At 31.6% G+C, this 72089-nt stretch overlaps 3 protein-coding genes, 2 long non-coding RNA genes and 1 pseudogene across 7 annotated transcripts in view; 3 read left to right on the top strand and 3 right to left on the bottom strand.

Annotated features, from left to right (window-relative positions):
• Positions 1 to 20456: 20456 nt before the first annotated feature.
• On the bottom strand, positions 20457 to 33572 carry LOC115881164. The gene is made up of 10 exons (XM_030898546.1): positions 33309 to 33572; positions 32752 to 33210; positions 32530 to 32689; positions 31952 to 32049; positions 31670 to 31882; positions 28906 to 29001; positions 28703 to 28814; positions 25570 to 25872; positions 24150 to 24433; positions 20457 to 21161 (listed from the first exon to the last, which is right to left on the bottom strand). Exons 2-10 carry the CDS (start codon positions 33191 to 33193, stop codon positions 21001 to 21003), a joined length of 1869 nt encoding a protein of 622 aa, XP_030754406.1. The 5' UTR covers positions 33194 to 33210; positions 33309 to 33572; the 3' UTR covers positions 20457 to 21000.
• Positions 33573 to 33810: 238 nt separating this feature from the next.
• LOC115881154 (lethal(3)malignant brain tumor-like protein 4) lies at positions 33811 to 41813 on the top strand. Its single transcript, XM_030898534.1, has 7 exons — positions 33811 to 34310; positions 34641 to 36841; positions 38304 to 38532; positions 38624 to 38763; positions 38904 to 39075; positions 39281 to 39503; positions 40913 to 41813. Exons 2-7 carry the CDS (start codon positions 34649 to 34651, stop codon positions 41448 to 41450), a joined length of 3495 nt encoding a protein of 1164 aa, XP_030754394.1. The 5' UTR covers positions 33811 to 34310; positions 34641 to 34648; the 3' UTR covers positions 41451 to 41813.
• Positions 41814 to 47878: 6065 nt separating this feature from the next.
• LOC115881113 lies at positions 47879 to 50153 on the top strand. The gene is made up of 3 exons (XR_004049990.1): positions 47879 to 48005; positions 48163 to 48293; positions 48706 to 50153. It is a non-coding gene; the product is annotated as an uncharacterized LOC115881113 (long non-coding RNA).
• A 5566-nt stretch (positions 50154 to 55719) lies between these two features.
• Positions 55720 to 61321, bottom strand: LOC115881144. 3 transcript variants are annotated; one of them, XR_004049999.1, is made up of 7 exons: positions 61203 to 61321; positions 61087 to 61143; positions 59663 to 60428; positions 59144 to 59233; positions 58640 to 58696; positions 57563 to 57980; positions 55720 to 55800 (listed from the first exon to the last, which is right to left on the bottom strand). It is a non-coding gene; the product is annotated as an uncharacterized LOC115881144 (long non-coding RNA). The 3 variants fall into 3 exon arrangements; XR_004050000.1 differs by lacking the exon at positions 61203 to 61321 and having other exon boundaries at positions 59663 to 60177; positions 60245 to 60428; positions 61087 to 61175; XR_004049998.1 differs by lacking the exon at positions 61203 to 61321 and having other exon boundaries at positions 61087 to 61175.
• A 1261-nt stretch (positions 61322 to 62582) lies between these two features.
• LOC115881330 lies at positions 62583 to 68998 on the bottom strand (annotated as a pseudogene).
• Positions 68999 to 72013: 3015 nt separating this feature from the next.
• Positions 72014 to 72089, top strand: part of LOC115881322 (partitioning defective 3 homolog) — a 51195-nt gene continuing 51119 nt past the window's right edge. The window contains exon 1 of the mRNA XM_030898760.1: positions 72014 to 72089. This exon is cut by the window's right edge and continues 131 nt beyond it. The gene's annotated coding sequence lies outside the window, so the exon portion shown is untranslated.

Raw genomic sequence — 72089 nt, 5'->3', positions numbered from 1 at the left:
AGCATATTTGGAAAAAGGATTTTTTTACGAATGATTTGATACCACACACTTGGTATTTCGAGTCAAATTGTCGTTATGAATCGCATGTTGCAATTTCAAATAATCCATATTTGAAAATGTCAAAAGTTGATATATGAGATGTCAGTCTATTCAGAGTGTCAATTTCTATCTAATAAAGTAACAAAATACTGAGGGTGCCATTTAAAAATCAAAAGTTGTAGTCATTTCCGGTGAAACAGGAAGTGACCAAAAACAATTGAATCCGTCAATCAGTCCTAATTTATGTCATATACTTACTAACATACCATCATATTCTTTGATAAAAACATTACATATGCTAAACAATTTTCAGAAATAGAAAACATCCAAATTATTTTAAAAAACAAACGTGCAACAAATAAAAAATCATGCAGATCGTCAAAGAATTCTATTTTTAACCCTTTTTCCTTGCATTAATTCTTTTTTTTTTCTTAACTCCAAGTCAATCTCCTCCAATACAAAAAATTTACATCTAAATAGCATCCAGGGAGAGATAGGTTTTCCTTCGATGTCGCGAGAGACACGTCCAAGCTCAAAAAGCGCCCAAGAATTAGGCCTCGCTCTATATTTTACATAAATAATATACCGCGTTAAACCTATTAGGGGGGCGAAGCCTCTTTCACCCCCTTCTACCCCCCTCTCCCCTACACCTCAAACAAGAAATAGTCTCGCGGAGAGTTTAAGGAGATAACCGGGCTGCGCCATTTGCATTTTAAAGGCAAAACCCCATGAATACTAACAAAAAATGAAGACTGGCGTGGAGTTGAAACGTAGGGGAGATGGGGGTACGATGGTCGCGCGGTCTGGGCTCGTCTCGAGGGCCTGAATAAGTCATAAGCCGGCTCGTTTTATGAAAAGCTTGTTAATTCTGAAGGCTAGGAGATGAAGGGTTGTGCTACGTAAGAAAATGATGGGTTTTAAAGAATTCCTGGACATTGCAGGACGAAGATATTTGGAAATACGTACCTATGTTAAATAATTCACAAAAAAAAACATAATTTGTTTTGTTATAGTTTAGAAAATTAAATTACACTTTTCTCTCTTTGTTCAATTGGAAGCGTTTAAAGTAAAACACTCTTTTCTATAGGAGATATAATAAATATATAAAATAAATAATAAAACTAATATCAGTGTCTGGAGCTCAATTTTTATCAAAAACATGATGGTGAAAACCGCACATCGATATATCTTACAGTTTAGGAGTAACGGGGTGTTTTTCAAAAATTCGCGCCGGGAGGCGCGTATAGCCGCCCATACTAAAATATGTTAATATCTCGAAAACTGCGACTTTGACTGATTTTGATGTTATTACAAACTAGGCTTTATCCAAATAATTAACTCATGTCTTTTAAATTATCCTTTGTGCCAATTTTTATGTGTATAATCCAGAGGTCACCAAGTTTTATATAAATTTTTACTAACTTTAACCATTTGGTTGATGAATTTCAAAAATCTCTTCTAATTCTTTTTGTAGGATTTCATTCTTCTAGACCACATAGTAAGAAATTTTCATACAACAAATTGTTCCGACATAAGTTTACTCTCTAAGAGGATGAATTTCCTAAAATCGCTTTGTGTAGCTAATTCACTAATGTCGTTTAAACGAACCTTTGTTCTAATATTTATGTATCTGAAGCTGGCTGTATGAACTGATCCCTAAATTATCTAAAAACTTGATATATAATCTAACTGACAAACCACTGACAATGACAAATAATTTATTTCTGGAGGTATTGTGTGTAGGTGTTTTTCAGGTATGTTTTAATATTTAGTCGATTTACACAAAGAAATAGCCATTCAACAATTTAAAAATACTTCATAACAAATCTAGACATATATACCTTTCATTTAAAAAAAAACGCGTTTCGCTAGCTACTGTAATTTTGGAGTTACGATTTTTTTAAATTTTTAACCCCCTCCCATACCCCTTACCAACCCCCCACCCCCACCAAAAACTAATGGTCAGATTCTCGGGTGCCACAGTATTTTTGTGCCAAATTTGGTTAAAATCGGTTCAGCGGTTTTTGAGTTATCGTGTTACAGACGGCAGACAGACAGACAGACAGACAGACAGACAGACAATATAGCACGCTTGATATTTTGTTATAATCCCCTTATAAATACAGAATTTTTAAAGGTTTACCCTAAAAAATCTAAGACGAGGCACCGTCTCAGAACGCTGAAGTTATCAGCAAATTTTTGCAGCCAATTTTGAGAATATCTGAATAGAGCTAACCAAAATACCAGCCGTTGGCGAGGCCGCCGGACTTGCGCCTATGGATTTTTTATCTTTGCGGAAGAATAAAGGTTCTTTTTTTAAATTGCCGTATAATCTAGACAGGAATTCGAAGTACTTATCGGTTATGCGAGGGTGTCTTTCACCCCCACTGAGTTAATAAATTCCGCAAGACATGTTCAAAAACGGTCCCGTCTGTCCATAACAGAAGACTGTCCACATGTCGAACACCTGTAGCAAAATCATATCTTGGTTTGCTATTTATTTTTATTGTTATTAGATTATATTGTTTAAATGCGTTGATGTTATTAAATATAGTTTAAATTGTTATAAAATTCTGCATCTCTCATTGCCAATATTATTTTCGTTTTAATTGCTGCCCACAGCTAGATTTTTTTTGTATTACAGCCAGCGCTATTCAAAGCCTACTTAGTCAAAGTGGAAGACTTTTTAAAACTCTATATCTTGAAGAGGAATCGAGCAAAATAACAAAGTATGCTATATTTTTGGAAAAGTAATTTTAAATTCTTTTTAATGAATTAAAAATATACAGGGTGTCCTATACAAAAAATCAAATTTTCTGTTGATAATTCTTGTACACCGAAACCTCCGAAACGGTAACAGATATCGATATGCGGTTTTCACCATTATGTTTTTGATAAAAATTGAGCTGCGATATTAATTTTCGTCTATCTCTTATGGAAAAGGGCGTTTTCCTTTAAAAGCGTCCAATTTCGCCCACCCTGTACTGAGCAAACGATAAAAATAAAATTCCTGTAAATCAATCAGACCAACAAAGACGTAAAAAACCAAATCGAAAACCCAGATTCAAACAAAACAATATAATTCCGCAACTTTTTTCCTTCCAACCCCCTAAACTTTTACAACCACCCCCATTCCACTCTACCCTTTAACTCCTCGCAATGACCTGCAGTGCATTTAAATTGAAAATTCTTGTTCCTTACCCTAAAAAGGGCATCCGCTGAAAGAAACATTACCGGAGTAGGGCTGGATGGGGAAAGAGAATGAAGAGGAGGAGGGATTGGTTAGGTATGCGACTACGCTGCCCTCTATAATTGAACTGATTGCTTAGACAAATGCACGGCTCAAAGAGAAGCCAGTCTCTTATACGGGTAAGGTTGGATTGGCAAAAGCATTCCGGTGTATGTATTGCGTGGATGTATATACAAGACCGTAGTTCTGTTTTGGTGTAGGTTACTAATTAAATTTAAAGGGAGTTCTTTGAAGGGAAAAAGACAGTTATATTTGTTTTTTCCATTTCCAAAAATAGTAGATATAATAGTACTTTAACCACAAGGGTAGATTAAATGATACTTTAACAGCGAGGATAGGTTAAAAACTTTATTTCTTCTCGCACGTTTTTAATTGCTTCCATTTTTGAAAATTTTTGTATTCCTTTTTGCCACGCCCTTTCTAATTTGAAGTTCAATAAAACACAAGTTTACTTAATCGGCAATGAGTTGCATAGAGGCCACTAGCTTTTTAATTTTAACAGCCGGGTGGTCGGGGTTCAAAGATATTAATAAAAGGGCGCCACGAGATTATACTCTATGAACTCGGCATAAAAGATGTTACTATTAAGTAGACTTCAACACTAACCTCGAACTGTTGAGTGTAACTACCATGAACTTCAAATATACTATAATTACTTGAACTTAAGTGACTCTAACTTAACTATGAGACTAGACTGTAAATAATACTACTAAAAATATTTAAGCAATTTATTAAATATCAAAAGTTAATATTTAAAGAAATGGAAATGCATAAATGTTGAAAAGTAGAATAAAATTTAAATCAAGAAAACTAACTAAAAGTATGACGTCATAATCCCCCTTACTTAAACTAAGTACAATATCCTGGGTGGATTACAAATATCAAACTAAATCTAAACTAAAATTGTACAGTCTTACTCTATTCGATTGTACTTGAAAACTTCCTGCGGCTGAGCTACGGTGTATAGCTACAGGGTGGCTACGGCGGTGCACAGCAGCTCGGTGTACTGTCACTGGAGCCCACGGATGTCAGCAGACGTACGGATGCCGGGCAGGTGTAGGACTTCAAAAGGTGAACATAAAAAACCCTCAACGAGGGTTTATGATGTCCAACGAGTACCTCTACACGGACAACAGGAACGGATGGAATTCTGGACTGTTCTGTGCTACGGTCTGGATCGGTCTTCTTGCTCTTGGAACTATTCGGGGACTTCTTGGGCACGTGGAATCGGGATATCGGTCGGAAAAATTTGGCTATTTAATCCCTTACGGAAATTGGTCGGTGGGCCATGTAAACTCAACAAAATCCAACCACGTCTCTGACCAAATGTGTTTCGGAAGCCTTAATCCTTCTCTAGGAAGACCTGCTATTCACCAACAGGGAATGCTTCACGAAACGGCAGCTAGCTCTTCACGACGATATTCTGACGGTGGATACACAAGAAGTGATGCAAGGATTCGATTTCCTTCACAAAATCAGATTTCAACCGGAAATCTCCCTCCAGGATATAGATAGAGAACTATATATCTTGACTAGTCCAACTCACAAAAAGGCATAAATAAAAAATGATGTTCTAGAATATTTTCTCCTCAACCATATTTCATATCCGGTCAATGAACGAATTAAACTCAGAAATTCCACAATTAAATGAACGAATTGCACACTGCGATCGACATCAAAAATAACCAATTTAACTACGAAATTTTATCTGATAATTATAAAATTTCAATAACCAAAACAAAGGATAAATAAATCCAAAAACATCTGATTTGATCTGACAGTGACAAGTGACGGAGGTGATGATCAAAGATATAGAGAGATGGACAAAAAGCCTACTACTGCTGGTGTGCCTGGTCCAGTGACAATATTGTGTATCTATAGCTGTATATCGCGGTGTATATCGGGTTGCATAATTGTAAAATTTAAATAAAATAATATTTAACAATACAATTATAGTAAACATGATGCAAAAATAATAGTTATTTGCGATAATTTATGAGCTCGCACACAGAGGTCGTTGCGAGGAAATTTGACTGTTACATTTTCATAAGTTATTCGGGATTTAGATGGAAGTAGTTTGGATATGGCGTTTGTCGCCTCAGCCTGAATATCTGTTGGTAATTTACTTATTTCGTTTTGAGCCATTTCTGGCTCCAATTCGATCAGCAATCGTCACGAAAGAGAATTAAAAAATGTTGACTCAAAACTGACAACTAAAGAGACAGCTTTATTTATTTGTCAAATTACATAGAAACCAACACCAACCCAGCACAATATTTTTTTTTACTGGTAATAAATTTTTTGAAATAATAATTTCTGAATATTTTTTAAAATGTCGCTCGCTATGAAAAAAAATATTGTTTTATACACGACGATAAAATTGCATTATCGTCTCCCGAAATTAATTCAAATTAATTAAGAATTCGAACTAGGCGTCTTGTTGTGTTGTGACTATTTTTAAAACCTTTTTCCCATGTCTAAGCTCTGCCACTGCTCCAACTTATTACACACATGAAAACGCACACTAGCGACCCAAAAACAATAAAAGTCCCGAGGTTCGTATATAACCTGGCCTGTCCCATTCCTCTTCGACAAAAGGGCAATAAAATTAATAGATTTCCTTAAAAGGGCGCATCTCGACGCAAGTCAGGTGTACGCCAAAGATAAACTTCCGGTTCTGCTTGGAAAAATTGGGCGACAAATTTTCGATATCCCTTAGGATCGATAACACATCGGTTTAGAAGGAAGTTATTTATCTCTTTATTTTTTTGTTTTTTTTTATTTTTTTATTTATTTATTTTTTTTTTGTTTTTTTTGTGAATTTTTATTTTTAAATCCCATTTAAATAACACAATTTTTTTTAATTGTATTGCTTCTAACAAATCAGCGTGTTGTTGTTGTGATTTTAGGGCATACGTTTATACGAACTTTTTTACTTATTTTTATCTGCAGAATATGCTGCCAAAGTTTCCCGAATATTGTTCGGACCACCCTGTAGATTGTTAATTTACCTTTTAAAAACTATTTAATTATATAGATAAATAATAATATGCAATATTAAACATTTTCATTACCATTTCCATGCAAAGTGAAACTGTTTCTTCTATTATTTTGCCCACTTCTTCCTAAACACGTTGAACACGATGGATCACAAATCACAGATTGCGTGACAAACGGAAATATCAGCCGAAACATAAATTTATAAAAATACATAAAAATATCAGTGGCAAGATTAAAATAACCTATAAACGTTTATCGACAATGTTTGATCTATATTTGTTCTTTTTCTTCCGTTGTATTTTTGTAGATCTCAATCTAGATATCTCAATAAAAATGTATAAAATTATGAGGAAAATACTTAGACACGTATGTGATTTCTCATCACATAACATAAAAGAAGTTCCTATAAACATGAAACTTAAAGCTTTTAAAAAATAGTTTTTAAGCCCTGAGACTGTATGATGCATATAACTCAAGAAAGAAGAATCAATATCACTTATTTGTGTACGCCCTGTATGCTAAGGGCTGGCGAAGGTTAGTCTTGGGTCGAGATTTCCGTATGTAGGAAGAGTACAATGGCGTTTATAATGTACTGAACAAAGAGTGGACAGTAAACACGTTGCCAAACGTATTAAATAAACCGAGAAACTATGCACATCGCTAGGAGACGTGAAAGGGGATATAGCAGATTTGTCGCAGTTGACCGGTCGACCTTGGGTCGATCCAATCAATACCTCTGCCAGTACTTAAAGTTCTAGGGAAAGGTTTACGTCTTGCGTTCAGCTTCACGATTTAATTACGTCTCGTGATACTTAATTTGTTTATTTATTAACGAGTTATTGTAATTTTCCCTATAGCTTGAATTTTTTTAAGTGCAAGCTAGAAACACTTGCATTTTTGGTAAAAATAAGTGGAATTGAGTGGGTGTTCGATATTGGTCGCGCTATTAGAACTCTGAATTCAAAAATCGATATCTCGAAATCTGTTAGAAATAATAGATTGTAGTTTTGTCAAGAACTTCGTTAATATTTCTGCTGTATTTTCTTTGTAGACAGTACGTGAAAATCTTTATCAATAATAAAATTACACGATTGCTGAAAATTGCTATGCTCTAAAAGGAAATGGATGTATTGTTTACAATTTTTGAATGGAAAAAACAACCTTATCGAATTTTTCTTATGTAAACATGTTGTAAAATATCCGATCTTGAAAATAAAAAAAAGTTTCAATATCTAAAGTGGTTCTTGAGTTATGGCCTGTTATGTGTTAAAAAGTTGAGTTTCTAAATTATCGCGATTAGTGACGTTTCCTCGTTATAAAAAAAATGACACCCTAACGATATCCTTATAATTCCATTTCAGATGCTCAGAAACATGTCTAATGATTTTATCTAGTTATCTCTTGAAAAAAAAGTCTTTTAAAAATAAGCGGTTTACGATCTTGATTATACTTTACTTGATAGGGAAAGGCGTGTCGGCAACGCCGCAACAGCAAACCGTCGCGCGTCGCGTCGGTCGGTCGCATTTCTCTCACTCCGTCTTAATAAGATCCCTATGCGATTTACTTTCACACATGTAAACACCGACCCAAAAGTAACAGTTGCCAGCACGGTATATCTAAACATAAACCTAAACAAAAAATGTTTTAAAAAAAATATTTCTAACACAATACAAGTCTAAAAAATAATTCTATTTGATAATATAGCAAGAAAACTTTTTTTTTCATAAATACACTTTTTATTTATTTAATTTTTTATCCGAAATTGACCGTGATTATCGTCGAGAAAAAAAAATTGCTGTGTAGAAAGCCCATGAATTTTTGATCAAGTTTGGAAACAACAATTTACTAAAATACCCGAACCGTGTTGGTTTTTTTCTGGGCTATTTAATAATTTAGACTGTCTTGGCACAACAAAAACACGTAGATTTTTTACGTAATAACTTCTATCGTCGTAAACTGTATTTTTAAGAGTAGAAAATTAGAATAAAAAGGGATGATTTGATCTAAAGGGAAACTCTCAGAGCGCTACACTACGCGCCATCTATAGTACAAATTCCACACGAAGCTAGGGGCGCAAAATTATGGGCTACAGGTTGCTGTAAAGTAATTTCTCTCATATTGATTGTAGAAAAAGCGGTATTTTCAATAGAAATTAAAATCATTTTCCCCGTGCATTTTTCTTAAATATTCCCCATATAATTTTGCATATAAAACAAGAACGATATTTATTTCATAGCCATAGCTGACGCCGTTTTTTTATCGATTATATTGTAATTGTACATGCACGTCTGGTTTCAGAATTAAATTATTATTTTTTTATTAACGTAAGTAATAATATTATTATTAATAACCAATTCAGGCCGTTATAAAAAACAAATATTTGAATTATGGCATGTTTTAGTTGCTAACCAACTGTTTATTGTTCAGACTGAAAGCAAGTATGTAAAGATATGTTTTAAGATACAATACATATAAAGTAAAAAACATTTAAATATTTCAAAAATTGAAAAATATTTTAGTAATATTCTATATACCAAAAAAACCATTCTTGAAGTCAAATATCGACATAAATACATTCTTTTCATAATTTTTGAATGGTAGTTACCCTTTTTGTCGATGTAGATGCTGACACTTTTCTAAAGGCTGATTTTTTGGACGGTTTCAGTTTGAGCAGTTCTTCGATGGAATGGCTATTTCTTTTTGGTCGGTTTGCCATGTTTCCTTCTTGTTGTTTCACTAGAAAAATAAGACATGGTTTTTATTCCCTACAAAATGTCTGTTATGTACAATAACCTTTTTTATTTTTGGAAATAAAGTTACTTATTAAGAAAAAACAAATTGTAGGTTTTATAATATGAGACAACCTGTATATTAGAAGTGTATTAGAGGAGTATTTTTATCTGATTTCAAAAAATATATCATACATGCCCTTTCGAAAAAAATATTTGTGTGATATGAAATATACCGAGTGCGTCTCAAAAGTGGCTCACCCCTATAACTTTTTTATTTTTTCAGTAAAAAAAAACGAGATTTGGTAAGTTAGTATATGACATAAATTAGGATTGATTAACGTATTCAATTGTTTTTGATCACATCCTGTTTCAACGGAAATGACTACAACTTTTGATTTTTAGATGATTTTTATTATATAAAAAATGACATTCTGAATCGAATGAGATATTATATGTCAACTTTTGACATTTTACCATATGGTTTATTTGAAATTGCTACGTGCGATTCATAACGACAATTTGACTCGAAATACCAAGTGTGTGGTATCAAATTATTCGTAAAAAAATGCTTTTCTCAAATATGCTAATGAGCCACCCTCGTTCCATTTGAGAAAATTGAGATATGATTAAAAATACGGTTTGGGCATCTTTTAACCGCTCGGGACAAGACACAAAAAACATTAGACGATCAAATCTATTTTTCCAAGGCTCCTTGATTAAAAATTAGTGTTTTAACACAGCCATGGCACTCTAGATTGAAATTTAAAACACGATTTTTTTAAGAAAAAATGTCAAAAGTTGGTATATGATATGTCATTCTATCCAGAGTGTCATTTTCTATCGAATAAAGAAATAGAGTAAAAATATACCGAGGGTGCCATTTAAAAATCAAAAGTCGTAGTGATTTCCGGTGAAAAAGGAAGTAACCAAAAACAATTGATTACGTCAGTCAATCCTAATTTATGCCATATACTAACATACCAAATCTCGTTTATTTTTTCTGAAAAAATAAAAAAAGTTATAGGGGTGAGACACTTTTGAGACGCGCCCGGTATACCCAGATTATATTTATCTATCCGTTAGGTATTTACCCACCGCCCATCACTGCCTATATGTAATTTTAATATAGTATAGTAGGCACCTTTAATTATGAATGTAATACAATGGTAGTACTTATCAACAATATGTACTGAAAATATTTTAAAATGTTCAAAAATTATCAACCGAAACTTCCAAATTTGGTATTTTTACTGTATACCATTCCGAAACCTCATTTAAGTATCACAAAATCAGCCAGAAGTAATGTTTCGACAACACAATTTACTAAAAATGTAAAATTTAAAAGTTTTAGAATACTGCTAAAATCACCAATTTTAATATGATCATAGTAGACAAATACAAATAAAATTCTTCCTACCATTTTAATCAGTATTCAGCTGTTTACTTCTGGATATCAAGCATTTCCTCTCCCCCCCCCCTACTTCACCTCTCCTTTGTTTATAAAACTTTTTTTCCAACTACTCGAAAAGTTTCCTAATAAGGTATCGATTTTACCACTTGCCGAGTTCCTTCTCTGTTTCTCTCTATATATATCTCTCCCTCTTTGTGGTTTTGTATGTACGGGTGCTTGTTGAGACAAAATTGAGAGATATACTGTTTTTTTTTATTTATTCTTTTTACCTCCGTAGCTATTAAGTATTTAGAAAGAATTGACATATTTAAAATTATCAATAAAATTATATAAAGATTCTTGCCACTTAACTGCTGATATAGAAATTTAATTCTACGCTGTGTTTGTCATAATGCGGATCAACCTGCTCTCACTACCGGTTTCGGAGTCCTACTCCATCATCAGGTGAGCTTGGGCAGATCCACAAAATGACAACCACAGCGCAGAGATAGTTAATTCCGACTTGTCGGAAAGTGTCGGTTAGATATTAAGTCCCGAACGGGAGATAGCGGCCTGCGTGCAATGGTAGTACTTTCGTACCACCGAGGCGCACTATCGATAGTAAAAGGATGGTAAAAGGCTTTTTTTCAGGCAAGCCAAATTATAAAATAGAAAACAAATTTCTTGCAGTATAGGTATATAATAAAATTATATAAATTAACTTTTTATGGCAACAGAAGTAGTAGTAAATTAAATTTACAAGAACGAAAACCTAGAAAAAATCCAATTGTTCTCAAAATTTAAGCAAAAAACATTTTTTTTGGAAATTTTCGGAAAAAGTAACATAACTCTGTTATTTTGGACTTATTTGAAAAACGGTAAAGAGAAAATATGTTTCTTTTATCGAGATCTACCAGCTCTGAAAATATTTACACTTATTTAAGACTCACCCTGTATATCAAAAGCAACAATGTGCATAAAGTAAAAAATGTAGACACTTCCAACCATTCCAAACTCAGCCATTATCAAAAGAATAAAGCTTTGGCCTTACAACGGTGTTATTACAAATTCCCTCAAAATAAACATTAAAAAAAAGAGACACTGCAAAACGCTGGCTGTGGATAAAAGTTCTCCAAGCCGCTATCGACTTTTTGCACGGGAGGCAAAAAAAGTTTTGCAAAAGTTTTTGGAGGAGGAGGAGGAGGCGGTGGAGAGACAAGTTGCTCTCTCTGCGGGGGAGCGGGGGGTGGCCATAAACTCCCTCCAACTCCGGGAATAATAAAACGAAAATACGATTTCATTATATTCCTCTTTTGTTCTCTCTGTCTGTGTTATTTTTTGTTACCTATTGTCCAATAACAGGTGTAATACAGTTTAATTTTATTTTGTGCATGGTTTGTGTATTTTTTTGGTTTATCTTTTTTTATAAAACTGTCAGTACTAATACAGTAACCAGTGACTAAAGAGAAAAAAGGGTTAAGTACATAAAAGTGTAGTTATCGGTGGGTAATTCTACAAATAAAGATAAAACAAAAAGTTTATATGAACATATATATATATATATATATATATATATATATATATATATATATATATATATATATATATATATATATATATATATATATATATACCCTAAAATGCTTCCCGAGGAAGTTACAGCCCTCGAAAATTTCTTTTTTCGCTTCTATTTTTTTTTCAAAACAACTGTAACACAAAAGGAATAAATTCAAAATAATCACATCAACTTAATATTGACTAGAAAAAAAAACGTAATTCAAATAACAATACTAACAAAAATCATGGTACTTAATCACTTATTCCCATTATTCTGTACTACAAAACGGCGAAGTACCATTAAGTTCTCTAAAAATCGAATTAAGTTTTTTTCTCCATATCCTTACTAGGGGTCGTCATTTTCTTGACAACTTCTTGATCTTGTCTTGATTTCAAGACAAGATCAAGACAAGAAATGATTTTTGGTTTTCAAGACAAGACAAGAAATTACTTCTCAAGATCAAGATTTCTTGACAAGAAATCAAGAAAATCTTGAAATTTTTTGAAAATATAAAATAAAAAAGAAATACTCATTTACTTAGATATTTGTAAAAATATTGTAATTTGTTATATTATCAATATCCATTAATTGATGGATACAAAAATGATTAAGCAAAAATATTTGTACGAAGCAGCACTTTTTCGGATGTTCAATGTCCAAAGTTGACATAAGCACGTCCAAAGTCGGATGTCCAAAGTTGACATACTGTGGGCCAAATTAAATTGAACCTTTTTTAATGCCTAACAATTTTTTAATTTTTAAATGTTTTTTTTTTATAATTTTTGAGATAGGTATGTTATGGCCTACGATATTAGAATAAAAAAAAATTGCAAAGCGCGTCTACTTCAGTGGCATACAGACTTCTTGAATTAACTTAAAACTTTTAAAATAAAAAAAAATAAAACATTTTAATGTACGCCACTGAAGTAGAGTAGATTTTATCATTGTTGTTTTGACTGTTTTTGTCTGTAGTAGTTATTATCACCGTCACTACTGTCAAAGTCACTAATTAAACTTCTACGTCCAGGTGTCTGGGGTGGTAGGCATTCTGAACCAGATTCAATTACGAACGGCTCAGATTTGCTGCTCAACGAACCATCGCAATCACTCATTTTAATGTTAGATAATAATAATAATAATTAACAAAATTATGTAAATCTGATGATTTTGGCTACTGTAGTATAATGAGCCCAAAGTTTTTGAATTTTTTGAAAATTAGATGCCTGACCCTCGATTTTACGCATAAAGCATAAACATCACATTATCCAATCTCACCGCGACTTTTAAACAGGGGGTTCCCCTTTGATAAACGAATTTTAAACGGGGGTTCCCCTTTTGTCAAGATATCAAGAAATTTCAAGATTTGTCGAATCAGGACAAGAAATCAACTCTCAAGAAATGGTCAAGACAAGATTTTTTTTAATTCTTGAAAATATTTCAAGACAAGACAAGAAATTGCTTGTCAAGACAAGATTTCTTGTCTTGCCGATCCCTAATCCTTACCCTTATTTTTTTTACCTTAATTTTAATATTCCCTTACTTTTAATTTCAAATGCCATCTACACTATGAGGTTTAAAACAGAGTTTAGAAAAGACCTTTAGAATCGTGTTAAAAACAGTAAAGATTGTTTTAAACCATAAAAAATAGGTTGTAGCCCAGGTTGTAGCCCTGTTGTTTTATTACCCTTGTAAAAAATAATAAATTTTTACATAATTTGTTAAGATCTGATTACTATATTAATTTTATTTTTAAATTCAATCAAGAATTTTAGAAGAAGAAAATTATGGAGGGAAAATTATAAGCAATATTATCCAATTTAAATTTACAGAAAAATAATTGAGTATATATCTAATACATATCGAACAATTATTGAATCTCTTCACAAACATATTTTCCAGCAGTCATGACATAAAATATATTTTCAAGCTCCAGCTAATATATAATAATGACGGTATATCGTTGATATATCGAAAACTCAGATAACTTTAAAAGTTTTCGAAAACGAATCCAACTTGGGACAGAAAAGAGAACCGAATAACCAAATCGATCTGCTTATTACGAAACTTCGTAAGTTCGCGACGACATCCTCCAGAAAAGTTTTTAATATTTTCCCGTGTAAACAACATTGATTAAATTGGAAATAATTGAAAGGAAATATTTAAAGCTCTTCAAGATGGAAACTGTATTGGAGATTTTTTGTACATTAATGTTTGAAGCCATGATTATTTTGCAAAATTTTTCGCATTAATATACTATAAAAATTTATTTGGGGGTGTAAATATTTATATTTTTAATAAAACGTTTTTATCATTGACATTACGAGAAATCACGCTTATACTTTTTCAAATTTCCATACCGTTTTCAGAGCCATTTTAGAGAAAATAAAATATAAATAATTAAAACAAAATAACAATCATAAACAATTAAGTTATGAAAAGTTTAATATTTCAAGATTAATAAAGGTTATATTATTCTTCTACTTCCTATCTCTATAAGTAACAAGTGTTTTGACAACTTCAACAAGTATACAGCTGTTCAAAATTCTCAAGAAAAACGGAAACTTTTTCAGTAAAAATTATACACTAACAAATAAACATAACAATCAACATCAAAAACCCTAAAGCCAATCCATTAACCCCTCCCGCCCGGTCAAGATTCATCTAAACAACCCCCTTACCCCCTCCCGCTCCCCGTAAATGTTGCCCCCACGTCGTTCACGTCATCATCTTAAACATAACCTATGAAAACGTAAACACAACTCCGAACCCCTATTGCTACGCTACGCATGCATTGGAAAAGTTTCAAACTACTTTTACCTGATGATGGTCGAGTTTGTGGTGGTCCAAGATGGACGTTGATGGTTCGCGACACCCGTACGACCCGAATCGGCGAGTTAAAGAAAGTTGTAAGAAGTTGGCGGAAAAAAAAGGAGCCCGATATTCGCGATTAAAAACTTTTCAGACAGCGGACCTAGTCCTTGCGGGCGCGGTTGCCGCGTTTCCAAGGATAATTCACTTACCCTTACGATATTTCCCTGTATTGTGATGAACTTTTGTATAATACTGGTTAAAACTATATTAAACTAGTTCTAAATTTGCTTATTTTGTTATTAAATGAGAGTTTTTTAGTATTCTAGTGTTAATCTTTATGGTTGTGGACATAAAACTTTAAGGAAGTGACAATCGTCTATTATAAAGTTATGAATTTATTATGTTTCAAACATTTTGTTTAAAACAAGTGTTTTAAATGCGTTAAGTACACCATTAAAATGTCTTAAACTTGTTTTAAATACAGGGTCGCTGATATGTATGGAAACGGTCGATTTTTGGGTAAAATATACGAGGTACCGCAAAAAGTTAAATAGAAAAATTATATAGGGTTTTTAAATGTCTATTAGCGAGTAATAAATTTAAGTATACAGGGTTGGTCATAAAGTCGTGGCACATTTAATGGAACCCCCTATGTTAGATATAAAAAAAAATCTTATTTTTACGTGAGGAATATTTATTATTTTAAATATATTTTATTAAACACCCTGTATATCTGATTAATAATCAAGATTATGTGCTATGTACTCCAATACAGTCTGCGTAACTTTTTTAAAATCAAAAATTAATCTTGTTGAATGAAATTTTTTAATATTCTAAAAGTGTCGATAAATTTATCGGGGACGTGCATATGGGTTTTCACTGGAATATTAAAAAAAAACATGTGCACCACTGACTTTTTTCTTTTGATATCAAAATTGTGTAGGCCGTTTAATGCCAATTAAAAGTTACCTTCTAATATTTGGTCGAATTCAACCTAATTGTTGAGATAAACGCAATTTTATTAATCACAATTAATAAAATAAAAATAAAAATAAAATTAATAAATTATATATTTGAGCTAATTCATTATTAAATATTATTACTATTAGTTATTATTACTATTAGTCCAACATAAAGCAATTTCAAATAAAAAAATAATGGTATTTAAGATAACTACAAAAAACCCAATTTTAAAAAGTTTTAACATCCTTTAATTCTAAAATTATGCATTTCCATATTTATAGGAACTTTTTTTTCATATTTTTTGATGAGGAATCAATGGGTACTACATGGGTACTTATTTAAAACTCTCGCAAGTTAATTATATTTTTTTTAAAGTTGCTATTAGACTTCGATCAACGCAAATTAATAACATTGCGTTTATCTCATCAAGGAGGCTGAATTCGACCAAATATTAGAAGGTAACTTTTAATTGGCATTAAACTGCTTACACTGTTTTATACAGTGGCGTACATGTTGTTTTTAGAAAAATATTCCAGTGATAACGCATATGCACATAAAAAAAATATTAAAGCGTTAAGGCGGGTTCTCACTTGTCAGTTTCGCTGACGCAGTCTGACTGATTCATTATCAATGAAAAATAAAAATCAACGATTGTATTCACACGTTTCATGTTTTGCTACATTCAGTATTCAGTTGGTCCAAACATTTTGGTGGTGATTTCGCAGACATGAAAATGGTTAAAACAAAATTGAGCTGAAAGGAGATATACATTAAAATAATTAATTAACTTTAACTTGTAAACTGAACAAATCATGAAAATGTAGTTCTCATGCTTCAGTTTCTATTCATTATTCGATAATGATCAGTCAAAAATGAAAAAAGTAGAACTGGCTTTCACTTTAACTGAAAGTACGAATTTACTGATCATTTAACATGAAAATGTGTTCTGACGTTCATTATTTGTTCAGTATCACTGAATCAGTCAGACTGCGTCAGCGAAACTGACAAGTGAGAACCCGCCTTTACATTTAATACAATACCTATTATTATAAAAAATGTGCCGACTGTAAAACTGACCTGATATAACATATTTCAGACCGTTTAAGGAAATTTGGAGGATGTGGCAACGGGACTTTCGAACGTGATGCCAATATGGAGTTGAAAGTTAGAAAATAATATTGTAGTTGCGCAGCGCTTGTAAAATCAATATCAGAGGACTTCGGAAGTGTATATCGTTCTTATTCATATCTCGAAAGTACTTTGTAATGAGTTTTTGAGTGCGCAATCGAAGAATATTAATCCTTTAATAGATTTTTTGGCTTGCACTCCCTTTAAAATGTTTGTAGTAGGAGTTTTAGGGGAGTTGGTTAGATCAAAATATGTCTTATAAAGTTCTTTGCAAGAAAAAACTTAAATTTTATTATGTAAACTTCAGAAAACCTGTAAAATATATCCAACTTATTTTGAAGTTAATTTTAAATCAATATTTATTCTCTACAGTATGTTTTAAAATTATTTCAAACGAACCGGCTTGTTTTTTTTTTACTTTAAAAAATATTTCTCCTTGACTAATAAACATATAATATTATAAACTTTTAATTGCTGGAGAACAAAAATCTTATAAATAATAAAAATTGTGATAAGAAGTTTTGAAAAATTAGATACCTACAGGGTGATTCACGGATCCAAGAAAAAGCTTCATATCAAGTTTATTATTTAAAATCTTAATTATACCGGGTGCGTCTCAAAAGTGGCTCACGGCACCCCTATAACTTTTTTAATTTTTTCAGATAAAAAAACGAGATTTGGTATGTTAGTATATGACATAAATTAGGATTAATTGACGCATTCAATTGTTTTCGGTCACTTCCTGTTTCACCGGAAATTACTAAAACTTTTGATTTTCTGTATAGAATAACATATCATATGTCAACTTTTGACATTTTCGCATATGGTTTATTTAAATTGTAACATACGATTCATAACGACAATTTGACTCGAAATACCAAAAGTGTGTGGTACCAAATTATTCAAAATTAAATGCTTTTTCCAAATATATGCTAATGAGCCACCATTGTTCCGTTTGAAAAAATTGAAATATGATTAAAAATGCGATTTGGGCATCTTTTAACTGACCAGGACAAGACACGAAAAACATTAGACGATCAAATCTATTTTTCCAAGACTCCTTGTTTAAAAGATAGTGTTTTTAACACAGCCATGGCACTCTAGATTGAAATTTAAAATACGATTTTTTTAAAGTGAAAATGTCAAAATTTGACATATGATGTCATTCTATTCAGAGTCGTTTTCTATCGAATAAAGTAGAAATATACCGAGGGTGCCATTTAAAATCAAAAGTTGTAGTCATTTCCGGTAAAACAGGAAGTGACCAAAACACTTGAATACGTCAATCAATCCTAATTTATGTTATATACAATGACTAAAGAATCCAAGGACAAATGTGCCGATGTCACCAAACAGTGCCGTGGCACATATTTTTCTTAACCTAGCTGTTTGAAGCAATATTTATATTTTTTGATAATTGTTTTGACTGCGCCTATGGATTATCATACTAATTAATTACGAAAAAAACGTATTAAAATGTTAACAAAAGGTACAAAACTAGTATCGACGAATAGCACATATCAAGTACATATAGATGTTAATTGAAATTGAAGTATAATTATCGCATTCAATAAGAAAAAGCTAAAAAGTTGGAGTGGACTGTTTATTTACCTATGAAACTAAGTCCTGGCTCTTTCTTATCGCTGCTGCTTTTAAACCTAACCTAACTAAACAACTTATCACCATTGTAATAAAGTTTATACAAAGTTTACTACACACAAACTATTAAAAATCGCTATAATTGTCGCTGGTGACCAAATGATGACTCATTGTTTGCCATCAAAAGAATGGCCTCTAAGGTCACAAATTCTGCTGCAGCCCGTATATGAGCGTTACATGTCCTTATATTCTTTAGTCATTGGTTATACAATACTAACATACCAAATCTCGTTTATGGAGTGAGTCACTTTCGAGACGCACCCGGTATAGGTATTTGATCCCCAATGGATTATAACTTGAAATACCCAAACTAGAAATTCAATAATTTCATAATCTATACCTTGAGGGTTTTGAATCGATATTTAATTTCTTTTTGTAAAAATGCAAAAATAAAAAACTATTTAACTGAAAATATGCTTTATTTCAATACAACTAAAATACACTAACTTAAAATACAACGAAACGTATAATATTTAAATAAATCAGTACTAATAAAGTATATATAATGCACAAAAAAGAAAACATTTAATTACGCTACATTAGGGTATCAATTTGTTACATATGTAGTTCAAAGCGCGAGACATCAAGACAACACCCTGTGCGTAACGTGTTCAGTATATAGTTCTTTATGTAAACCTCGGTTATATCACAACGAAAAAACAAAGTAAAGAAAAACGTACGGTTACGTACTAAAAAGAACAACAATATAGTCAATTATCTTTATAATAATAATTCTTTTTTTTTTAAATTGAGTATAAAATATGTAGATGATACAATGTATCTACCATAGCTACACGTGTGTTGAGTTCATTCTCTTTGTTTTAAGAAGAATAGTGATATAATGATAAAAAATAAGACATCCTATACAGTACAGCCCGTTAATCTTAGTTTAATAAGCTATATCAAAAAAAATGTTTTCAAAAAAAATAAAAATATGTTTATTTGACCTACTTTACCATTCTGTTATAATACAGGGTAATTCAAAGTCCATCTATTTGATTTATTTTCAGCGTGTGTTGCCGCTTCATATTAAAAGTAATAGCATCTTTGTTATTTTAAATGGAACACCCGGTATATTATTACATTTTTCATAATTTTTCTATTGCCCTATTCTGTTCACCTACCTCATAGTTTTTGAGATAAAAAATAAAACATGTGTAATATACAGGGTGTCCCAGAAATAAGTGCAAGTATTTTAAGGAGTGGTAGATCTCGAAAAAAGAAACATATTTTCTCTTTATCGTTTTTCAAATAAGTCCAAAATAACGGAGTTATTTTACTTTGAAATTTTCCAAAAAAAATGATTTTTGTTAAAATTTTAAGAACCACTGGACCTTTTCTGGATTTTCTGTCTTTATTTATTTTTATTTATTTTTCCGTCATATTATCAAGAAAAAAAATTTTCTAATTAAAAACTAACAAAAAATCAAAGAAAAAATTCAAAAAATTCCGAATTTTCAAAAAAAAAATTTTCGCGAAAAAATCCTCATAGGCGTGTTTCTGGGGTTGACTATATTACATATACTAGTTATAATTTCATCTCAAGAATTTCGTTACCATGACAAATTTAGAAATTTAGCAAGTAAAATAATTGATACTTACAAAGTTTGAATATTTGTCATGGTAATGATTTTCCTTAAACGAAACAATTATAATATAAATAGAATTATTATCTTTTAAATGGCTTTAATGAAGAAACCAGAAGGTTTATGTATTTTTTTACGATTTTTTATACGATTATACGATATTTTAAATAATATACTTGGGGTTGAATTTAAAATAACAAATATTTGAGCAGTTTTATAATAAACGGAATATATATTTTTTTGATCTCCCTGTGTGATATTCAAACGGTTTTTTAGACATATCGAATATAACCAATCCAAACCGACTTATCTAATATGCCGAATTGGAACGGATATTTTATTTTTTTTATCTCAAAAACTAGTAGAGATAGATAAAGGTTGGTATAATAGAAAAATTATGAGATATCAAAGTAGTTTCCAAAAATGTAATAATATACCGGGTGTTCCATTTAAAATAACAAAGATACTACCAATTTTGAAATGAAGCGGCAACACTGTAACGCTGAAAATAATTTAGACAGATGAAGCGGGTGCCTTTGTGTAAAAACCCGAATTTTCAAAAAAATCCTATCACTGGTTCTCCAAAAACGCCTAACCAAACACGATCACCGTGAATCGCCCTGTATAAAAATTATCCTAGATGATAACTTTCCTGAATAAAATAATTTATAAAATTCTAGTTCAAAAAATATGTTTCAGTAAATTTAGATTCCTTATTAAATGATAAATGAAAAATTCCTTTCATATAAAAAACATTTTGTTTAATTCTAGTACACCCTGTAGAATAAACACTTCAAATCAATCACTATTCTCCTTAAAACCCCTTATTTTTCCTTTATACAGAGACCAAAAACGAGAACTTATGTTTCCAAGTATGTAGAAACCTAGAATTCTCTGTAGTAATTCAAATATCTCTTCAGGATCAGTGGCAGCGGCAACTCCTGAATTTTGGCCTTCATGTGTTCAGTAAATGGGCTCTGATACATTTTCAATTCATTGTCAACTTGTTTCGTATCTTCTTCAGTGTCAAATTCACTGCTGTTATCTAGAAAAAACAAAAATATAATAATATACCACATCAATTATAATACAGATTATACAGATTATAAACTTTGTTTTTTCTTTATTGTTTTTCGTGGCTCCAATTTTCGGAATCGGGCACTAGTTAGGTTACTAGTTTACATAGCACGCCCACTTATGGCCTGTAAAATTGTTCACAGCGCCTGACCGGCACAGTTATTAGAGAGATATCGGAAAACCGAATAGCGTCATGCAGTATTTACGCGTACCTTATCATGGTTACGATATGCGCGAGTCAATTTTTAACGCAACACCCGCTAATAACGTTACCGCCTGACGTAATATGCGGATCAATTACACCAAACGCTATTTCTAAATAACGTTTAAAAATTGCTTAAATGGGCATGTGCGGGTATTTGACAACCGGGGCCGGCCGGCGAGATCTTTTATTTTAGGTTATGTTTGAATCGTTTTGAATTATTACTTTAGTTTTATTAGGTAATTTGATATTTAAGTAGCTGGGATTAGTTTTAATTAAATAAATATGCCCCAAAATATGGATTCCACTATTCTTCCAATATTAAAGAACCAATAAAGAGGCTTAGGTTTACAGCAGATGACGACTTAGCCCAAGGACTGTATATATTCTAAAGGACTGTTCGATCGCGTCAAATCGCCGCTGTCGTAGGCGCCGTGGAATGTTACGTCACGCGCTGACCAGCACTCCACAGTGCGGCGGATGGTTATTCTAGCGGGACAAAATCTCAAGAGCAATGTTTGGGACTTAAAATCTAAGAACGTAGCAAATGGTCTAATATATAGCAACTATATGGTTAAATTTATTTATTTATTAACAACTTAATTTATTAATAAATAAATACAGGATAATAAAACTATGATATTATTCGTACATGACACACAAAAACCGTATTGTAAACTATTACCAAATACATAAACTTATGATATCAAAAAACTCTTTAGCAGTTTTTTTTTTATTTAATTTGTAATCTTGTGACACCCTCTATAATTTATTTTATAAAAATATATTTTATTTTGAAAATAATAAATAAGATAGATATTTTAATTTTAATGTTAACACTCGGTAATTGTAAATTCATATATAGTAAGTATCTAAGACAATTTTTTAAACTCAGTGTCTTTTGATGGAGTTGTTTTGTTTTTATACTATCCGATTGAAATGAATCTTTTTGGGCATTCATCTGTTAAGCTTGAACTCCCTGTGACTGTAACTACCTGTGTTGGTAACTATTGGTAACTCAAAAGATCTACATCATTCAATATATCGATATTTGAAAAAAAAAGTGAAAGTTTGATATCTGCAGAACAAAGGCAGGAAGGATTTTAACAAATAATACACGTACAGTAGAAAAGTACATACCTTTAGCAATCTTCAACATAATTTGGCTTTCTAATAAAATGTATGAGCACTTGTAAATATTTTGTTTTCGTATGATCTCTGCCTTGCTGAGCAGAAAACGACCAAATTTGGTTGATAAAAGTGTATCGAAATACAAAGAATATTCATGCATTTTTGTATCAATTGGAATGTCTACTATTTATTCTTATCAGTACACATTTTTTGGCTTATTTCTAACCAAACGCTTTTGTCCCGCTAAATTTATCTTTCAACGCACTGTGCGCTCGTCCGTCAAATGCAAAAATAACTGTCACTGTCTAAAATCTTTAGCGCCAACTACAACTCGGTCAGTAGATGACGTAAAAAAATTGACAGTGCAGGAAGATAGGAATCGAACTATCCTTATCTCTATAGTATCCTTGGACTTAACCCTTCTAAGAGAATTTGTTACTTGTTGCCCTAAACCCACTGGCAGACGTTGAACAATAAAGCACTGGAAATAAGCACTTTAGCCCTTTAGTTTTAAAATACCTAGTAAACAAAACAATTTCAAGTTTTAAATTCAAAGTTAGGTTAAGTTTAAATAGCGGACGCGACGCGAACAGAATTCTTTCCGATCCGATAACTATAAATGAAGAGAGTTAATAGCACCTCACGTAAAGGAAATAACACCTGGCCTTATTAACGTCCATGCACGCTATGCGGTTTAGCGATATCTCTCTATTACGCTGTTTATTGTTATTTTACGCGAGTTTATTTTTGCGCACAGGAAATTTTACTCGTTTGCACATCGCCATAAAAAACAATTTTCGTACCACGAATTAGGGACAAGATTTTTATCTGTATACTTATAGGATACCTAATCTGTGATTATACACTCAAATGCAAAAAACGCAACAGAGAAATTTTTGGACAAATTTTTATTTCAAAGTGTTATGTTTTTGCTAGTAGTACGCTGTTCCTAGCCTACTACTATAATTTTTAGACCATATAATCCTAAGCGGCAGCCTAACATGATTTGTTCTCTTACTATCTCCGGTTAGAGAGAAGATAGAAAGTTGCGATTTGCGCTGATATTTTGGAAATTTTGTGCTCTAGTTAACTGTGTAAAAAGAAACATAACCTACTATTTATTTTTTTATGCAAAAGCGCAATATCTGTTTGATGTCAAACAGCGCCCTCTAGCTACCACGAAAAAAATTATGGAAACGAAATTTATACTGGAGATCATTGAGGAAGAAAAGCTCTTTTAAACGAGCCCTCGTTTGTTTAAATCGGGTAACCTAAACCAGAGTTATCCGTGCTTAAATAAAAGCAAGTGTAACCTTCCCCCACCACTTTATTTTATGAGATAGAGAAAAATACTCTATATCAAAAAAATTACAAATTTCTTCATGATTACAATAGTAATATTTAAAATACCTGTTCACCTGCATATTTTTGAGAAAACCCCTGTTTTCTGATTGGCTATCAGAAAAACGCCCCCTAGTGGACATTTTTTAAACATGAAAATAATTTCCAGCGATTTCTCTTGGTCGATTTACTTATTAGAATTTTTTTCCCAAAGTTATACGATAAGTAGTTTCTGAGATACAGCCGGCGTCTATTCTTAGTTGGCCACTCGGTACAACTAACCTTGATTATGGCTACGGGACCGACAATCCATCCTTCTCAGCTTGGCCACGCGACGCGTGCCTCGTTTTTGACGTTTCTCCAGGCCGGAAGTGGCTTGTTCCTCGTCGCAACTAGAGATGGCGTCCAGTTTCATGTTATCACCCTCTTCATCTTCGTCGTCATCATCTGAAGAATCTCTGGCTTCGATAATTTCGTCGCCCAGACCGCTGTCAAATTTTTCTCTTTTTCCGTTGGACTTTGACGGAGCTGCGCTGGTCGATGGGTTGTTGGAGCCCATAGCCTCACTGAAAAGATAATAGTAGTAGAGAAGAATAGATCTTAAGACCTTTTGTATGTCTAATTTCAGAAAATGATTAAGTATGGTAATCGGAAAACAATAATTTCTGATACACGTGATCAACTTTAAGTGACAAGCGATGGCGACCGCGCTGCCAGATTGTGGTGGATTTATGAGATGAAGTTTAATTTAAAATTAACAAACAATATATTTATTATATCATTTTTTAAAGAGTTTTTCCGTTTTATTTTTAATTTAATAACTAATATTTTAGTGATTAATTGATTTATTTGTTTTATAGCTTATTTTACTTATTACATATTGGCAAAAACTAGTTCATTATGAAGATTATTATAAGCGTTATTATGGGTTATTTATTTATTGATGTACGTCTTACACCTTAACGCCATAAATGGTAATAACAAATAAGAGGATGCTAGTAATGCACAAACTGATAATCACAGAATTTAATAAAAACTAACTTTGAAAGTGGTATAATGTGCTTATCAAACAAACTTACTTTTCTGACTGCAGTCAAGGGTTATAAAGGACCTTTATTGTCACGTTCTTGTTCAAAATAGTTAAAAAAAAACAGGAAAGCTACAAGCTCTTTGCTTCGACTGTTTAAATGCTTCGGCATATTTTTAACACGCAATTTCAAGAAATGCAATACGAAAACTCGAAAATTTAATTCTTAAAAGAACTGTTTGTGCTTAAAAGTGCAATTTAAAAAAAAAGACTATGAAAATAGGCAAAAAAACGAGAATTGCTCACAAATATTCAACAACAACACGATATTATTCAAAATAATGACTGACACTAACATAATTGTCAAATAATAAAAGACAACATTGCTGAACACGGCGCAATGTGACCAACATAGCGGTAATAAAATTCGATTTAAACTAATTTTTGCAGCTTTAATCTAAATAAAATATCTGTTACAATCATTTGCTCTATGAAGTAAAATGAAGAGCTGCTCGATATCTTTTTATATATATCTTATTATATTTTTAGAAAGCTCATAACAAGACAAATAAAATAAAAAATAAAAAATAATACAAAAGTATCCTATTTAAAAAAAAACATAAGTTTGAGTCATATTTCAAAAATGACAGCTCTCAGCTAAAACTAGTTACTCACTCTTTGTTCTGCATTTCATTCTGACCTCCCTCCACCTCTCTCTGTGCATTCTCCTCGTTCTCGTTCTCCTGGTTATCCTGACTGGCCATTTCCTCGACCAAATCATCCCTTTGCCGTTCCAAACTTGCCCTCTCCCTTCTGAGCACTTCGAGACATTCCACAAGCACGTCACTGATGTCATTTATAGTGTCCAGAGACTGTTCCCCTTCCGGACGACCCTGGTTGGCTTCGTTGCGGTTTTGCGGATCGGGGTGGTGTTCAATAACGGCTCTGACCTCTTGAGAAGTCGGTGCCTCAGCAGTGCTGTGTTTAAAATATTTTTAAACCATTAAACTTGGTGAGAAAATTTGAAACGCCCTGTGGAATATGTTAAAAATGCAAGGAAGTTAATATTTATTTTTTATAGAAGACGATAATGCAATTTTATCGTCGTGTATAAAACGTTAGTTAAAGTTACGTTTTAAAAAATATTCAGAAATTATTATTTCAAGGAATTTATTACGAGTAGAAAAAATATTGTACTGGGTTGACGTTGGTTTCTATGTATTTTCACAAATAAATAAAGCTGTCTCTTTAGTTGTCAGTTTTGAGTCAATAATTTTAATTCTCTTTCGTGTCGATTGTGTACAAGATAGCTTAATAGCCGTAAAAAACTCATCGCAACTTTATTAGAATATTTTGAAAGGGAAAGCGGTAGTAATGGCCCTTTAGTGCTGTTAAGATGAGTTTTGTTGATGTAAATAATAACTGTTTATATATTTATAATTAATTTATTTTTGTTTCCTGAAATATTTTGATTAAAAGAAAATGTGTAACAGTGGGCAACGCTGTGTAAAAGTTTATTTGGTATGAACTGTAGATGATAAAATAATAATCTGCAAATTCCTTGTTTTGTTAACATATTCCACAGCCGTTTTTTTTTCGATCATACGGTATTTATCCAAGAACAGTTAACCTAATAGGACTGCTCATTCAGCCAAAAGTGTCCGCCAGGTGCATGCGAAAACTACTCGCTTTGTGACGTCATTGTAGCCCTTGTCATGGTTATCAGTCCTTATCCGGCAACCAATAATACACACACGTGCATTATTGGTTACCGAATGCAAAACGTTCATTATTTAGTTTATTTATTTAAACACCTTATATGTATGTAGTATAGAAAATTAACTGTATAAATCGTATTAAATACTCGGATAATGCATTTTTAAGAACAGCACTTCCCAGCATCACCTTTTGCAAGCATTCTTTTTAGAGTACTTCCATATTTTGCTTTAAAATAATTAATAAACAAAATCGTGGGCACTTAGTATGCACTTTGTCACAATCCACAACACAAAATGAACGTATTTATACACTCTATAGCTCTAAAAACTTTAAAGACACCTTTTTCACATTTAAAATTGACAAAATAATTAACTCAAAATTTCTCAGCTGTTATTTTTATAAGTTTACCATAGGCAACTAATAATACACACTATCATGACAAGGCCACGAAGGCTTTGACAAGGGCTACAATGACGTCACAACTGTCAGCTGAAGCGCGGGAAGAGGCGAACGTAAGTCTTTATCTCCTTAAATTATCCCTTTTTTCACAGCCTTGATTTTTCCTAGACCTTGAGAAAATTCCCTAGAACTGGCAACTCTGTTACGAAAATAAATATTTACCGTTTTAATTAGACCGTTACCGAGTAAATAAATAACTTATTTTTAGATTAAAATACTTTGGATATACACAAAGAAACCATCAATTATAAATTACTTGGCTAAACAATGGGTTGTGATAAGCACTGTTTTTTCTTGCTAGCATGATAAACGCTGATAAATTACATACGATCAATAAAAAAACGGCGTGCAGTCACCTCTGAAAACACATTCGATGATAATTTCTGTCTTTTAATTGTGTTAATTTAAATTTTTGTTTTTTATTGTATCCCGATGTGTCATTGATTATTAATCTATACTAATACCGTATGATCGAATAAAAACGGCGTCAACGATGGCTACGAAATGAATCGCTGTCATTTTATATGTAAAATTATATGGGAAATGTCACCGATTGTCATTTCCCAGCCAACTGGACGCCGTTTTTTTGCGATCATACGGTATATAAAATCCTTAAGTGACTGACTCACTGATTAATCACGATCCTGCTCAAACCACTCAACGTAAGAAGCTCAATTTTGGCACACAGGTTAATTCTAGGGTGTAGAGGTTCGATAAGAGGGGATTTTTCGAAATTCAACCAAACCAAACCCCTCAAATATTAAAAAAATGTATACAGGGTGTTTCGAAAAATCTGGTCATTGATTAATCACGATCCTGCTTAAAGCGCTTGACGTAAAAAGCTGATGTTTGGAAAACAGATTGACTTTAGGGTGTAGAGGTTCGATAAGAAGAGATTTTTCGAAACTCGAATTCTAAGGGGGTGAAACCACCCTTAAAAACCGGTGAGTTTTTCGGATAAAACTCTTAAACACGTATACTTTATTTTGTTGTTTTACATATTTTAAGATTTTTTAAAAATTTATACAGGGTGTTTCATAAAATACGACCATTGAGTAATCACGATTTTGCCTAAACTGCTTGACGTTTAAAGCTGATTTTTGGCAAACGGATTGACTGTGGGGTGTAGAGGTTCGATAAGGAGGGGTTTCACGAATCTCAATTTCGAAGAGGGTGAAAACGCCCCTCAAATATTACAATATTTGTTATTTAAAAAACGGTTAGTCTTTCGGGAAAACGCTTGGACACGCATAATTTATTTTGTTTTTTTACATATTTTGAAATTTTTTAAAAAATCATACAGGGTGTTCCAAAAAGTTGGGTAATTGATTAACCACGATTCTGCTTAAACTGCTTGACGTAAAAAGCTTATTTTTGCAAACGGATTTTTCGAAAGTCAAATTCCAACAAGATGAAACTACCCCTCAAATATTACCAAGTTATATAATAATATAGCCATATTCTTTTTTCTCATGCTGTCATAAATGTGAAAAAATTTTATCCAGTTTGTATGTTAATGGAAATTCTTGCTTTACTTTATCATCACCATTACAAATGATTAATTCAACGCGAACGAAGTGGCGGGTACACGCTAGTACGTATGTATATAAAAGGATCTTTAAAAACCTACCTATGATTTGAGCTTTCTTCAGCTATATTACTATCAACCTCCATAGATTCTTGGTTAGTTCTAGACTCTCTATTTCTTCTGCTTGAACTTGAAGAACTTTCTCTATCTCCACCTCATAAATAATTGAATATACAAAAATTTATAACAAACAAATAAAAAGGAAGTACTTTAGGAAGTTACTATTATAAAAATAAAAGTCTTACTTGATCTCCTACCCCCCATTCCTAAAAAGAAACTAAATATTCCGCCATCGTCGCTTCTAAAACTTGCACGACCTGCATTGTGATTTCTGTCACCCCCTACAAAAATCAATAAACGATAAATTTTAAAGATATGGGAAAATCAATAAAAAACTCATTAAAATTAATAATAACCACCTATCAAAGAATGAAATCAAAATTGTATTACTTTTTGATTTTTAGAAACCATATATTTTCATTTTTTTTGCAATTTTCTCTAAAACGATATAGAAATTTGGACATGTATAAACGGGATTAACCATTTTAGAACAAGCAAAAATTTTTATGAAGAATGCATCTTTCTCAAAATATCGATAATAAAAAAGTTTGGGGCCTCTTGTAAAGACAATCCGGGAACATACTGTATAGTAGCCTTGTATATGAATTTTTAAAGTAGCTCAACCTAAGACGTTTATGGATGTAAAGCACCAGATGGCGGGGCGTATTTCACAGTCTTTTACTACAGAAAAATATTTTTTGTTACTCTGAATTTTGAAGCGACCAATAAAAACAGAGAAAATAAAAATCGATAATTTTCGGACTGTGCCAATTGGTTACTAATCGACCAGATACTTTTTGTCTATTAGATATGCTATAAAAGCTGGTAATTATACAATTCGACCATTGTAAATACTCGATAAATTCCGCAAGGCCGACGAGGCCGATGCTTTTCACTGATAAGAAAAAAATATGTTTATTTAGGTAATTTTCGAGATATTTTTCTTTCTGAATGCACATTTTTAAAGTATTTTATATTCTTTGTCCGCTTGATCTATTATACTGGTCGCACGTATCGAAGTTCTGTTTCTTCTAGTTTTAAAAAATGTTCATATTTCTTTGTAGTTGTAGTGGTTGTAGTGTAAAATTAGATTAATTTTATTAAGTTTAATTATAATGTTTAGTGTAGAATACCAGAAATAGTTTAGTAGTGTTTTTATAGTTTATTATTTTGTAGTTAAGTAGTAGGTGAAGGGATAATTTGGTTATTTTTTCTTTTTTGTTTGATTAATTAGTAAGTTTGATAATTTTTTCAGGGTAGAATACAAGAAGTAGTTGTGTAGTGTTTTTATAAGATATTATATTAGTTTATTTTGTAGATGAGCTTTTGGGTATATTTTCTTTTGTTTTTCTTCTTCTAATTGTAATAATTCTATTAAGTATTATGATAGATACACTATATCTTCCTTCAACTTCGTTGAAAAGTGCGTTATCATATAATTTTGGTTTTCTGGTAGTAGAATATACGAAAAAAAAATCTGATCAAATCTATTTTAAATTAAATTAATCGAGTCTTATTAATCAAATTAATCTAGTCAAATAGTAATAACAGTTAGTTTCTATTAGTTTCTAAATACTATACAGGGTGAGTTTCCTACGATCGATGTTCTCTATGGGTATCTCGGAAACTACTGGAGATAGAGAGTCGGTTAAATGGGGAAAGAATAATTTCAGTTTTGTAGGGTCATAAATATGCGCCTTTCGGATTTTTCGGAGAAGTTCAAAGCTTACTAGATATTTCGAAAAAAACAAATTTTGGCTATTTTAAAACTTTTCTCTAATTCCATTATAACCTACCGTATCATCGAATAAAAACGGCGTCAACGATGGCTATGAAATGAAGATCGCTGTCATTTTATATGTAAAATTATATGGGAAATATCATCGATTGTCATTTCATAGCCATCGCTGACTCCATTTTTATTCGATCATATGGTATTTTAGACAAAAAGTTTCAGATAAAAGTTGTAGATAATCACATACCTAATGAGTTTGTGTTTCCTGTTTTTTTTTCTAAAGCCTGTCATTTTTGACATATGACACAAACATTATATTTTTTTTTAAATGGTTGTTGATTATATATAGTTGGCCATGACTTCATAAAAAGCGCCGTTTTTTTAAGCTTTTCAGCGATATAGGTATATGTTTTTTTCGAAAAATTACAAGTTATAGCCAATTCTTTTCTCTCTTGACTAATTTCCATACCAATAATACCATGCCAATTAGTTGGCATCAAAAATGTAAAAAGTTTTATGTTTTCAAAAAAAATATCGTAAAACACACAATTTAGAATAAAATAATCTTAGAATGAAATGATTCTTTTATAAACCTGCATTAAATCAAATTAAAATAGGTATGCAACTTTTTTTTAAATATTAGCATTATCATAAATTATTATAAATAATGTACCAACATATTGAAATAATAATTCCTTTGTTAATACGGTTTAGAATTCTAAACCGTATTAAATAACAGGCAAAAATAATCCACAATTTACAATAAAATAAAAGTTTCGTTTAAATTTCTTAATCAGCTGATCACTATTAAAGTTCGCAGAAACCCGGGGCTATATTATTACATTACTCTGAGGAAAATAACGAAAATAATCGATATTTTTGACTCCGCCCCGAAAGGTTCACGATTTGTCCTCCAGTTGGCAGCACATTTTGTCTAGTCGGTTGAACAACTTTAAGAATACATAAACAAGGATAGTAGGCTATACCCGGTAGGTAAATTCCAGCTTTTATTGAAATTTAACATTTCTTCTTCATTTTGGAACCTCCGCGTCGTACGAGACGCGCCACCCTGTAGAGAGTGTTACATATTGTAAATACAATGTGAAACAAATGTCATGTTTTATATAGAAAATTTGTAAAAGTAACAAAAAAAAAATTATCCGAAAACTACAATTTAAAGAAAAAAATTATATCCAAATCAAATCAATAATTACCAATTCTAACGTGTCTGTCCTCATCTGAACTCTCATCATCATCAAACAACGGCACAACAAGCCTCTTCAACACTCTTTTTCTTTTGGGCTCTTTGGATGGAGCCCTGAACTTCACCCTCTTTGCTGGGGGATGGTCAATTTCTATATTTCTTCTCAGTATATTCCGTACCACTGCTCTGCATAACACTTGCAGGGACAGTGGTTCAATTTCAACTAAACCGAAGAAAACAAATGGTAAAAAAATGTCTAAGAACAATTTTTATTTTACAATTTTATCCTTACTTGGATGGACAAAGTCCTGAAAGTCTTCTGGAGGTAAAATAAGTGAGGCAAACGAGACGGGTAGTAGCGATTTTGCTTTCCATTCTGCTTTAGTTGTTCTGGAAAAATATATTCATTCAAAATGTGTAAAAAATAGCCAAATATGGGCATTTTTGACTTTTTTCCATGCATATAGTCATGGAAAATGACAATTTTATTAAAACTGCTTTGATTTACTAACTAAAAGGCATAGAATAAAAAAATATAGGCTATTGTATCCTTAAAAGAACAGTAATGGATGTAATGAACGTTTCAACCATTATCAAAAATTGCTCAAAAATAATGGTCCAAAAAAATAATTTTCTCACAAAACCTAAATATCTAAGCCTTGAAATGTGTATATTATATTCGGAATCTACATAAAATTTGCTATAAATTCTGAAATTTTCATAATTTTAGGACTACGTTTACTATTTATTTAAGAAAATTGAAATTGTGCAAAAAAAAACTTTCCATACATACAGTCATGGAAATTGGCGATTTTGTTAAAACCGCTTTAATATTAAAATAGAAACAAAGGTAACAATAATTGTACTTACCTTTTTATTTGAAAAAGTTGGTCATTAATAGGCATAACTAAGACACCTCCAACTTTAATCAAACTCTTCATGTAATCTTTGTACTGTTCTGGACACCCTGCACCACAATAAATCCTATCATACAGTGCAGTACACTCACTAGTAAGACTCAAACAATTCCCTAAATAAAATAAAAACAGTAACTATATACCAAGTATTTATCCCTTGATATTTAATCTTTACCTTGCCTAAATTTCGGTTCGCAAAAATCATACTCATCTAAAGCACCCGAATACCTCTTAAAATCCTCCAGTTTCCTGTTGGCATACAAAATGACATCTTCATGAAGCTCAATCCCGTGATTTACCCCGTTTGTTCCCAGGATTAGTCCGACCATGGTGCTGAGATACCCTGTTCCAGAGCCTAAGTTCAGAAAGGACAGTCCTGGAGCTAGGCAAAGCCCTTCCATGACCTCTGAATAGATGCAGGGTGCTGACAGGTGTAGATTTCCACTTTTCCATGCCAAATCCTTGTAAGCATTTCCTCTGAACTCCGGTAGAAAGTATTCGGCTCTATCTACTGCCCTGAATACTCGTTCTATTTGTGCTGATTTAATATAATCTGCTTCAAGTAGATTATCAATAAGATCGTCATTATTGCGTCCCGAACTCACAGCTCCCCCCATTTTACACCGGCTTTGCACTAATTAACGAATAAATCGGAGTAAGTACATTTAAATATGGTTGTTTATTGATAACTGCGCCACTTGACAAAAATATTTCTAATTGACATCGTCTTACCTTAATGGATGTATAGAAAATCGTACAGATTTTTTGGACATATAATAGTCAACAACAGTATCTAAATACTCGTTGGTAACATCACTGTATAACTTAGTTAATATTAGGATATTTATATAATCCCATCTACGTTCTATCCGTTCTATGCACGGTATTTTTATTTATTGAGATAGGTAATCACAAAAAAACGTCAAAGTCGAATCTGCTCAAAACAACCAATTTCCAGCTGTTTTTATAAAACGATGTTGCCATTTTCGATATCGATAGTTATAAATGAACTAATTTCACAACACTTTAACTTGAAATCATATTATATCATTTTGCCTATATTTATTTATGTTTTAATATTTTCCAAATATTGTTGATTGTTTTTCTGAATAGAAAACCAAGGATTGTTATTCTTTACCTTATTAGGTAAGGACGACTAGCTTGGCAACACTGACGAAAAAAAAAATAAAATAAGCGCGTGCGTTTTGCATTTATTCCGCCTGCCATCTTTAGATTTATTATCTCTGAAATGTAGAATACTTTCTCCTTGAATTTAATTTTCTATACAAAAGCATACGAATTCGTTTTATATCAAAATTGATTATTTTAGTATCTTAAACGATATTATAATATTGATTTTCTTGTTTTAAAATGCTCAACAACGCCATCTTATTATTAACGGTTCCGTATCCGACACTCTCCGTCGGTAATTTGAAATTTACCACAACGGTGCGATAGTAATCCTCATCGTAAAAAAATTACTGGTCTTTATTAACGGTGTATTTTAGTGTAAGCGTATTAAATAATTGTAATATTTTTGAATAATGCTAAAATAAATTTAGTGCGGCGGGAAAATTACACAGTTTTCCGCACTTCCCCCGCCTACCGCGAGTTTCTACTGCGCACGCGCCGTACAAATTATTGGAGGAATTATTCTTGGGTATTTGGGAATAGTTTTATTTTTCGGAAAATTCAGTTTTTCATGGAAAGTGGCCTTCCGGATAGGAATAACTGGTAAGTTTATGTTTAGAAATTTCTCCTTATCAAGCTCAAATTAAAGTTTCTATAGAGATATTACCAAACTTAGCCATTTCATAAAAGTTTATACTCAACAGTTTTACAACACAGATTTGCAAATTTATAGTTTTTCTCGCTGGCGTTGTTTATATCAGACGTCTGATTAGTTCTTGGAGTTATTTTTGATACACAGTAAGCGTCCTTTGTGTAATAGTTGCCCTATATTTTAATTTATAAGAAAATGTAAATATCAGATAATTTCATGTTACCCTGATAATAAAATTCTATTGTTTAGATATAATTATCATATAACTAAACATTTTCTAGATACAATAATGGCTTCAAACTCTTCCGTGGACCGACTGGATTCCGTAGAATCCGAAATCGATTTACCTGCGGAAATTGATCCCAGCAAAACAAAACTTGTGATCGAAAACCATTCTGATGACATAACAATTTCAAAGTGTGAGGACAATCAAGGAGGGCAGGAAATGAGCTCCAGCTCTACTAAAAACGCTGTACCCGCGCTGAAGGCACAAGTTTTACCTTTGGTTTATTTTCAAAATAATAATAAGGCCTCTTTTATGAGTAACAAAAGCAATAATAACAACTTTATTTTGGGTCCTATCACAACAAGCTACACAAACAAGCCGAACTCTAGTAAAAATGTTATTTTGACTTCTGGTCGTGGTCCTGTGGTTTTACCTAAACCGATGGCAATAGTACCAGCAGGGGGTAAGGGTGGTTCTGCTTATGTCACAATGTTGAAGCAAGTACCAAAACCTGCAGATTTTGCAGTAGATGCGACTAAGATAACTGAAGTTAAGATGATAGGACAGACTAATGGTTTTATACAGGGCGGAACGTCGTCTCAGAAAATTTTACTGGCTCCTATGCCGAAGGTGCAATCAAACAGACCTCCTGTTACAGCCACAACTAATTCAGTACAGTCAAAATTCACTGTATTACCGATGCCGGTTCCACCTAACGACTCTGGGAGTTCAGGAATTCCAAAAATTTATAATTTTCAAATTTCGGATGGCAAATTGCAGTATTCGAATTTTAGGAATCCGATAAGTATTTTGCAGAGTAAAAACGAGGTTCCAGAAAAACCGGCGGTTTCTGCTGATAAGCTTGATGTTATAGTCGAAAAAAACGATATTAGCAACAAGACTTATGAACTGTCAATTGCTGAAGAGTCCTCGAGTAACCAGAGCGACAGCAGGCTTGTGGTTTCTTCAGTTGATAGCAATTCTTCCAGTGACAACAATGCCAATTCAAAGCAAACAGCAACTTTTACTCCGGGAGTCTCGATTTTGAAGAAAAACTTCCCTTCTGCCTTGTTTGAACTGGACAAACCTGAGTTTATCACGTCCCAAAATAATTCCAATCAAACTATAACCAGTACCAACAGTCAAATTGAGGAAAAAACTGCTGTTACAAGCGTACCAAAAACTTCAAAACCAGAAAAGAATCGAAGAAAGTCTGCTTTTAGTTTCAGAAAGGATTTCGATGATATGGAGATAAGTTTTTTCGATTCGAAAACCGAAAAAACCAGTAAACTTCCTGAGGTAGTCGAAGTGAAGGTCGAGAAAGAGGTTAAAAATGAGGAACAGCCCAAACCTGAGGTGGTTCCGGATCCGAAGAACATTTTTAACTTCAGCGAGAGCGACATAAACGCAGCTAAACTCCTGAAATGGGAGGATGGTATAGGAACCCTTCCAGGAAGTGATTTAAAGTTTATTGTAAATGAGTTTGGTATGATCGAGTACCTTCTGGAAGAAGATCACCAGAAAATGATTGAGAAAAAACAGCAAGAAGCCAAAATCAAGGAAGATATGGAGAAAGAAGTACGATGTCTGGAGTGTGGATGTTACGGTATCAGATCTGACTTTATTTCATCGAATTTCTGCAGTAACGAGTGTCAGATTGCTTGTCTGAACATCATTAAAAAACCACCCGACGCATCCTCTTCTTCGGTACTTAAAAATAATAATAAACCTCAAAAAAGAAAGTTTGGTAAAAATAAATCAGACAATGACATAAAAGACGCAGACAGTGGTGACGAAGAAAACTCAAACCACTCAAACCAAGACAAATTTGTGTATCCCTGGGCATGCAAAAAGAAGGGTTTTTCATGGTCAAAGTACCTAACCCACGTCAGTGCTAAAGCTGCACCAACTAAACTCTTCAAAGACCCGTTTCCATATAACAGGAATGGGTTCAAAATCGGTATGAAGCTGGAAGGGGTCGATCCACAGCATCCAGGCTATTTTTGTGTTCTGTCTGTGATGGATACGGTGGGGTACAGGATTAGGTTGCATTTCGATGGGTACTCGGATAACTATGACTTTTGGGTGAATGCAGATAGTATGGATATTTTTCCGATGGGTTGGTGCGAGAAGTACGGGCATGTTTTGAGGCCTCCGCCTGGGTATACCGACGAGACGTTCAATTGGTTGCAGTACTTGAAGGATACGAAGAGCACGGCTGCTCCGAAGCATTTGTTTGCCAACAGAGCTGGACAGGTAAGATTTTTAATTGTTTAAAATTTTTTATTTATTTATTTAAAGTTTTTAAATGTATTTTATTGTGAACGAAATGACTTTTTAAAGTTTTTTTGCCGTAAAACTATTTAAAAAAAAATGTTTGGTATGATTAAATATACACCTAAATCAAAGATATATTTTTTAGAATAATTTAATACCAGAAATAGGCTGCAGGATTATTATACTTATTATTATTATCAAAATCTAATTTTTAGGTATATTTAGAATAGGGTAATACACTTTTAACAGGGTTCCAATCAAAAAGTTGTCGCAAATAGAGGTTGCCAATGTTCAAAGTTTTTCCTACTACTTTATATTTATGGTCTGGCAACAATGCGTCGGAAAATCTCTAGCTCCTATAATAAAAAACTTAGGAATTTTGGATAAGTCCACTCCGAAAGTATGTATTAGGATGTATTTCAGGAAAATATTTTAACTTCTACAGGGTGGCTCGAAAAGGTATTAGTGGGATCAGGATATTTATTTTAAATGGAACACCCTGAATATTATTGCATTTTTGGCTTCCTTTCTGATCACTTTACATAATCCTAGGATATTATTAAATATGTTTTGATCGTTTCAGAAATATTAATAAATAAATAAAGAAATATATTTTTTTTCAGCTTTTTTAAAAAAAATATCAATGCAAGAAATGGCCTGAAATCAAAACTATACTGGATATTTACTATAGTTGGTTTATACTTACTTTGCTATAAATATCGTAATTTTAAACCAGACAGGGTATTTAAAATTCTATGCCAAACTTTCTAAAATAAACTTTCTAAAACCAAGAAAAGCTATTTTATATTTTAGAAAGTTTGGCATAGAACTTTGAACACCCTGTATGGTTTAAGATTACGTATATTTAAGTAAAGTAAGTACAGACCAACTATAGTAAATTACCTAGTGTAATTTTTATTTCAGAACATTTTTTTGTATTTTTAATATTTTTGTTTTAAAAAAGTTAAATATTTGTTTTATTTATTTATTAATATTTCTGAAACAATTTAATAATATCGTAGGACTATGTAAACTGATCTAAAAGGAAGACAAAAATGGAATAATATACAGGGTGTTCCATTTAAATAAAATCATCCCAATCCACTCATGCTTTTTTGAGCCATCTTGTAGAACTTAAAATATTTTCCTGAAATACATATTTTAAGATTGCACTTTTAGTTTTTTTATTATAGGAGCTACAGATGCTCGACGCATTGTTGCCAGACCCATATAAAGTAATAGGAAAATTTTTGAACGTGGCAACCCCTATTTGCGGCAATGTTCTATTTGGATTAAAAATATCCTTTTTGTAACTTGCCTGTACGGTTTTTGTATTATTTTTACTCATAATAAAACAATATTCTACTTTTTAAATGCAATCATCGGATTTTTTTAGATTGTATTTTTTTCAAATAATAAAAAAAATATTGATTTCTTTCAGGCAATCTGTCCAAATGGTTTTAGAATAGGAATGAAGTTGGAAGCGGTGGACAAGAAGGACTCGGCATTGGTTTGCGTTGCCACAGTCAGAGACATGATGGACAACAGACTTTTGATCCATTTTGACGGTTGGGATGACATTTACGATTATTGGGCGGACCCTACGTCACCCTACATCCACCCTGTAGGGTGGTGCGATCAGTATGGACATAATTTAACTCCCCCTAGCGGTAAGTTGTGAATTGAATATTTAATCTATAAAAAAATATATTTTTTTATTAAATTTTGGTATGGTTTTTTGATGTTTATTTTTTCTTGTAGATTACCCGACACCTGAAAATTTTACTTGGGAAAAATATCTTAAAGAAAAGAAGGCTGTGGCAGCACCAGTAAGAGCTTTCAAACAACGGTCTGCTTGTGGATTCAAAAGAGGCATGAGACTGGAATGTGTGGACAAAAGAGTAAGTTTTTTTTGTAAAACAAAACATAGATTCACTATTTTTAGAAGGTACCTTTTTTGACTATTTTTTAATATACCATAAATATTATAAATTTTATAAATTTTAGATGTTACTATAATTATTATAATTTATAATCTTAGGTTCCACACCTGATCAGGGTAGCCACGGTAGATGACGTAAAAGAACACCAAATCAGAATCCATTTTGACGGATGGCTTGACAGATACAGCTATTGGGTCGACGATGACAGCCCCGACATTCATCCAGTGGGCTGGTGTCAAAAAACAGGCCATCCCATGGAACCACCTTTGAGTAAGTATTTTTTATTATCCACTTCACCATTACTATGTAATTTCTTTATTTTTTTTATTTATTTTTTTTTATTTTGTTTTTTATTTGTTTATTGTTTTTTTTTTCTTTTTACTATTATTTTTTTTCTTTATTATTGTTTCTTTCTTTTTTTTTCTTTTTTGTTTTTTTATTGTTTTTTTTTCTTTTTACTGTTATTTTCTTTTAGCTCCTGATGATGTCTATGACTTTTTGGAATGTCCCACGGTGGGTTGTAGAGGACAAGGACACAAACTGGGACTGAAACACAGCACGCATTCCAGTCAGAAGTACTGTCCTTATGCGGAGGCTAACGTTGACACTGACAAAATCATTCCTGACAGGTTGCTCACTCCCGACAGGAGTCCTGAGGCCAAAGTTCCTGTGTCCCGAGAACCAAAGGATTATAAACAGTAAGTAGACATGACTGTGTATGTTTTAGTATAGTTATTTTCTTACAATCCACCATTTCAGATTATTTTTTTTTATTAATAATTAATTTTTTGACACTGGTCAGGAGAGTCAAAGTAAAAAAGTGGTCTTGGCAACATTGCGACGTGCATTCTTCGGATATTTTGATGACATACACGCCAACTTTTATTGGTTCTCCTATACAGAGTGTATTCACCAGGGACGTGGATATGGGTTATCACTGGAATATTTAAAAAAGACATGTGCGCCAATAATGTTTTTCTCTTGTTAGTAGACTCGTGTAGGCCATTTAATGCCGAATTAAAAGTTGTATCTTGATATTTTATCGATTTGTGTTTTTAACCAGGATATACAGGGTGTCCCAGGCTGAGCGTGCATTAGAAGTTTCTAGTAAACTACAATATCTAGATCGGAGATTTTTTGCACATTATTGTTTCACAACGACTGTTCTATCGATTAAAATTATTTTCAATATGGCCGCACTTCCGGAAATACCGGAAGTTGACAGCAACTTATTTTAAATGGGTACCCCCATTTTTTATTACATATCTGAATTCACTGTAAAATTTTATGAATTAATAAATAATATTTTTCTTGATTTTAACCAATAGCCTATGACGTTAAACGTCATGGTGATGTAAAACAATATAAATCTCCATGTCGTATTACGACACTTTGTTAAAAAATCAATTTATCATCAGTTTGACATCTTACCATTAATATCAACTATTAGAGATCAGCACAAATATCACTAAAGAGCGAAATACGAGATATTTTTATAAATAAACTTTATAAAGTTTCAAGCCGGCAGTATTTATACTACGAAATTCAAATTAGTTTTCTGACAGAAGGAAATAAATTGTCTGATTAACACTTAATGTCAAAGGCAGCAAACGTTAGAGACGTTAACTTAAAAGTCCATTTTACTAGTTCGAAAAAGTAGCAAAATTACGTTTTATGTAAAACTGGCTAGTTATTTTTACACAAATGAAGAAGGAAATTAAAGATAAAGGATTATACTAACTTCTTTATTTTTAAGATTTTGATGGTCAAACTTCAACAAAACATTCCTTATGTTTGGACTAAATTTTCTCGAAAATAAAGACAATTTAAAATTCCGTTACTATACGGAAATAGATTGAAGTTATGTGATTACAGTGATATATAATTTATATGGTTTTGTAACAAATTCTGAAGCTCCGCAAACTTTAATCAAACCTTAATCAAAGCACGTGTGTTTGGAATTTTGCGTGTGGCTTAATACGACAGGATCGGGCTAAGCCTTAAGCAGATTTCTGAAATATGAATATATATATATCGCTTTAACCGACCCCTGAGAGCGACCCGAACAGTACAGCGTAATAGACTCTTAAAATATTTTTTTTTTCAGGAAACCCAGGGTAGGTAGGCCACCGAAATGGCTGAAAGAACTGGAAGCCTCCAATTCACAAAGCGCCCCCAGCGAAGAACCCCCCGAAAAGAAACTCAAGAAAAAACACCCTTCGGTATCCCCCAAACTAAAACACGAAAAAAGCGAAGAAGACGCGAGCAAATGTTCCTCCACATCTACACAGTACCAATCGATCGCAAAAGCGAAAAAAATAATCGAAAAATCCCGAATCTACCCCGCCGAAAAAGAGTCCTGGAAGAGACACTCGGATTTCCTCAACAACTATGTTTCACCCCACGATAATCCGTTGGAATGGTCCACCGATGACGTCGTTGACTTCGTCAGTTCCATACCCGGCTGTGAATCGAGCGTAGCGAACTTCCTGGCCAATGAGGTGGATGGGGAGGCGTTGCTCCACCTCAGCCAACGTGATATAGTGCAGCTGTTGCATTTCAAGGTCGGGCCAGCTGTCAAACTGTACAACGGTATCGTGTTGTTGAGGAAGAGGTTCTGGCGCACGATTTTGCACATGACGTGAAGAGGGAAAAGTGATATTTATCAGTATACCGGGTGATAATTTTGTTTATGTTCACGTATTATTTGTCTCAATCGCCATTTATTCAAAATTTTCAAAGTAACACGAAACAATTTGATGAGCTGTATTTTTGAAGTGGAACTTCTTTACGCGCGCTGGGGATAAAAAATCAAGGCCGTGGCACAAATATAATATACAGGGTGTCCCAGAAATAAGTAAAAGTATTTTAACTGGCAATATATTTCGGCAGAAACACACCTAATGAGGTATTTTTTGCGAAATTTTTTTTTAAAATTTGGAATTTGTTGAAAAAAGTTTTGGATTTTTTTTTAGTTTTAAGTTAAAAAATATATTTTCTTGGTAATATGGCAACATAGATAGTAGCTTAAATTTACATAAAAAATCCAGAAAAAATCCAGTGGTTCTCAAAACTTTAGCAAAAAATCATTTTTTTTGGGCATTTTCAAATTACTCGGTTATTTTGGACTTTTGAAAAACGGTAAAGAGAAAAAACTTTTCTTTTGACCAGATCTACCACCCCTTAAAATACTTGCACTTATTTCTGGGACACCCTGTATAGATAAGAACTTAAAAATTAGGGGTAAAGGCTTAGAAATACGTAGTGACGCGACGTCTACTTATGAGCAGTCCACGTTTTTATCAAAAATATTGATGTTTTAATACAAATAATTTATTTTACGCATACAATACTATTTGTTACATGTAAAAAACTATTTTTTACGCATAAAAAACTATTTGATACACGTAAAAACCTATTTGTTACGCGTAAAAAACTATTTTTTTACGCCTAAAAAGTATTTTTTTATTTACGACTTTTTGGACATTTCAAACCAAACTTTTTCAAACATCCTTACTAACAGCTAACAGCTATTAAATCCTTACGTACACACACAATTTTACTTGGTTTTATCTGCAGAATGAAGGGTTGGGTAGGTAGAAAATTTTATATATTCTACAGTATTTTCTACACCAACTAATTTTCTACATTATTTACATGTCCAGACGTAGAAAGTTAGTTTTGTATATTGTAAGCCTTTTTTGAGTTTATATTTATTTCAAATAATACTTTTATCACATCGATTAATACAAAAAATAAACTAATAGCGATATATCTTATCGTTTTTTATTATTTAACAAATGGATAGTATACAGTATGTCAAAAAAACTTAACTATTAACTTCGAGAGGATTCATGACAGGACTGTTGCGATATTAGAATTCATAGGCATATTGTATTTCTGTAATTTTTTTGGACGTCGTCTGTCGAAATTCCCTGTATTGTTAGATACATTATAAACTTAACAACAAAAACTTACATCTAACAAAATGAAAGTAAGAACTAAGAACTACAAACTACCGTATGATCGAGAAAAAATGGAGTCCAGTTGGCTTGGAAATGACGATCGTTGACATTTCCCATATAATTTTACATATAAAATGACAGCGATCTTCATTTCATAGCCATCGCTGACGCCGTTCTTTTTCGATCATGCGGTACAATAGTTTATGAAACCACAGGCTTTCTATTGTAAAATTATAAAAAAAATCTAGGAAGAATAAAAACTTTTTGTACCTGTTCTCAGATTTTATACATTTTCTTAATATTCTACATTTTCTACGCACTTTTCTACCTACACGTAGAAAATTAATTTTCTACCCAACCCTAGCAAAATGTGTTGCCAAAGTTTCCTGATTACAGAGACCACCCAATGCCTTCTATTAAAAGATCAGCCTACGGGCGGACTTTTGTTTACTTCATCAGCTGTACATACTTAGATATTGGGTTAGATTCCGTTTCATATTTTGTCGGTTGATTTTTGGTTTTAACTCTTTGATTTTTGGTATTATTTATTATTGTAGTGCAAAAAACTAATTATTTTGGTGTTGAAGTGACATAAACTACTACCAGATATATGGTCACTCTCGGTTTCGCACCAAAAATAGAAATTTTAAAATTACACGTTGTGCAAGTGATTTAACCTAAAAGTGCCCATACATTTTTTACTTATCGTGATTTTTGTGTGTGTTTTTAAGACTCTAACAATTCATCAATAAAGCTTAAGTGGAGTGTGTTATTGGTGCTATGCCTCATCTTTGTTGTGTTCCTGGTGGAAAGGATGGTTACTAAGGATAGTTATTATACTAGGCAGCCTAAAGTGTCCGGAAGAGCAAGAAAAGTGGGTACGAGTTATAAATCAAGAGAATTTTATTGAAAATATCTTTAATAAATTTAAAAAATAATATTCTCCCATGATGGTATTAATGAAAACTGGACAATTATGTTTATTTTATTCATATTGTGGAATCTCCACTCCAAGTGTTGCTGGTTCAGCTTCGATAGATTCAAACACGTAAGTAGGTATTATGATCTAGGGAAAAATAAAGAATATGTGTATTAGAGATCATGAAAAAGATTATTATTTTGAGTTCAAATTTTAAAAAGATTTTTGTAAAGACAAGACTGATACAGTTTAAAAAAGAAGAATGTGTTTTGTTTGATAATATATAATGTATGTTAAGCATAACATATATTTGTTCAGTAATTTTTAATGAATAGTATTGATTATTTATAATACCAAATTAATATCAAATATTTAAGTGATGGCTGAATACAATATGAATAAAATAACAATAAAATTGGTATATTTGCATAATACAAAATTAAGTTTTAAGAATAAACGTGTTACTAAAAAATACTAAGAAATTCATATTTCTTTGTTTTAATTGGTCTAATGTTATTTACATTTTACGTAAGAATTATACCGTATCATCGAAAAAATCGGCGTCTAGTTGGCTTGGAAATGAACATCGATGACATTCCCTAAATAACTGTACACATAAAATAATTAACTAGAATTTTACAATCTTGGAAAATTTGATATTCTTGAACCTTGATTCTAAATATTCTAAATTTTTGATTTTCTTGGAATTTAGGTTCGGGAAAACGCTGATTGATTTTTCATTTGGTTTTTCATTATTTTTATTTGGTTTTAAAAAAAAAACGGTTCGGCTAACATTATAGCCTCCATCAGTGTTGTGTCATATGAAAAAAAAAATAGTGTCGAATATAATCCAAAAATTGCATATAAAATATGCACACCACGCACATAATGTTTACTGCGTACTCCATAGTCAATGTAGATAATTTTAGTGTTAAGAATAATAATTTTAAAAAAATATGTGGTCATCTTTTGATAAGTTTATATTAGTTTATTAATTGCAGTAAACATTATGAGGTGTGAATTATATTGTATATGTAATTTTTGGATTATATTCGACACTATTTTTTCTCATATGACACAACACTGTGAAGGCTATAGTTAGCCGAAACGTTTTTTTTTTTAAACCGAATAAAAATAATGAAAACCCAAATGAAAACTTAATCAGCGTTTTTCCCGAACCTAAAATCCCAAGAAAATCAAAAATTTTAGAATAATTTAACATATAAAATGCCAGCGATCTTCATTTCATAGCCATCGCTGACGCCTTTTTTAGATAATATTGTATTATTTGTAAATATAATTTTTCGAACATTGATACTTGCAAAATATACATATAAATTTTGTGAATGCAAATAATAATACATCACTATTAGTAGATATTCAATGTTTTTTGTTAAATTAGATCGATTTTCAAACCCCAAAATTTAAAATATATTTACATTTTACCCATTATCTTATGTACCTATACATTATTTGTACATTGTAAAACATTTGCTGCATATGTATGGTTCATAGTTTATTTGCCAAAGTATTTATTACTATAAATAGGTATATATGTTGTAGTTATTAACTGTATATTATGTATATTTCATTTAAACTATATCATTTTTAAAATACAAACCAAAAATCTGAGGAATAATTATGTTTTCCATGTATTCTACAACATATTTATTAATCCGTTATATCTAACTAGCGTGACGTCATAAATCTCGCCCCCAGGCTGATCTTTTAATAGAAGGCATTGGACCACCATCCTTCAGTTGAATAGACAACAGTACATATTTTACTAATTTACAAAAAATAAACTTTTTTGGCATTTTTCGAAAATAGTATGTAGCGATTTAGACAAAATTGTGAATTTTTTGCAATTTATTGTTTTCTCTAAAACCAATATTTACGGAGATAGTTATTGCTTAAAAAATACGCGAACACTCTGTATATAGAACTTTTTGTATTGTTTATTGTAGGTGTAATAAGGCTTATCTTTTTTTATTGTGAATAATATCTTTTTGTAAATATTAACTATATTCACATTTTTAGTGTTTTTTGGTGCTTAAAAATTCAATATTAATGTCACGGACTGCCTTTAGTGACTTTCTGATATACGATCGAAAAAAAACGGCGTCATGGTAGCCTTTGAAATGAGGATCGATGATAATTTCTGTTTTCCTATACGTCATTTAACCTCACGATCAAATTTGTTTTTCAATTAGTTATTTTTTGACAAATATTTATGTCAATTTTTAATGAAAGGGCACTTTTGACGCTGTTTTTTTTCTCGATTTTGCGGTATAACTGATCTATTGTAAATATATATATATTCTAATCTTATAAGCTATATAATCACCTTGTATATTTGTTTTACCAAAATAATGGAATAATCCTAAATATTTTTTTATTTTGTAATTATTTTCTCTTTATTATTGATGAATGCAATTTTTTTGTTGTTTTTACTACGGTATTTTAGCATCGATTATAGTTTTAAGGATGTATTTTATATTTATATTAAATCTTTTTTATATATTTGTCTTATTTTTGTTATAAATACTTAACTGTTTCCCTCAGGGACTCACATTTTGTGAGTACGGGTGTAGCGACCCCGAGGTACCCTAGCTGCAGAGATGGACTTTACAGTAAAAAATTGTTTTTTACGTGTAAAATGTAGTTTTCTACAAGTTTTTTAAGACGTACGTTTGCTGATTAAATAAGCTTCTCTGTAAATGCCCATTAAATGCCTTTTGTGTAAAGATCTTTTGATTTATTTCACTGATTTTACTATATTTTTTTAGTTATATTGTATAGAAATTGAAATTTAGGTAGGCACAAGAAGAAATTAAGTTGGGAGGAAAAAGACATGTTATTCTATTTCTTTTTCGTATATTTTCCACCAAGACTTAGGCCTTTATAGTCGCGTAAGGCCTAGAAAATGTGTGGAAGTTCTTAAATTCCCGCCAAGTACGGCAAAATTTTCTTCGCTCTTTGTCTAAATTATCCATAGATTATAGATTGGACTTCTCCTAGGAAAGATATCTCCGATATTTTTTTCAGAACACTGACCAGATGACTTATATAAGTTCAAGCTGCTTAAAAATAAAGAAGAAGAAATCTATGTCAAATCTGTGGTTACCCATGTTTTGGAACCATTAATATAAAAAGAAGAAGAACGTCGCTTTTATTCTGTGGTTACCATTCTTTTAAGGCCTGAAATATAAAAAAGAAGAAGAACGCTGGTGGCGCCATTGTGGAAAAAGTGAGAAAATTTGGAACTAAAGTATTCCCAAGGTTGCCAAATTATTAGCGAAATCCTAAAACTACTCTAAATCAATATTTTTGTAAGTTTAAAATGAATTGAACCGTCACAAAATCATGATAAATTTAATAAAAACATAACACAAACTTTTTTCAGTAAAATAAATAATATATTTCCTTTTATACACATCATCATTTATGCAACAAAAAATTATTATTCTGTTTTAAATGTGTTCAAGCTGACAACTGACAACGTTGATATTCGACATTTTCCGTTGTAGCGTTGTCATGGCGTCGTTATGTCGTTCTTAAAATTTTTCCGGTTTTTTGATAGAAAACATAGATAAATGCAACAAGTTTAGATTGGAAAGCCCGTAAAAATTTTGGGTCGCGAAATTATTTTGGGTCGCGACCGTTATACGCGATCTGGCGCTGCTATAGCGGTCGCTAAGAACAACGGCAAACAAAAACAGAAATAATTTTCTCTATGTTTTTTTTAAGTATTTCAATTACATCATTAAAAACTGACATTTCCATAATTTCCTTTTTCAAAATCGTTAATTGGAGTATAGATACTTTCCCTGATGTCCCTATCATATATTAAAAGTATAGTTACTTAGAATAATGCTTAATATTTAGAGCTATTCAGTATTTTTTGAACCATATTTTTTCGCAGAGTTTCAAGAGGTTTTTTGTTCCTAAAGATAATTTTTTTGGTGTTTATACAGGCAAACGAGTATTTTCTATGTTGTTTAGAATAAATCAGTGTTAGTATACCTAGAGGGGGGTACCATTCTCAATAATTATATAATACTTTCAGATGAAATAAAATATTATTAACACATATTTAATACTAATACACTATCGTCTGATTTTTGTTAACAATTTTGCATTGTTTTAGTGTAATGTTTAATTATATATTTTTTTCTTTTTTAAGGGCGTTATTGATGATACACAAGAGCACATAAAGACCACCTAAAAGAAGAGACCTTGGTCATCCTTTGTATAATCCTGATGTTTGGCCATCATTTTGTTTTACGAGTTGGTCTTCCATTATCTGATTAAAAGTAAGTTTATTTTCAAATCAATTTGAATAAATTTATTACTTGTTTATTAATAGCTAACTCTATTTTAAGATATATTTAATATTAATATGAATCAAAAGAAAGTACACGATTATTATAGTACATAAAATGTAATATTGTGTATTTCTTTTTATTACAGATTTTGTACAATAAATCGATAGATCAACCATCTTATTCAAGATGCCATCATACTAATTATATTAGACATTCAACATTCAACAGTGGAATGAGGATGAAATTCATCATAGAAGGTTAACTAAATAACTTTAGGTAAATTATACTAAAATGTTTTTTTTTCTTAATCAAATGTATTTAACAAATACCTAATATTATTGTGAACAAAATTTTAAATTTAGAAAGCATTATATTGAACACAGAAGGAAAGTTCATAATGAGCCCGATAACTGAGAGCCTTCAGCAGGTTCATTGCATTGTCCTATAAGTTGTCTTTGATTTCGTTTTTCATTCTTTTGTACCGCGTAGTCGTAGTTTCAGTTTATATCAAGTATATTTTTGTCTGGTTTATCTAAAGTGAGTTACTCTGTTTGACCCAAATGTTCAACAGAAATAAACTATTCTCGGTTATAAAACTAAAATGTCGGTTTTATTTAAAAAAAAACTATGTAAAAAATGTAGATATAAATTGTAATAAAGCGTAATGATATTTATTTCTTTTTTACAGATGTTGTACAACAAATCAATGGATGTATACAGTTCCAGGGCAGTACATTTTTTATCCTTTTCATGAATATTGCCAACAATGCATCAGGACTTGAGTATATCAAAAATTGGTAAAATACATATATTTTACTGGTTTTTCATCAGTGGATTTCATCGTTTTTAAATTTAAACAAGAAAAAAAATTTCATTGGGTCTCTGAGTTATATTTTTTATGTTTTTTTTTGGTATGATACTATGTACTTAGAACATTATGTTGTTCAATGGTGAACTGTCATTTTTCTATAATATCTTGACTCTCATATTTCTTCATTATGGGAATGATAAACATCATTCATTGATTCTATATTCAATTCTTCCATTGATTGTATTTCTATAAGTCTTCTTTTATTTGTATTATTTTCTTATGGTGTCATTTTTCTAATACTTTTTTTGCTCTTTTAATTGTTTATACAGAATTTTAGTTTTAATGGATTTATTTCCAAGTCATTTTTTTGCAGATCATATGCCATGAATTTCTGTGATGTGTTTCTGATGTAAAAAAACTGACGTCCACAGCTGATGTCACTTCTGGCTTTTCTAGTATTTTGCCAAGTAACATCGACTCCAGAGCATCATAGCTAGCCTCCCCTAAGAGGAGGAAACCCGGGTCACCCCCTAACCCTGATGTTCGGCCATCGATGACCTATGTAGCATGCATAGGTACCCAAGGGAGTCACCACCCTCTGGTTTACGAGCTAGGTGTTCTAACGCTAGAGGCTTCGGCCGGATACGACCTGGCACCCAAGCTACGAGACTTCTTCGTGCACGTATCCCGTGACGTCTCGACGGTAGAGGGGGCGGGATATCGGACACATTGAAGATGACGAGGGGGGTCCGCCTGTAGGGGGTCCCGGTGGATGTCCGTTCGATGGGTGACGAGGGTGACCCGAGACGAGGCTGCTTAGCTGGGATGGGAACTGACTGGCGAGGCTTAATCGTCGGCCAAGGGTTAAATCTGATGAAGGGAGGCGAACCTATATGCTCTGGAGGATTTTTTCTTTATGTGCTTTATGTCATATATTGACCAGATATTTCTGAGAGGAGGCTAAGCGTAGCTTTTTGTCAATTCCCCATTTCTTATTGACCATATATTTGTTTACTTTTTTCTCTGGCTTTTGGCCTACCTCTGTTATAAAATTTTTGTCTGTTATATTCTCTTTATTAATGCAATATCATCATTCATCAATTCTATGAACTCCTCCTTTTTGTGTCATTCTTCTGAGACACATATTTCATCAATTCTATTGTCTGTTTAGCATTATAGCTATTTATTTATTTTCATGCCATTCTTTCCCAATTCAACTTCCATGTTTATGCCATTTTATCCAATTCATCATATCCCTATTTAATTTTTTCACTTATATTTTCTTTATTATTGGAATATCATTCATTAATTCTGTATAATACTCTTCCAATGACTGTGTTATATATTTGAATATTTTTTTGTGATTTATTCATTTTTATGCCATTTGACCAAAGACATTATAAAGATAGACCGAACATCTCATTCATAAATACTCGTTGGTAGTGTATCAAACATTCCAATGTATCGAACAAGGACAGAAGAGACAGGGAAGTCTAAAATTTCCGACCCCGGCAACTAGGCACATTTGGATTGTTCTAATGGCCAGTGGCGTGTCGTTTTTTGGAACGAATTTAAGTAGTAAAGTAAAAGTAAAGTAATTAGTAAAATTTTTACTCCATATTAATATACTACATTAACACTTTTTCGTTAGATGAGTTTTGTTATAAGGTCTAATATAATAATATAATTAATATCCCACATATACTTATGTTGAAACGTTAGTAGATAGTTTTCGAAAATCGCCCCAACGTCAATATTCAATTTAAACTGTCAGTTACTTCTCTATAAACTTTCAGTTACTTTTGAATATTTACAGGGTGACTCAGGCTTCCGAAACAGTTCTATATTAGGTTTGTGGTTGGTGACTTTTCTTTCAATTTTTTTTAGAATATGGAGGCAATGGTAAAGCACATTTTAGACATTTTTGTAAACATAGGTGGCCGGAACATATTTTCAAACTAAAGTTGTAGATTTGCCATTAAATTTCCATTCCAGAAATACCTAGGGTTGCCACCTGTCCTTTTTTGAGAAGGACAGTCCTTTTTTGGAATAACTTGTCCTTTTGACTTTTTTTTACTTAAAAAGTCATTTTTATTTACGTATTTTTCCTGAGAAAATTACCTACAGCAAACAGAAATATTCTTTTCGTCCAAATTTAATTAGAAATGTTATAAAACTTATAAATAATTTTTTCTTGTTTAGAATAGGCAACATTATTTAGAACTTCCCGTTTAATCTCAAATGATAGTTTAGGTTTTAGTTTTACTTTTTTTGATCTTAAAAAGAACTTTTCAAAATTAGTAATTAGTTACGATTTAGTTAGTTCGCAAGCGATAGCTTCCTGTGAAGTACTGTGTAGTTGTTTAATCTTGTATTATTAATAACTTCCTATACCTAAAATCAATATTTATTTTAATGAGAAAATTGTGTTAATAAGACAAGAAGTGAAAATATAAGACAAGATTTGACTGTCGGTCTTCTTCTCGTATTATGATGGCTCTGATACGAGGCAATTACCTTTTAGTCTCTCAATAGAAGGCATGTATCATTAAAAGTATCAAATTTGTGTGCTACAGTGTGGGATTTCTGTCGCATAATAATGAATATTACGTTTATTTACAAATCCATTACTTAGGTAGTTTCATCAGACAATCAAATTTTAGTTAAATGTCCCAATCCTCATATTAAGCATATGTATTGCGGTTTGAATCACCCTGTATGTTGACAAAAATATTTTGAAAATGTGCTTTACAATGGCCCTGATCTTATGTAAAAAACTGAAATAAAAATCACAAACCAAAAACGTAATAGGTAAAAAGCTTTTTTGGAGGCCTGGGTCACTCTGTATATAGGTATGTATAAAACTAGTAGCCTAAGAATTATTTACAGTTCATCCCATTCTAAAAAAAGGTAAACACACCGCACAAATAACTCTAGAAAGAGGTATTTGTATTGTACGGTGGTAAAAAATTGTCTAAACAAGATCGAAGGGACAGATTATATAAGATATAATAAAGCAATAAAATGTAAAAAAGGACAGGTAAACACCTTTGTTTATTTGTTGAGCAAAATTCCTTTAGAATATCGTATATAATGACCAAAATATGGACGCAATTTAAAAAAAATGTCACTTTTTCTGGCTTATAATAAAGTTTCAAATGCAACGTTTATATTCAAATTTGTTATGATTTACAACAGTTAGGTAGTAATTGAGACGAATTATAATTCAATTACCGGCTACTACGTTCTTATTTTAATAGATCAAAATTCAACAAATATAATTAAAAATTATTTTAATTGTTAGAGGCTCCCTTGTGGGACGCCTATGTACGATTACGGCGGAAACAATACCTACCTGTGAAAAGACAAATTCGGGTAATTTGAGCTTATTTTTCCACACATTTGACACTGTCCTACCATATTGAAAATTCGCAGATTCAAAAGTACGTTAAACAAAAACAAAAACTAATGAAAAACACTGAAAAGTTCACTTCGGACTTGATTCCGACTTCAAACACACCGTAAGCTAAACGTAGTACGCTATAACGGATCAAGGGCCGTCGCGAGGGGTGGTGGGACGGACGGCTCCTTTCATTCTGGAAGACTAGCAGCGACGTTGCCAATAGTTCTAGACGTTTCAGCACATTAAACAGTAAACATGTCCTTTAATAGTAACGCATATATCCTCTGGTTAATAACATATTATTACGCATGCTTCTTTAAAAATAAACTATAAATTTAATTAAGAAATTGAGATTTATTGATATCCGGTGAAGGGTTTAAAGTCACCTTTTCTGCAAATCAAACTAAGTAGATAGGCGCAAATTTGAGATGTGGCAATGTCGCCTTCTCTATTTCAGTTGGTTTTTACAGTACGTGATCAACCTCCGATTGTTTGATCGGGTTAAAATGCACAATGTGATATCTGTTCTTACTGAATCTATGCATTTGACTCAATGTATCCACCATTTATTTATATATATATCTATTTCACTATTTGTCTCTCATATATTCTTATGGAAATGCCATTATTCAATTCAATGAGCTCTTCTATTGATTGCATTTCTAAGTCTTCTTATATGTATAATTCTTTGTGTCATTCTTCTGAGACTTTTCAAAGTTATGCATTTTTTTTTTGAATTCCCTATAATTCTATTTCTTTATTTGTCTCCCATATTATCTTCATTCTATGAAAGATATTTGTATGGCATATTTGGGACAGCTGCACCTCAACAACCACCTTCAAGATGCCATTAGGTGGATTAAAATCAACATTCAACAGTGGATTGAAAATAAAATTCATCATTCAAGAGGAAATTAAGTAATTTTAGGTAAATTATATTCAAAGGTATATTTTTAAGCCTAATATGTTTAATAAAAACGTAATAATTATTGTATTTTGTAAAATATGTAGCTATAAATGATTAATTTCAAATAACACATTTTGGCGCTCATTTTATTTCATGTTTATGCAACCATAAATACCTTAACGTGTATATAGAGTTGCCTATCTTTTTTTTAATTATTCTAACTAAAATATTTCTTAATAACAAGTACAGATAATTGGACCATTTTTTTTCCTTGTATTTCATTTAAAAAAAGTTCTTTGGTACAAAGATTCTTATATATTTTATAATATTGTTCGACAGAGCCATAAAAATCGATATTCCTGACAAAATGGTGAAGGTGCTTTTTTTAAAAATTTGGTAAATAAAAATTAAAATAAAAAAAATATATAATTTCTCAAAAACTAATTCATATAACGAATTGTAACTGTCTTGCTAAATATTAACATCTAACATCATGTTATATATCTTTACGATGATAGATATATAGACAAAGAGTATTTAAATTAAGAGTAATAATTAAACAATCAAAAACAATAATTAACTAAATTTGGTTCTTGTTCGTTGACGTTTCCTGTGGACCTTCCGACAATGCCAACCAAGGCGCCAAAGATATCACCAAAATTAAGAATCCCATCTATTCCGACTGACTTCAGATAAATTATACCCTATTAATTTACTGGTTATAAAATTATGCCGTATGATCGAAAAAAAAATCTTCATTTCATAGTCATCGCTGGCGCCTTATGATAAAAAACCTACCTAGTTGTCTTGGAAATGACGATCGATGACATTTCCCATGTAATTTTGCATATAAAATGACAGCGATTTATATTTCCTAGCCATCGCAGACGCCGTATTTTTTTCCATCATATTGTTCCGTATTATCGAAAAAAGCGGCGTCTAGTTGGCTTGGAAATAAACATCGATGACATTCCCCGTATAATTTTACATGTAAAATGATAGCGATCTTCATTTCATAGCCATCGCAGACGCCATTTTTTTTTTGATCATATTATTGAAGTAATAGTTTTTAATCAAGCTTGTTATAGTGAACAATCAATTTATTATTTTTTATATTTTTCTTACAGAACGAAGACTTTCCAGAAAGGTAGCCAGAAGATTTATTTACCTCAACATAGACATCCGCATGTTCATCAGCACTTTGGATTTTAATATACTTTTTATATTATTATTGTTAATAAAAAATGATATGTTAATAAATAATAATTAATATTAAGTAAATGAGTTTTATTGAACTAAAATATATTAGAAATACTGTCTAATCATGAACAAATAGAAAGTTATTTAATTATGACAAAAATAATGTATTCTAATACTAAGAAACCAAACAAGTTGCTCAGGAATAGACAGTATTTTTAATAAAAATAATACCTACCTTTACCTCTTCGCTCTTATGCACTCCTGATAAAAATCCGAGAAAATTCAGCTTTTAATAAAAATTGAACAAACATATTTAATCCTAGTCCAAAATCACCGATTTCTATCAGAAGCACATAAGTGTGAAGAGGTAAAAAGCAAATTAAGTACCAATATATCCTCGCTCTTATGTACTCCTGATACATATCCGAGAAAATTCAATTTTTGGCAAAGACCGCACGAAAATTTTTAAACCGTGTCCAAAATCGCCGATTTCTATCAGGATTGCATAAGCGTGAGGAGGTAAGTAGCAAATTTAGTACCATACGTAAATAAAGCATTTTTCAACGATATTTCTGCTATCTCTAGCACTTCGAACTCGTTTCCAAACTTCAACCCTTAATATCTCGGAAACTATAAGGGCTAGAGAGGAACGGAGGGCGGCTTTCGATAGGCATTTCAACCCTCTATAAGGGCGCAAAACGAGGGCGCGATCGGAAACAAAAAAAAATGTTTGGCGAAAAATGAGGTAAGGGGTTAACCTTACTTCATTTGCGCCAAAATTTTTTTTTTGTCTTCGATCATCCCCTAAATTTGCACCCTTACAGAGAATTGAATTCCCTATCGACTGCCGAGTTCCGTTCCTCGATATCTCTTATAGTTTGGAAGTTATAGCAGTTTTTCGAAAAAATCTAACTCGTTCGAACTCGTTGGTCGGGTACTCCGTTTTTTGTCAGGTTGAAATTATTTTGGACAGCTTTTGTTAAAAGTGAGACGCCTTGAATTTATATCAGGAACACATGAGTGGCGAGGCGGTATTTTTCAGTACCAGGAGTAAAGCAGTTACATTCACCATTTTGTCAAGAATTTTTGATCTAAATATCTGATTATTTAGCAGGTCAGAATATATTATTCTGAAAAATTATATCTGTATCTGAATATGCTGGAATATATTATAGAATACTGTCTATTCCAGAACAACTTGTAAGTTCGTTAATATTAGGATACATTTGTTATAATTAAATGCCATTTTCTTGTTGTTCACGAATAGACGGTATAATATATTTTAGTCCAATAAAACTCATTTATTATTAATTATTATTTATTTATTAACATAATATATATTATTATATTATTAACAATATAATATTAAAAGTATATTAAAATCCAAGGTGGCTGATGGACATGCTGATGTCTATGTTGAGGTAAATACATCTTCTGGCTACCCTTCTGGAAAGTCCTGGTTCTGGAAGAAAAATACAGAAATAATTCATTAATTGTTCACTAACAAGCTTGATTAAAAAATATTACTTCTACCGTATGATCAAAAAAAAAACGGCGTCTGCGATGGCTATGAAATGAAAAATACGGCGTCTGCGATAGATATGATATAAAGATCGCTGTCATTTTATATGCAAAATTATATGGGAAATGTCATCGATCGGCATTTCCAAGCCAACTGGGCCCCCTGTTTTTCGATCATACGGTATAACTCTAAATAACCAGTAAATTGATAGGTGATAGGGTACATAAAATATAAAATATATAGGAATTTTTGTAACAAAAAGAACCTTTTTAATAGTAATAAAAAATAAAAAAAACATGGTTAAGTTAGCTGTATTTAGAAATATTTGAATTATAATTAAAAAACTATTAAAAAATAATTTAAAAAATCCTAGCTCATTATATAGGCAACTCTATACACAGTTAATGATATTTATAGTTGCCTTATTTGAAATTATCATTTCTAAGTACCTACATATTTTAAAAAATACAATATTAGGTACCGTATCATCGAAAAAAAGGCGTCAGCGATGGCTGTGAAATGAAGATCGCTGACATTTTATATGTATATTTATATAGAAAATGTCATCGATCGGTGATTTTGCCACTGCGGAGACCTGGTGACTTTGCCACGGCGCGGCGAAGACCTGGTGATTTTGCCACTGCGGGGACCTGGTGATTTTGTCACTGAGTGAACCTGGTGATTTTCCTACCGCGTGGACCTGGTGATTTTCCTACTGCCGGGACCTGGTTATTTTCCTACTGCGTGAACCTGGTGATTTGGCCACTGCGGGGACCTGGTGATATTCCCGCTTCCCGGACCTGGTGGTTTTCCCACTGCCGGACCTGGTGATTTTGCGTCTGCGGGGACCTGGTGATTTTCCCACTGCAAGGACCTGGTGATTTTCCAACCGCGTGGACCTAGTGATTTTCCTACTGCCGGGACCTGGTTATTTTCCTACTGCGTGAACCTGGTGATTTGGCCACTGCGGGGACCTGGTGATATTCCCGCTTCCCAGACCTGGTGGTTTTCCCACTGCCGGGACCTGGTGATTTTGCCTCTGCGGGGACCTGGTGATTTTCCCACTGCGTGGACCTGGTGATTTTCCCACCGCGTGGACCTGGTGATTTTACTACTGCCGGGACCTGGTTATTTTCCTACTGCGTGAACCTGGTGATTTGGCCACTGCGGAGACCTGGTGATATTCCCGCTTCCCAGACCTAGTGGTTTTCCCACTGCCTGGACCTGGTGATTTTGCCTCTGCGGGGACCTGGTGATTTTCCTACTGCGTGGACCTGGTGATTTTCCCACGTAGTGCTTTTTTATATCCTTCAATTTAATAACTGTTTGTAAGAAGTTTTACTTCAAATATACATAGTGAAAACACTGTTTTTTCATATTACGAAAAGCGATGTCCTCTAAAGAGCGGTATGCTGTTAAATTTATTTTAGCTACGATTTGCTCTCCCATGTGGTGTTTTTTGCATTAGGTGCATATTGGCAGTTAGAGCATTGGCTATGGGAAAACTAACTAACCTTATTTTATTATATTTCTTTTCTGCTTTTTATTATACTGAAATGTAATATACAAATATGTATACAGTAAAATATAAAGCTATGTGTATTTTCTAGCATTATTAATATTTCATTTACGTTGTTTTTACTTAGACGAAAACTGTAACAAATAAAAGGTCCACTGAAACAACACAAACAATATAGTTTACCTTATTCACTGCATCTCCTCATAACAATACATTTCTATCAGCATGGAACAACCACTAAAATTATCTTTATATCATCAAAAAAAGCAGATTTGGGATGTACAGCATAGCTTCCATGGATCTGAATGTTCGGAAGTATAATTTTCTGAAGAGGTATTTGCAGAAATGATTTGAAGGCAACAATTATAAGCAGCAACCATTTGGCGGATCCGTTTTTTCAACAGGATTCCGATCTAGTTACTCCAGCTTTACTTTTTCTCGGCCCACACTTGCAGGGTAAAATTGTGAGATTTTCTTATGAAATTCTATGCAAGTACACATCTTCCCAAAAGAAAATCATATTTCTCTCCATTTTTCTTAGTGTTTTCTCCATTTTATCTTCATAAACAACTCTTATCACTGTATTATTTCATATCTGCATCTGTAACAAAATATGTTACAGTTTTATACTTTGACTTCAATGATTGCACTTAAAAATACGAATTGTAGATAAATAATATTAAAAATTAGTTGTAAAATATATTATATAAATCGTACATTTTAATTTAACCAGTAGATCTGTTATCAAACTGAAAATAAACGAGTTTATTTTATCTAACAACATTTTAAATACAAAAAAATATATTTTCTGGGGGTTAGAATCAAAATTATTATAAAATTTGATTCATAGATGGCTCTCACTTAAAACTTTTTGGGAATTAAAAATTACAGATTTCTTTAAAATTCAAAGAAAATTATTATCGAAGTTCAGCTATTCAACGTTAGATAGCAATAGCAGTTTTTTTTTATACAGAAATCTATAAATGGCTAGTTTAAATACTTAACCCATGATGGCGCCACCCACACATTGTAAAAGTAGAAACCTGTAATTTGTTAGTTTAAGCACTTTCCGTATGGCGACGCCATAATCGTTTCGACAATAGTTCCAAAAATTCTCACTAAATAAGAATGGCGCTATAAACAATTAAACGCGCCAAAAAAAAATTGAATAGACGAAAACGCTTTTTAATAAGTAAAATGCGATTTTCTTGTTATTTCTTCACTGTAGACATGCATAGTAGCATAAAATGCCAAACTTACCATTTGTAGAAGTCATTTTTCGCTTTTTCCTATATATTCTTTGTTAATAAGCCAAGTCTATAAAAAATAAATCAGTATAAGTAAAATAAAACTCTCTAGTATATTACACCTCCATTTCATCTAACAATAACTATATTATAATTAACATATAATTGAACGAAATAAAACAACATCACAGTACCTAAAATTAAATAATAACTATTAAAATTTATATAACATGTTTGTGATGCAATTTTTGTGTTCAAATGAAACATTCTCCATTTTATATCATAAATAAACACAGCTTTTATCTAACTTTATGTTTTGATAAACAAATTTTGATAGAATATTAATTGAACAGAAAATTTAGTACAAAAATGGCAACACATATTTCAAAAACTACTAGGTATAAATTATGTTATGGTATTTTTCAAATGGAACTTTTTATGACAAATCTACTGTGCAAAAAAAATACAATACACCATTTAAAAACTACAATTTTAAAGAAAAATATATTTCACTAACCTTGTATGGTTCCAAAATTATTTTTAAACTGCATACTACTATTGTCTTTATATCTTATAAAAAATGAGAGTGAGGACATCAATAGAAAACCTAAAATATAGTAGATTTTAAAAAAAGATACACCTCAGTTATAATAAATACCTACTAAAAAAAATACATGTAAGGTAAAATTTTTCTATTAAAAACTATTTTTCTTTAAAATATATATGAAGTAACAATTATTATTATACTGAAATGTAATATACAAATATTTATATAGTAAAATACCATATCATCAAATAAAAACGGCGTCAATGATGGCTATGAAATGAAGATCGCTGTCATTTTATATGTAAAATTATATGGGAAATGTCATCGATTGTCATTTCCAAGCCAACTGGACGCCGTTTTTTTTATCATACGGTATAAAGCTATGTGTATTTTCTAGCATTATTAATATTTCATTTACGTTGTTTTTACTGAGACAAAAATTGTAACAAATAAAAGATCCACTAAAACAACACAAAAAATATAGTTTACCTTATTCACTGCATCTCCTCATAACAATACATTTCTACCAGCATGGAACAACCACTAAAATGATCTTTATATCATCAAAAAAAGCAGATTTGGGATGTACAGCATAGCTTCCATGCATCTGAATGTTCGGAAGTATAATTTTCTGAAGAGATATTTGCATAAATTATTTGAAGGCAACAATTATAAGCAGAAACCATTTGGCGGATCCGTTTTTTCAACAGGATTCCGATCTTGTTACTCCAGCTTTACTTTTTCTTAGCCCACACTTGTAGCACAGAATATCTAGCTACGCTTGCGTAGCTAGATATTCTGTGCTTGTAGGGTACAATTGTGAGATTTTCTTATGAAATTCTATGCAAGTACACATCTTCCCAAAAGAAAATATTATTTCTCTCCATTTTTCATGGTGTTTTCTCCATTTTATCTGCATAAACAGCTTTTATCACTGTATTATTTCATATCTGCATCAGTAACAAAAAATGTTACGGTTATATACTTTGACTTCAATGATTGCACTAAAAATACGAATTGTAGCGAATTCGTTTTTTCAAAAGGATGCTAATTTTGTTGCTCCAGCATTACTCTTTCTCGGCCCACACCTCTATTGAAAAGCAGGGTAGAATCGGTGAGGATTTCATACCAAATTCTATACATGTACACATAGACATTTTCCCCAAAAAAAATCTTACTTCTTTCCATTTTACTTGATGTATTCTCCTTTCTTATCTTCATAAGAAAACTTTATTGTATTATTACCTAACTGAATCTGTAATAAAAAATGTTACGTCTTATTGTATTGTCTTCAAAGATTAAGCTGAAAAATACGAATTGTAGATATATTATATTAAGAATTCGTTATTAAATATATTATATGGATCGTATATTTTATATTTAACTAGAAAATTTGTTATTAAACTGAAAATAAACTCATATTTTACTTTTAAAAACCGATATAAAAAAAAAAAATTTCTATGGTTAGAACCAAATTTAGTACAATATTTTATTCATAGATGGGTCTCACTTAGCACTTTTTGGGAACTTAAAATTGCAGAATTCTTTAACATTCCAAGAAATTTATTATTGAAGTTCAGCTATTTATTGTTAGATAGCAGAAGCTGTGAATTTTTTTTATAGAAATCTGTAAATGATTAGTTTAAATATTTAAGACATGATGGCGCCACTCATATATAGTAAAGGAAGAAACCTTTATTTAATTAATTTTAAAGTTTTCCGTTTGGGGGCGCCATAATCATTTAGACAATAGTTCCAAAAATTCTCACTAAATAAGCATGGTGCTGTAATCAATTAAGAGCGGCAAAAGAAAAATTTGAATAGACGGGACACTTCATTAATAAGTAAATGTAAGATTTTCTTGTTATTTCTTCACTGCATACGTGTACAGTGGTATAAAACACCAAACTTACCAATTGTAGAAGTTGTTTAACACTTCTTGTTATACGTTCATAGTTAGTAAGTCAAGTCTAAAGGATAAATACAACAGTATAACTAAAAAAAACTCAATAACAGTTAATTATATTACCTCATTTGATGTTGTATTTATTATAAGATGTCATAATATATAATTTTACTTCTGAAACTGTGACTATGTAAATTAAAAGATGAAATTTTAAGTTAACCATAGATAGCTGCATTCTCACTACAAGAAAATAAATAAAAGTAGTTCTAAAAATACAATAAAAAAATCAAACACAAAGGAATTTATTACAGTAGCTATAAGCACAGAATATCTAGCTACGCAGCGTAGCTAGATATTCTGTGCTATAAGCTGAAAAATAGCTGTCAATATTTTTTATGTCCAAATCCGTGAAACCAAAATATACTTTAATATCAATAATTCTATTACAAAGCAGGGTGTATACTAACTTACAAGCAAAAAGTTAAATATAATTTTCAATTTTTTTTTTTTTTTTTTTAAAAATTAATGAAAAATGTGATTGAATTTTCCAAGTTCTTCTGTTATGTGTATATATTTTTTAATAAAATGTATAAAGAGATCAAAACCATTTTATTTTCTGTTAGATTATGTATTTAATAAGGAGGTACTCTACTAAATTGTGATCTATTCAGGTATAGATTGAGTTTGAGAGAAAAATGAAAAAATATCATACAAAAACATGTAGTTTTCATAGAATTAAACATAACCTCAAAATAAATACTTCATCAGCTGAATAGCATTTCCTTGAAATTCCTCTTCTATTTTTCGTGAAATTTTCCAAAGCTCGAGAGATCCTATTCGGGTGTGAAACAGAAGCTTTACTGAATTTTCAATTGAATGAAAAGTCCAAAATCTTGACGAAACAGCTGAATAGCATTTTCGTAAGTTACCCATTCCATTTTCTACTGAATTTTCAAAATAAATCGGTAGATTTGGTTGAAAGTGATTTCAAGATTTTCTTGAAATTCAAAAATCTTGGTGAAGCAGTTGATTGGCGCATCAGTTACATCTGGTAAGTGACAAAATTAATGCCTATTCAGTGTTCTCACTGGGAAGAGCAAGATGTATTTTTAAATAAAAGGACATTTATGCTTTTCGAACCCAGAAGCACGCCTATGAGGTTTATTTTAGAAGAACTTGTGAGAGCTGGGAATTCATCTAGAGCACTTTCTTATATTTATTTTAGCCTTGTGCTGAGGAAGCACCATTGCCACTTTGCACAAGACCAATATAATTGAATAATTATAAAAAAGCTAATGAGCACATATAATTAACCTACAACAAAAATTGCCAAATTATTTTTTGAGACTGTAACATACTATTTATTTATATATTGATTTGTAATAAATATTTTAAAAAAAAAAAAAAAAAACCAAAAAAAAATTAAAGCAATCGCCGTGCTCTAAAATTTTTAATTTTTAAGCGATGTTTTATTAAATTTAAATAAAATAAATAATAATTACCGTTTGCATCGACATCTTTTGAACTTCCCGGTATATTTTCCAGTTCCAGCCCGTTATTATCATATGCAGGCGGTGGAGAACGCGGTATTTTGACAGGTGTGGTTTGACAGCTCCTGCTAGAACTGGCAACGTTGAGTTCGGTCAAATTTTCCTTGCAAACATGAGCTTTTAAAGGACTTAGTTCTGGATTTGACCTAAAATACAATTTTCTCCATTGAACAGACAGTCAAGTTTTTTTGTAGTACCATGACCCTTTTCATCATTCTCCATCCTATGTATAGTTCTTCCTGCGTAACATTTTCTTGTTTCTACATTTGACGGCATTAAATTCTTCTGAATACCGTTTGATCGAAGAAAAACGGCATCAAAGACAGCGCAAATAGGAATCCATGGCATTCCATATATTACAACATATAAAATGACAGCGATTTTAATTTCATAGCTATTGCTCTTGCCCAGTTTTTTCGATCATATTGTATAAGTATTGTGTTCTGATCTCTGATGACTATTAAATTACAGTCCCTTATCAAAATATTTTATTTTGAAATACATATACAGAGTATATCTTTAATAAATGTAAGAATTTTAACTGGAATAAAGATATACCTCGACCCTAAGATTTTTTGGCCAAAAAATTGTTTGAAATTTTACCCTGTATAATACCTACCTTTGTTTATGGGTGTTTCCACCCCATCCAATTTTTCTAAAATGTTAAAAACGTCAGAATACTCAGGTGGGGGTTCATAATCAGGGGGTTCATCGTGAATGTGTATTTCTTCTTCCAAATCAGGCATACCTTCTTTGAAAATTCGAAAAACTGCAATTTTTTACTAAGCAAGAGCTGAAATTCTACCTAAAATCGCATGAATCGTCTCCATATGATCTTCAATACACCTCTGGTGTCTTGCTCTAGTGTTCAGTCTATATAACACTAAAGCCATAGCAAAAATAACACCAATTAAACCTAAAACAAAATATTTGACAGTTAAATTACAATAAAAAAATAATAATACACATAGAGGATCTACATGTGTTAACCCTCCGGAAAACAAATAATATAAATAAACAAACCTTACTAAAAAAAAATAACAAAAAAAAAAAAAAAAAAAAATATACAAAAATATAAAAAGAAAATGCTAGGTTGTTATTAAAAAAGTACTTTAACAAAGATCGTGTGTATGATTAATATAATAATGATTATGGTATTTCATTCGATTAAAAAAGATTATTTCGCAACACTTTTTCGCACACTAAAACTATTCCTTTTCTGTCTTCTTAACGCCTTTTTAACGCCAAACTAATTTTTTAGATACAGTAACTTAATCTACGTTAAAAGGGATTTCTATTTTTATTAAAAAAACTTACCAAAGTACAAGTAGAGAAAATAAATGTCTTTGTTGTTAAATCGCCATAGGACTCGACTTTTGGAAAAAGAAAGTTAGGAATTTTGAATATTCTCTATGATCTCTAGGGGATCTGAAAAAGAGTTAATTTTAAATAAAAATATCTTTGATAATTACCTTGAGAACAATCGATTCATCACTTTATTGTCTGCCACATGGTGATCCATCACAATTCAACAAGTTGATATCTCATGTTGGCGGAAAGTCGACCCCAAAAGAACGATATTGGGATCGAAATTATTTCAAACTTTAAACCTCGCCTTTTATGTTTAATACAGCATAATTAAATGCTGCATACACCAAAGCAACCCTAGACTGGGGCTTAAACAGCCCCCTCAGATTAATATAGAACCCCTGATTTATAGGAACGACGTGTTCTTTCTCGTCCATTGCATTAAAACGGGACAGAGGATACCTAAAAACTTCCACGGCCGGCTCACTAGATGTCAGCCCTTGTCTCAACACCATTTCAGTCATCCCAGCTAGGAAAATTACATAATAAGAGATCTACTGAAATTTTTTCACAGTATGGCAACATCCAATGCCTTCTATTAAAAGATCAGCCTGGGGCGAGATTTATGACATTACGCTAATAGTTAGATATAACAGTTAATAAATATGTTGTAGAATACATGGAAAACATAATTTATTCACCAGATTTTTGGTTTGTATTTTAAAAATGATAGTTTAAATGATATACAATATACAGTTATGCTACAACATATATACCTGGCCCCATAGTAATACTTTGGCAAAATAAACTATGAACCATACATACATACCAGCAATGTTTTACAATGTACATATAATGTATAGGTACATATGATAATGAGTAAAATGTAAATATATATTTTTGCAGAAATTTTGGGGTTTTGAAAATCGATCTAATTTAACAAAAAACGTTGAATATCTACTAATAGTGATGTATTATTATTTTACATTCCACAAAATTTATATGTATATTTTGCAAGTATCAATGTTCGAAAATTATATTTACAAATAATACAATATTATCTAAAAAAAGGCGTCAGCGATGGCTATGAAATGAGGTCGCTGGCATTTTATATTGTTTTTAAAAAAATTTTTGATTTTCTTGGGATTTTTAGGTTCGGGAAAAACGCTGATTAAGTTTTCATTTTAGGTTTTCGTGGTTTAAAAAAAACGTTTCGGCTAACTATAGCCTTCACAGTTTTGTGTCATATGAGAAAAATAGTGTCGAATATAGTAAAAATTACATATACAAATATAATTCACACCTCACTTAATGTTTACTGCAATTAATAAACTAATATAAAAAGCTATCAAAGAATGACACATATTTTTAAAATTATTATTCTTAACACTAAAATTATCTACATTGACTATGGAGTCATGATAACTTTTTAATATCATGCATTGTTAATTGTGCATATTTTATATGCAATTTTTGGATATATTCGACACTATTTTTCATATGACACAACACTGATGGAGGCTATAATGTTAGCGAACCGTTTTTTAAACCAAATAAAAATAATGAAAAACCAAATGAAAAATCAATCAGCGTTTTTCCCGAACTAAATTCAAGAAAATCAAAAAATTTTTTTTTTTTTTTTTAAATATAAATAATACATGTATATTTTCCAAGATTGTAAATTCTAGTTAATTATTTTATGTGTACAGTTATTTAGGGAATGTGTCATCGATGTTCATTCCAAACCAACTAGACGCCGATTTTTTCGATGATACGGTATAATTCTTACGTAAAATGTAAATAACATTAGACCAATTAAAACAAAAATATGAATTTCTTAGTATTTTAGTAACACGTTTATTCTTAAAACTTAATTTTTGTATGCAAATATACCAATTTTATTTATTTTATTCATATTGTATTCAGCCATCACTTAAATATTTGTTAATCATTTGGTATTATAAATAATCAATACTATTCATTAAAATTACTGAACAAATATATGTTATGCTTGACAACTTAACATACATTATATATTATCAAACAAAAGCACATTCTTCTTTTAAACTAATGTCACAGTCTTTGTCTTTTACAAAAATCTTTTTTAAAATTTGAACTCAAAGTAATAATCTTTTTCATGAACTCTAATACACATATTCTTTTTATTTTCCCTAAAATCCGCCGCCACCTACTTACGTGTTTGAATCTATAGAAGCTGAACCAGCAACACTTGAAGTGGAATTCCATCAATGAATAAAATAAACATAATTGTCCAGTTTTCATTAATATCATCATGGGAGAATATTATTTTTTAAATTTATTTAAGATATTTTCAATAAAATTCTCTTGATTTATAACCCGTACCCACTTTTCTTGCTCTTGCTTTTCCGGACACTTTAGGCTACCTAGTATAATAACTATCCATAGTAACCATCCTTTCCACCAGGAACACAACAAAGATGAGGCACAGCACCAATAACACACTCCACTTAAGCTTTATTGATGAATTGTTAGAGTCTTAAAAACACACACAAAAATCACGATAAGTAAAAAATGTATGAGCACTTTTAGGTTAAATCACTTGCACAACATTATGCAATTTTTAAAATTTCTATTTTTTATGCGAAACCGATAGTGACCATATATCTGGTATTAGTTTATGTCACTTCAACAAAATATTGGTTTTTCTTTTCACAATAATAAATAATACCAAAAATCAAAGAGTTAAAACCAAAAATCAACCGACAAATATGAAACGGAATCTAACCCAATATCTAAGTATGTACGGTATGTACAGCTGATGAAGTAAACCAAAGTCCGCCCGTAGGCTGATCTTTTAATAGAAGGCATTGCAACATCATCGGTTTTTATGCGATGTTGCCGTACTTCCGAAAATTTCCCTAACTCACCGAAATCGCTGAAATTCGCCACTTTGACATACAAATGTGTCTTTCTGTGTAGGAAATGTACAGGGGGTCTTATAATCCATATACAATCAAAGAATTCGGGTTTATCGCTGACCATATCCATCATGGTGATTCCTCCACCTAAATTGTTGATTTCTCCACCACAACCTAGAATATGGTAAAACAAATAAAGTCCTAGTAAGAGTAAAATAATATTTACCTAGATTTGGTTCAAATGCCTTTGCATCCAGAGATCCCAGCATAAAAGAATAGGAGGCTTTGAATCCTAAATTCGTTGCTCCGTTGGCGTAAAACCGGATTGTTAGAGATGGACCGGAAGTGAGTATGACAGGAGGTCGAAAGATGTTGCCGGATATGACATACATGCGTTGACCATTCCAATCAAAAAACTGCGGAAAAGCCACCAAAAAATATTTCAAAAAAATATATATTTAAAAAATAGGACAAAATATGTACCTCTCAGGATGATTCTGCTATTAGAAAGTCTGTAAAAATTAGACTTATTCGGCACAAGTCTTGACTGTGACACTCGATGACATATTCTGTACTTAAGTCAGTCGGATATAAATGCGGAAAAAAGGGTGACATCACTATTTGAGTCATGTTGTTCATGTGATCTAGTTTTGGATATCCTTCAAATATCCATCTATTACCTAAAACAATTATTTCTTTATTTACAAAGGACAAAAAATACGCGACAGTAGTAGAATTTCAGTTATTTCTGTAAATCAAGAAAATTTGAGAAAGTACGGCAACATGGCAATATTTATCGCGATGTTGCCATACTACCAAACATTTCAGTAGAACACATAACTTTTTCACATATGTGAAAAAAATATATACAGTATGTCCCCCTGATACCTAAAACAATTATTTAACATTTCAAGGGACTAATACGCTACAGTAGTAGAATTTCAGATATTTCTGTGAGTCAGGGAAATTATAGAAAGTACGGCAACACGGTAATATTTATCGTGGTGTTGCCATACTGCTAAAAATTTCAGTAAAACACATAACTTTTTCTCACATATGAAAGAAGTTATATACAGTATCTCTGATAGCTAAAACAACTGTTTCTTTATTTACAAAGGACAAAAATACGCTACAGTACTAGAATTTCAATTATTTGTGAGTAAGGAAAATTATAGAAAGTACGGCAACATGGTAATATTTATCGTGTAAAATTTCTTTACAGATGAGGAGTTAATTAAAGTTCCTCTTTTATTTTACCATAGTAATATTTTCTTCATATTTAGTTATTTGAAGATATTGGATTTATATTTGATTTATTTAAAGATGCATGTGAATATGTATTGCTGGTATTTCCTATGATAATATTTCTTTACAGGTTTAATTTAAATCATATGAACTGCTAAGTATTTGCTATTGTAATTAACTGATTTTGAAATTTTCTGTTAGACTTTGGAAATATTCATGTTTTTAATATTTTCTTCATATTTTTTATTTATTTGAAAATATTGAATTCAGTATGTCCCAGTTGAATTTATAAGAAGAAAACTTTTTATTATTGAAATATTTGAGAGAAATAAATGCTTTAACTCACGTTTGGCTGTAAATTTCAACGTGAACGCATGTCCGTAGTTTCTGGTGAAGACAAAATCGACAGTGGCAAACCGGGTTCTGGACAAATAACCCAACCCTGAAACGTTGTTGTTTTGAAGAAATCTACCACAGAACTGTTCTCCAGAGGCATCCTTGAATGGTGGTTCGTGGATCAGGACATAATCACAGCTGCATTCAGAAAATGACAAGGTCTTGTCGCAAGTTCTTGAAATATTTAGGAATCTAAAAATAAAATAATCTTCTGAAAAAGTCAAACAGCTGACAACAACGTATTAGTGTTTTTTTTCACCATATTATTATAAACATTTATATAAAAACAAATAAAAAAAAATGCAACAAAATACAATATTTCTCGCAACGTTGCCGAACTTACCTTATTGTCAAAAAATGTCTGTACTTACTTGAACTGTATTTCGATAATGCAATACGGACATGTAATAAAATCTACTGAGCAGTTTCCTTCCTTATAACCACCGTTATTATTATTATTATTTCTTGAGGACCCTGTACTATAATCAGCTAACAAAACACCTGATGTGCCGCATTGTAGTAATTAATTATAAAAAAAAATTAAAAAAAGGATAGAATGTTTCCAGGCATACATATCTATTTACAAAAAAATATATTATGGTATTTAACTACGACCTGTCAAAGAAATTTGTATAGCCTAAAAGTCAAATTTAGTGATTACCACAGCCACCATAAAGAGAAGACATATGGATATCTATTTAAAATTTAATTGTTCAGATATTTATAATAATGGTGGCGGCTGTCATGAAATTGAGAGATTAAAATTACCATAAATCATTTTTCAAATGAAAAACCCTTTTTTTAGAAGGTTTTTGCAATTCGTTCTTTTTAACTATACATGTTCCCATACCCAAAATAAATCGTTATTATTTTAAGTTATTTAAAGGTTTAATTTTTACAAAAACGTATATTGTAAAACGTAAAGTGCCGCCATATTGAAAGTATTTTTAATCGATAGTTCTCGTTGTGAAACAATGATGTGCAAAAAATCTCAAATCTAGATATTGTAGTTCTCTAGATACTTCTAATGCAGGCTCAGCTTGAGACCCCTGTATATCTAAAAAAAAAAAAAAAAAAAAAAAAAAAAGAAATAATATAAAAAAAAATAGAAATATATTATTCATTTAATGTTTTTTATATAAAATATGTGTAAAATAGTAAAAAATATCTATTAGTAAGAAAATATCACAACCATCCAACTATTAGTCAAACAAATTCTCCTTTTTCATGTTCTGTGCAAAAGAATTGGGATCATGTATTAAATTTTCCCACAATTTGTAATAATCATCACTACTAATATTTTCATCAATAATTGATCTCTCCTTCAAAAACTTTTTCCATACCTATGTAAAGTAAATTATACAAGAACAACAAATATATTGAAAAGTTTTATTTTTTCCAAGCCTTTTTTATCCTCAATTTCTGATACATTTCTTTTTAGCATTTCCTTTTTGTACCAGTTGAAAAAATTTGTAATTTGTACAGTAAATAATTGTAGGTGTACATTTTTTCACCTTCTACAGCCTTAAAAATAATTTAATATCATGAAAAAGGCATTTAAATCTAGAATTAAGATGCAAAACTACCTGTTGATAGATTTTTTACTACAGCAATTATGAAATTGGCACTTTGTTTTTAAAAATATCCCTCCCCTGGAAAGAAAGCATGATACCAACTGTACGGATGAAACATTGACAATGATTCCTCGTCGATTACATTGATTGGTGTGATATTTAAGGATTTTAAATATTCCTACAACATGCATGCAAAACAAACAAAGTACATAAAATCAAAACAAAAACACAATCTAAATACAAATAAAACAAAATTAAAACCAATAGCTAAAGAATAGAAAAGTCATCAGCGATGGCTATGAAATGAGGATCGCTGTCATTTTTATTATTATGTAAAATTATATGGAAAATATCATCGATCGTTATTTCCAAGCCAACAGGACGCTGTTTTGTTGTAATATTGCATTAGCAACACTGTCCTACTTTCTCAAGTTGAAAAAAATTTAACCCTGATTTAAGACACTAAAAAAACTAAAAAAACATGATCAAACTTACCTAAATAATAGTCTTCTCTGTTCCAATAACTATTTTCTAAGCATTTTTCGTTGCCAATGCTTTTCTGAAACGATGCTAAAGCACCATCGCTTAGAACATAGCCAGCATCGCCTGTGTTATAATTTACACCCCAAAACTTAGCCACATGTCCAAAATAATGATCCTTCTTACTGTTCAATGGTGCTAGTAATAATCTCAGATTTTCCATAATTACAAATGTCGTATCTTTCACTATCAAATGCCAATTAAAAGTTAAAATTTCTCTTGATTTTATTACATTACATGAAGTAAAGCCCCACGAGGTTATCTTTAGATTGCTTTCTAGGCATAATCTTATTTTGTGTTTCTATTACTATGGGTTTTATAGTGTTACAGCCTTTTATCCATGTATTTTTAGCAGCTTCCAAGTATTTTTGATGTTTCACCAATATTATACAAAGAATTGTTACTTTATTATATAAAATATTCAGACTCAAATAATGAATTTGTTTTGAATAACGTAATCCATCCCAAGCAATCTTAGTTCTGGACAGTTTTTCTTTTAAACCATTTTTTTGATATAAAAATCATTTTTTCTTGACTTCTGGCCACCATTTATCTTAAACTGCTGAAAATATACAGCTAGCAATACTCCTAGTGCAATTCCAATAATAAAATTAAGTCTGGTGTAAAAATGGACCATGTTATTACATACTGAACATAAATATCTTGAGGTTTATTTGTTTGTAATCTAAAATAAAAGAGAAAATTAATTGATAAATTATAATGATACAATTACGTACACTTAAAGAATCCTAGTTAGTTTCCAAGCTCTAGTTTTTCACTTATTTCTCATTGTTTTGTTCACCCACGCATTGTTATGAATAATAAATGTTTTATTTAGAAAAAATTAAGATTTAAAAAGAAAAAAGTTTGGATAATTTGCACTGTTGCCAATTTATTTACTTACCGAGGAAATATAAAATTTTCTATAAGTAATTTTAATAGATACTACTAGAATTCAGCTTGGTAAGTGTTGGTTATAAAAAAAGTAATTTTATTCTAGACAGAAGAATGGTTAATTATTTTAAGATGACATCTTCTCTCAACAACTATAGAGACCTCTTAAAATGAATAATTTTCCTAGGAATATTACTTAATATTGGCAACATGGCGGCAATTAAATTCCATGATTAGTTCTCCACCTCTCAACCAGAGGGCCGGCATTCCGATCCCTTTCAAACCGCCGTCGGCGATTGGCGGCGCGCTCAGGTGCGAAAAGTGGGGGAAAAAACTCGTTTGAAATTTTTTCAGTCCGTAAAATGTCCAGAGAGTGAAAGCATTGTGCAAATTCGGCTCCCTCGCATTGTTTTGATTTTGAAGTGTGAACAGGCTTTGGTGTGTGTGGAAACCGCGACGCCCGCCGTCGAACAATTTCCTCCAATCGGATAACTCCGTTGCTTGACAGGTGGTTGTTAAAATTTGTTTTACCTGTGCGGTGCAGCATGGCGTCCCAACTGTACGGAGTTTAAAAAACGCGAGGATTTTAATAAAATTTCGCTG

The sequence above is a fragment of the Sitophilus oryzae genome, unplaced genomic scaffold (genome assembly GCF_002938485.1).
Source record: "Sitophilus oryzae breed Bouriz unplaced genomic scaffold, Soryzae_2.0 scaffold_1109_pilon_pilon, whole genome shotgun sequence".
NCBI lineage: Eukaryota > Metazoa > Arthropoda > Insecta > Coleoptera > Curculionidae > Sitophilus > Sitophilus oryzae.
The sequence above is the reverse complement of the archived record's forward strand: the minus strand, read 5'-3'. Positions and strand labels throughout refer to the sequence as shown.

Bases quoted from the DNA above. Each gene is read 5' to 3' on its own strand.
- LOC115881164 (XM_030898546.1), bottom strand. From the start codon at position 33,193: ATGGGGGGAGCTGTGAGTTCGGGACGCAATAATGACGATCTTATTGAT. The intron at 29,002-31,669 runs GTAATTATTGAT...TGATTTTTGTAG, and splicing joins GGACAGACACGTTAGAATTG to GGGGTGACAGAAATCACAAT. The intron at 25,873-28,702 runs GTAGGTTTTTAA...TTTTAAACACAG, and splicing joins GAAGAAAGCTCAAATCATAG to CACTGCTGAGGCACCGACTT.
- LOC115881154 (XM_030898534.1), top strand. From the start codon at position 34,649: ATGGCTTCAAACTCTTCCGTGGACCGACTGGATTCCGTAGAATCCGAA. The intron at 36,842-38,303 runs GTAAGATTTTTA...GATTTCTTTCAG, and splicing joins TTGCCAACAGAGCTGGACAG to GCAATCTGTCCAAATGGTTT. The intron at 38,533-38,623 runs GTAAGTTGTGAA...TTTTTCTTGTAG, and splicing joins TAATTTAACTCCCCCTAGCG to ATTACCCGACACCTGAAAAT.